The sequence below is a fragment of the Artemia franciscana genome, chromosome 15, assembly GCF_032884065.1.
Source record: "Artemia franciscana chromosome 15, ASM3288406v1, whole genome shotgun sequence".
Classification (NCBI taxonomy): domain Eukaryota; kingdom Metazoa; phylum Arthropoda; class Branchiopoda; order Anostraca; family Artemiidae; genus Artemia; species Artemia franciscana.
Genome location: NC_088877.1, coordinates 42,453,081 through 42,525,169, shown reverse-complemented (window position 1 = coordinate 42,525,169; position 72,089 = coordinate 42,453,081). Strand labels below are relative to the sequence as shown.

The 72,089-nt window shown below is 34.5% G+C and overlaps 2 protein-coding genes across 2 annotated transcripts in view; both read left to right on the top strand.

The window, feature by feature from the left end:
• Nucleotides 1-7,954, top strand: part of LOC136036502 (large ribosomal subunit protein eL19-like) — a 21,442-nt gene extending 13,488 nt beyond the window's left edge. The window contains exons 4-5 of the mRNA XM_065718790.1: nt 2,204-2,394; nt 7,753-7,954. Coding sequence (XP_065574862.1) covers nt 2,204-2,394; nt 7,753-7,858 — 297 coding nt within the window. The 3' untranslated portion in view covers nt 7,859-7,954. The remainder of the gene's footprint in view (nt 1-2,203; nt 2,395-7,752) is intronic.
• Nucleotides 7,955-20,570: 12,616 nt separating this feature from the next.
• Nucleotides 20,571-48,552, top strand: LOC136036501 (uncharacterized). Its single transcript, XM_065718789.1, has 3 exons — nt 20,571-20,721; nt 39,656-39,759; nt 47,789-48,552. The coding sequence occupies exons 2-3, from the start codon at nt 39,690-39,692 to the stop codon at nt 48,472-48,474; spliced, it is 756 nt and encodes a 251-aa protein (XP_065574861.1). The 5' UTR covers nt 20,571-20,721; nt 39,656-39,689; the 3' UTR covers nt 48,475-48,552.
• Nucleotides 48,553-72,089: the final 23,537 nt, after the last annotated feature.

Sequence of the window (72,089 nt, the reverse complement as noted above, 5' to 3'; positions counted from 1 at the left end):
ACAGGAATTAGAAGAGGCAGTTGGGGGGGCTGCCGCCCCCCAAACCCCCAGCTTTTAAAGACTCTTTTGTACAGGTTTTTTTTGTGGGGGGACTTCCTTGTTACTAATTACTAGTTTCGGCGCAATGGTTCTCCTGTCCTCTGTGTTTAACATTTTTCGAAGCTATTCCATTATTCATTCATTTCAATTTTTTGTTAATTAAAAGAGGGCCTTTCCGAAGCCAAGAGCGGGGGGTTAGCAAAAAAACTAAAAACCTGTACAAAAGAGTCTTTAAAAGCTGGGGGTTTGGGGGGCGGCAGCCCCCCAACTGCCTCTTCTAATTCCTGTACGTTTTAAGGTTCGACTTTGGGACGCAGCCTCTTTAACTCTTTAAGAAAACGAAGTTTTTTTCATATTATTTCTGTACGTTTTTCTACAATCCATGGTGGATGTAATTTAATAATTCCTGTACTCCTCGTACAGGAATTAGGAGAGGAACCTGGGTGGCTGCCGCCCCCCCCCCGCTTTTAAATCATTGTATAAAATAGAAAAAAAATAGACAGAATGACCGAAATGTTTCTTTTGCTCATAAGAAGCTAATATTCTGTTATCTCTCAAATGATAAGCTGTCCAGGTGTTATCAAAATTTTTTTGATGTTGTGAAAAAAAACCGCCCGTAAGGGACTTGAACCCTTGACCCGAGGATTAAAAGTCTCACGCTCTACCAACTGAGCTAATAACTTGCATGTGTGTAAATATAACTTCTCAATAAGTTTTAAAAATTTCAAATTAACATGGCTCTTATGGAGAGAAATCCGTTAATTAAATAGCTAATGAGTGGTTTCTGGAAAACAGGGAAGGAGTTATCGGATCGAGCTGAAATTTCGCGGATAAGCTCCTGGGCCGTAGGGGACCTTAACTTGTGAATTTCAGCCCGATCGGACAACGTTAAAAGGGGGGGGGTGGAGGGTCGAAACTTTCGGGGGGTTAAGATTTTCCTACGAAACTTTCCAGGAAAATTACTCGGAGAATTCCGCATCGAATGACTTCGTACACCCAGATCCGATGTCGGATGTGACCTGTAGGCGTCTAGGAAAAAAAAGTAAATGAATTTTAAGTGACTATGCGTGGTTTCTGGAAAACAGGGAAGGAGTTATCGGATCAAGCTGAAATTTCGCGGATAAGCTCCTGGGCCCTAGGGGACCTTAACTTGTGAATTTCAGCCCGATCGGACAACGTTAAAGGAGGGCTGGGGTTGACGGGTCGAAACTTTCGGCCAGATTTTCCCCATGAAGGAAAAGTTGGAGGGGGATGAAATTTTGCAGGTTTCTTAGTTGGAGCTCGGGCTACGAAATGCATCCCTCCCCATCCCTCTGCGACCACTGGAACCGAAGATCGCTTAACATTGTCGTGTGTCGCCTCTTTATAGAGGCACGAGTGTGCCTCCTTGATTTTTACATATTTTTGTTATGCATATTCATTTTTACTAAATTCATGTTTGCTGTTGTGTTGTAGCATATATCATTTCCTATACCATGTTACAATAGGAAATTATTTCTCATTAGCAAGCGGGGTAAAGTTGTAAAAATTATCATTTATAAATTAAAATTTTATGTAGATGTGTAATATGATTATAATAAATTGAATTACACTAGGTGATTTTCACGATTGAATTTCTTATAAAAGATGAGGGATAAAAAAAATAGATCCAAATGATAAGAACAAACAAAAGAGAAAAGGACAAACCATTAAGTAAAAGAGGGGTAAAAAGAGATAGTATCAGTTTCTCTTACTCTTTTAAATATATAAATATCGCTGCGAGGCAGTCGACAAGAACAAACAAAAAGGGAAACTGCTAAATAATTAAGTAAAAAAAAGGGGTAGTATCAGTTCATCTCTAGTAAATATATGAGTTCCTCTTATAAAAAGATGAGGGATAAAAAAAATAGTTCCACGGAATAAGGGCAAACAAAAGAGAAAGGGACAAACCACTAAATAAAGAGGGGTAAAAAGATAGTTCCGCTTGTCTATTAAATTCATAAATATCGCTGCGGGGTAGTCGATAAAATAGAGAGAGAGGGGGGGATAGATAGCTGCCCAGGACAAGAATAAATAAAAAGGGAAACTACTAAATAATTAAATAAAAAAGGGGGAAATATCAGTTCATCTCTACTAAATCTATGAATTGTTTACTTGTCCTAACGCTGCAGATGTATTCTTTTAGGTTCTATGGATGAGACGAATGCGTGTTCTTCGTCGTCTTCTCAAAAGGTACAGGGAGTCCAAGAAAATTGACCGTCATTTGTACCATGCCCTGTACATGAAAGCTAAGGGTAACGTGTTCAAGAACAAACGTGTCCTTATGGAATACATTCACAAAAAGAAGGCCGAGAATGCACGTGCTAAAATGCTCAGGTAAGCTTTCCAACTTTTTGCTTTTTCCATTTGTACCATTGAATTATTTTTGTACGCTAATTTAGTTTTTAAAAATAAGTTTTTTCAACTGAAAATAAGGAGCAGCATTCAAACTTAAACCAGTTGAATTATTATGTATATGAGAGGTGTTGCCCCCTCCTCAATACCTCGCTCTTTACGCTAAAGTTCTTTTAGCACTTTTAAAAATGGCTTAATTCTAGTTACACGGCCTTTGTGATTCAGGAGTCGTTTTTAAAGAATTAGGAACAAAATTTAAACTTTAGTGTAATGAGGGAGGTGTTGTGGAATGGGCAAACCCTCTCATATACGTAATAAATTCTGTTCATTTTAAGTATTAATGTTGCTCCTTAATTTCAGTTGAAAACTTGTTTTTTTTTCAATTTCTAACCGAATTTTAACTAAACTTTAAACCCTTCCCCAGGGGCTGTGGGGTGGGGGTCATATAATCTCCAAAGACATAGTTATTGGGTCTTTCAACTATGTTGAACAAAATAGCTATCTCAAAATTTTGATCGGACGATTTTGGGAAAAAAGTGGCGTTGGAAGGGGCCTAGTTGTCCTCCATTTTTTGGTTACTTAACAACAGCACTGGAACTTCCAATTTCCGTTAGAATAAGCCCTCTTCCGATGTTCCAGGCCCAATGGGTCGATACAATCACCCCTGACGAAAACCAAACAAATAAATACAAATCCTTGGTTTTTCTTCTGGCAAAAAATATGAAATCTCGCATTTTAGCAGATATGAACTTGATACCTTTACAGTAGGGTTCTCTGATACGCTGAATCTGATGGTTTGATTTTCATTAATATTCTATAACTTTACGGGTTGTTTCCTCTTTTTTCAAAAAATCAGGCAAATTAAGTTCTTGGTAGTTACTATTAATAAACAATAATGAATAATGATTATTGATTATAAAGATACAGCATTATTTTAATGTATTATCAAGCAAACATACAACAACAAAGACAAAAAAAATTGTTTTCCTGAAACAGTGAGGACCCATCTTGGCATCCTAATATCTTGTCTAATTAACAGTTAGTCGTCTTCTGTGAAAAGTGAAAAGAGGAAAATAGGGCAAAAAAGTTAACTCATATCATAGTTAAATTTAGAAAGCCAGGTACGATTTATATTAGAGAGTCAGGAAATTCAGCATTGGCAAGGGCTGGTTCTTGATTCTACAACCCTACAACATTATAATCAGGCAAAACCTAGTTTTGGGGAGGAAGTTTATTTTAAACTTAATTTACCGGCTATGATTCTACGTCGTTGGATTCAGCTTAGGGCAAATTGTCTTCCAATCCAGAACAGGCAAAAAACGTTCGACAAAAATAAAATGATAGTTGGTCCTGATAGGCGGTATCTTTGTCCTCTTTGTAAAGATGATGATGAAGACTTGGATCATTTTCTCCGGAAATGCCCGGTGCTCTTGGATTTACGGGAAATTTATTTGCATGGGATTAATTTGATGCTTCCGGGTATTCTACAAAATAGTAACCCAACCACAATATTTCGAGTGGGAGTATATATAGAAAAATCTTTAACAAGAAGAAAAAGTTTTATATGATTAATTTCTTTTGTAGTTAGATTAGGTACTTTTTGCGTTGAATTCTGTTTTTTTTTTTTTGTGCGTGTTCGTACTGTTGTTAATTTCCTTGCTTGTCTGTTATTTATTTATATTTTGTGTGTATATGGCCCACGGGTTTTTGAAATACACTTATCTATCTATCTATCTATCTTAGACCCTCCCCCTTCCACCCCTACCCCCTGGATACGGGCTCGGCTACATCTACATATTTTGTTTTGCTTCCAGATACTTATCGCAACCCGAGAGGAAAATAGTTTTCGTTGTGATGATGCCAAAGTTCTTTTATTGTTCGTCTATCGTGTTTGATTGTTTTAAGATGTACCTAAGCACATTTTAATATTGAAGAAGTCAAGTTGGTCTCCTAAACAATTATTTAGTGCTCAAAGGTTGAAGTAGTCATTTCGCATAAATCCTTATTTAGCAGGTTTTGGGGAATATATTGATATTGGGGGGGGGTAGTCTTACGAAAATAATTGTTTTTCGGGGGAGGGGTATTAAGGGTATTAATGGAACTAGTTAAAATAAGAAACTGTGATAACTAGTAAATCTTCATTGCAATTTGTAATGACAAATTGTCTGAATGTTGACAATTGTTATGTTTTGCGTTATGACGACACATGATATCACATTATGTTATGGTGTCACGGTTATGACAACATATAATTGTTACAGCAACAGTAGTAATCTTCACAGTACAAAGATGTGTCAGTTTCTTGGTTATATTCTACCTCAAAAATCGCCATTTTTGAGGGGGAAGGCCTTGCAGGAGTTTTAACCGCAATCCCTTCAGCTCCCATGTGGAAGTTTATCCATGGTGCCATCTTACTCTGCATTGTCGTTGATTAAGTACGTTTTATTTTTATCCACAATAAAAACATAAATAAAAATGTCACCACTAATAGATTATTGCAGCAAAAAGATAGTCCTATTGACTTGTGTTGCAAATTCGTGTTTTGATTTATATTTCATAAATAAATATCTAAACATAACAACTCATGATTATCCATCTAGCCTATCTTATATATAAAAAACACAACAGATACACATGAACACAATACAACAAAATAATCCTATTAAGTATTATTTACCGGTTTCAGCCCCCACCCCACCCCAGAAAACTGCGAGAAAAAAACCATTTGCGTGAAAAAAAAAGTGCGATTAACATCATAAAGGAATTAGCTGCAGTCTTGGCGATGATACTCTTAAGAGACTCCAAATTTAGGAAAGAAATGTCTTCTCCTCTAATTTCATTGTAGTCTGTATATAATTAATTCTTTTTATACAAACAACACAGTTACATAAAAGTGCTACGTCGACACTACTGTTCCAGGAAGGACCACCACTCGTGCGTTAACCCTGCGTTAAGGTTGTGAATCTATTTTTGAACGATCTGTTTTTCTTGCGCGTCCACAAGAGTAGCGTCGACAAATTCTTTGCGAAAAGAGAGTAGTATGACCGAGTTTTTTAATTCCAAATTTCCTAAGCGTTCTCCAGAAAGGTGTAATGTATAAAATATGCGGCAGCGCAGTCGTGTTACATAATCTTGCTAAATCATACGATTGAAAAGGGGTTTATTTGCCACAATCCTACCATAAGAAACTAAAACTCGCTCTTGTAGGATGCTGACTATGAGCGAGCGTTGTTCTATTATATGTTTGTTCTAATTTATCTATAAAAATAAAACTAAGTTCATTCTATATTTTCTCTATATTTTGCTTGATTTTTTAAAAGAATATTAAATTATAATTACTTACTACAGTTCGGAGCAAATAGTCATGTCAGTTTCTTGTCTATATCATGGATGTAGCGTTAAATGCAATCTGGTAAGGAACGAATTCCAGTCCAAAGTAACTGAAAAATTTAAAAACGTGTTTTGAAAAAAAAGCTGTCAAATGAGAAAAAATTTGGTACTTGTGTATCATTAAGTTAGGTTATGCTAGGTATCTTCTATCACTATGCGTTCCTTCTCGTAAGAGTATTTAGTCATGTTGTGTCCATTGACGCACTTTTGTTTTGGGAACAACCCCTTATCCTGGAAAAACATAATTGCCTCTCTTTCAGTCTTTGGCAAATCCCAAATCTTCATTTCAAAATCCATGTTTAGACACTCTCTTCTATCACTATGCGTAGCAAACTAAATTGAGTTTTGTCTTTGTGGCTGTGACTTGACTTTAACACTTGACTTTATTAAACAAGAAACGATATACATAAATCTTATACAAAGGATTTTCCAAGTGAAACTGGATTTTCTCATAAAATGTACCCGCATCGTAGTTTATTTCACGAAAGAACTTAACTTCACTTATTGAGTGTGATCTGAATAATACAAAAGTACCAAAAGTTGCTATCTGAAGCTGACATAAGAATGGTCACTGTTATTTTGGCTAATCCTGTAAATCACTAAATAAAGGACATAGACCTGGGTAAGATGTGAATTCTTGGGACGTGGCCAAAACAACAGCTTCGTAAAAAAGGAGTTTTGCCAGTGTTCTGGTCTCAGGTGTTTAAACGCTATGACCAGTTGAAAATTGTAGTCGCATCTTAGTTGTTTATTTGTTAAATAGAGATAAAAGAAAAACTAAATAATAAGATAACAGAAAAATTATTTACTTATGAAGGTAATAAAAGATATTGTGTGAAGCACTGGCAAACCCATGTGCTTTGCTTTTGGGGTTAGTACTGGAGGAATCCCTTCGCATGGTTCCATTGCAACTGAAACCCCTGCTACTGGACCTCTGTCCAACCTGGTAAACAACGAATTTCAGGCCAAAGTAACTGAAAAATTCAAAAACGTGTTTTGAGAAAAAGCTGTCAAATGAGAAAAAATTGCTATATGAAGCTGACATAGGAATGGTCACTGTTATTTTGGCTAATCCTGTTCTAAACTGTTATTGTAAGAATGAACTTCCGGGAATTTCGAATAATAGCCTGAAAATCCACGAAATCGAAACTAAAATGTACCATTGGAATAACCATAGAATAATTATCTGCCAAGCTAGCTATTGAAGCGCTTTATAGGCTAGGATGTTTTCATCGCCTTATCCGTTTTTTTTCTGTATGTGATTAAATTTGTTTCTTGTATTACTTTTGCTGTTTTTCTTTTGTATTTTACTCCACTTAACCTCTGTTTTGTTGAAGTGGGTGATAAATAAATTATTATTACTATTATAGCTGAAATCTCTACCTAGGAAAATTGTACTCTCCTATTCTGGGTAACAAGGAAAATCACTTTTACGTAGGAATCTGTGATGTCTTCTTTTTTCACCAATGTCGCCACCTTTTGAGCGACAGAGACGTTGCGAATCCCAATCCAAAAAGTTTCCAGGCGCAACTTTGTATTTGTATTATCAGAAGCATTAAAAAAATTATGATTTTGTAAGGTTTTCGAAATAGAGAGTGACGCCGTTTTCAAAGGGTTTCAAGCTCTTTCGAAATTTCCACAAATTTATTTACGCAAAAAACATCTACTAATAAGAAAAACTGAAGCGATAGCTACTATTTCAAAATTCTAAACTGCAAATAATTTTGACTAGACAGTTCTTATTTTTCAAAATGTGTTCTTAAACTTTCGACTACTATGGGCCGTGGTTTGCTCTTTAATGTAGCGATTCCTACAACTACATCAGAACTAAACACGTCCAGTTTAAAACTTAAGTGACACAAAGACCTTTAAAATGTTATTCCGAGCCAAATTAAATGGCATCGAGTTTTATTACAAGCTCTATAGTTTAATGCTGTTTTGACATTATAGTGACCAAGCGGAAGCTCGTCGTAACAAATGCAAGGAAGCAAGGAGACGACGTGAAGAAAGGCTTGCACAGAAGAAGCAAGAAAAAGAAGAGGAGAAGGAGGAATAGGAAGATACCTAAATGTGAACGTTCTAAGTTATTAACGTTTATCAGGGAAATTTTTGTATGTTTTTGCAGTATTAAACTACAATTATTTCTCAACTACTTGAAAGTTAGCTTCATTAAACTTCAATTTGTTAAACACTTTTTATGTTTTTTTTTGTTTTTTTTTGTTTTTTTTTTTTTTTTTTTTTTTTTTTAAGTGACTAGTAAGCATTGTCATGGCATGACAGGGGTTATTAACAGGGTTGCATGGGGACAAGGACGGCTGATGTAAAGTAGTCCGTATTCTAGGGTTTAAATGCAATATGGTCAGTGCTTGGTAGGGCTGTATCCAGGTGACCTGGTTTGAACCCCCTCCCCGCCTCACGAAATTTTTCTTCTTTTTAAATTTGGTCTTAAACCTGAAGGGAAAAAACCACAATTGAAAAAAGTTAGACAAAATCCACTGGAGGTAAGCGCCTTCTTCATTCTTTCTAAAACCCTCTTCCCCTCCCTCAGAATCCGAAAGTCGACATTGTTGACTGTAAAATGTTTGTCTTTGAAATAGTATCACATCTTATTTTCGTAAAAAAAAAAAAAATTCGAAAAAAGCTGCAGGGAGAGAACATGAGCATAATTGCTTTAAACACAGTTCAATAATGATAATTACATATTGAGCGCTAAACATCCATCATAATGAGCTTATTGATCTTGTTAGTATCTGCACAAAAATTGTACTTGGAATTAAAGATTGACTTTGTCTAATGTCGACATGGCGGCATGTCCAATGGCACTGGCAGATTTTATCTACTATATTTTGTGAGATACGAACTAGTGTCAACAGGAAAAAAATTAATTTCACCAGTTTTCAATATCCCAAAACTAGCTCGGGCTAGTTGCAAAATTCCTTGTCCTTATCAATTTTCCCAGTTTTTAAAAAAGGAAAAACACAATTATTTTATGTTTTTTTTTCAAAAACTTATTGTATGTTTTTTTTTTCTAAAAGTTTTGGGAGTTTTCCCAACTCCCAAAACTTAGAGTTGGGAAAATACTTTATAGTCAAGTTACTTATAGAATGCTTACTTAATCTATTAAGTTACTGATACAAGGTTTCCCTAATTAATTTACTAATATGGGCGTATTAAAGCTATAAAAATAAAACAATCGAAATCTGAGATATAAGATGTGATTTTCAGCCTAAAACCAAATTTGATTCCAGCAACCTGCTATAAATATTTTTAGGAAAATAGTTAGTGAAGTAGCAGATATCGTTTTAGGGAGGAAAGTAAGGAACAGAGCTAGGAATAATAGCGAAAATTCTTTTAGGTTAGCAGAAAAGGGCTTGTATGAGAAGTATTTGAGTGATATTTGTATTTGATGTGAAAATAAGAGGGACGTAAGGAAAGCAGGAAAAGTATTGAAATATGAATTGAAGATATGTGAAATTGAGGCCATGTATAAAATTCGCTGACGATTTGGAATATGCAGCCAAACGGCATAGTAGTAAATAGTTACGAAGACCACACTGCCTTTCCATATCAAACAAGCACAACTTGGGAACAATAGGGATTTTTTTGTCAAGACAGCGGATATTTCGGCCTTGTGTCCAAGGGCCGTCTTCAGCACAACACCAGGAAGAAATATATATCTATATATATAAAAATAAGTTGTCTGTGGATGGATGTGTGGATGGATGTGTGGATGGATGTGTCAGGTGACGTCACCTGAAAAAACTGGATTAGGTGACGTCAAAACTGAAAAAACTAAAAAAAGGCAAAAACTACAAAAAAAACTAAAAACTAATAAAAAAAATAAAAAAGCTAAAAAACTAAAAAAACTATAAAGGTAAAAACCAATAAAAAACTAAAAAAAACTGAAAAAACTAAAAAAAGGCAAAAACTACAAAAAAAAACTAAAAACTAATAAAAAAAGTAAAAAAGCTAAAAAACTAAAAAAACTAAAAAAACTAAAAAAAGGTAAAAAACTAAAAAAATAAAAAATAAAAAAAAACTAAAAAAAAGGAAAAAACTGAAAAATAAGCTAAAATAAAGGTAAAAACCAATAAAAAACTAAAAAAAAAAAGGAAAAAACTAATAAATGACGACACTCAAAGAGAAAGCGACCAGGACAAAAAACTAAAAAAAAAGGCAAAAACTACAAAAAAACTAAAAACTAATAAAAAAAATAAAAAAGCTAAAAAACTAAAAAAACTAAAAAAAGGTAAAAAACTAAAAAAACTAAAAACTAAAAAAAAACTAAAAAAGGTAAAAACTAAAAGAACTAAAAAAGAAAAAAATAAATGACGACACTCAAAGAGAAAGCGACCAGGACAAAAGGAATGTTCGATTAGCAATCAACAAAGCACCGGGACACAGGGAGTATAAATGACGACCAGGACACAAGTAAAAAAAAAAATTAACAAAACTAAAAAGAAGGTAAAAACTACAAAAAAACTAAAAAGAAAAAAAAACTAAAAACTAATAAAAAAACTAAAAAATCTAAAAATCTAAATAAACTAAAAAAGAAAAAAAAAGGAAAAAAATAAAGGAGAAAAACAAAACTAAAAAACGAATGTATATACAGACCGGTACACCGGGATACAAATGACGACCGGGACACAGGGAATATAAATAACGACCGGGACACAGGGACACAACTACAACGGGGACACCGGGGGAAACAGGGGGATATAAATGACGACCGGGACAAAAAAACTAAAAAGAAATAAAAACTAAAAACTAATAAAAAAAACTAAAAAATCTAAAAATCTAAATAAGCTAAAAAAGAAAAAAAAAGGAAAAAAATAAAGGAGAAAAACAAAACTAAAAAACGAATGTATATACAGACCGGGACACCGGGATACAAATGATGACCGGGACCCGGGACACAGGGAATATAAATGACGACCGGGACACAGGGACACAACTACAACGGGGACACCGGGGGAAACAGGGGGATAACCTGACAATCTATTTATATGCAAAGACAATGGGACAGCAAAGAATGTTGTATATTCGCAAGTTTTACGTGGTTAAAACCATATATATATATATATATCTATATTCACAGGTGGGACATAGGGACACAACTACAATGGCGCGTAACTATTATGGCGCGTAACGACTTACGCGCGCGGGGGGGCTTGGGGGGGGCGCGAAGCGCCCCCACCAACTAGGTGTTGGGGTGGCGCGAAGCGCCACCCCAACAGCTAGTATATATATATATACTAGCTGTTGGGGTGGCGCTTCGCGCCACCCCAACACCTAGTTGGTGGGGGCGCTTCGCGCCCCCCCCAAGCCCCCCCGCGCGCGTAAGTCGTTACGCGCCATAATAGTTACGCGCCATTGTAGTTGTGTCCCTATGTCCCACCTGTGAATATAGATATATATATATATATATGGTTTTAACTACGTAAAACTTGCGAATATACAACATTCTTTGCTGTCCCATTGTCTTTGCATATAAATAGATTGTCAGGTTATCCCCCTGTTTCCCCCGGTGTCCCCGTTGTAGTTGTGTCGCTGTGTCCCGGTCGTCATTTATATTCCCTGTGTCCCGGGTCCCGGTCATCATTTGTATCCCGGTGTCCCGGTCTGTATATACATTCGTTTTTTAGTTTTGTTTTTCTCCTTTATTTTTTTCCTTTTTTTTTCTTTTTTAGCTTATTTAGATTTTTAGATTTTTTAGTTTTTTTTATTAGTTTTTAGTTTTTATTTCTTTTTAGTTTTTTTGTCCCGGTCGTCATTTATATCCCCCTGTTTCCCCCGGTGTCCCCGTTGTAGTTGTGTCCCTGTGTCCCGGTCGTTATTTATATTCCCTGTGTCCCGGTCGTCATTTGTATCCCGGTGTACCGGTCTGTATATACATTCGTTTTTTAGTTTTGTTTTTCTCCTTTATTTTTTTCCTTTTTTTTTCTTTTTTAGTTTATTTAGATTTTTAGATTTTTTAGTTTTTTTATTAGTTTTTAGTTTTTTTTTCTTTTTAGTTTTTTTGTAGTTTTTACCTTCTTTTTAGTTTTGTTAATTTTTTTTTTTACTTGTGTCCTGGTCGTCATTTATACTCCCTGTGTCCCGGTGCTTTGTTGATTGCTAATCGAACATTCCTTTTGTCCTGGTCGCTTTCTCTTTGAGTGTCGTCATTTATTTTTTTCTTTTTTAGTTCTTTTAGTTTTTACCTTTTTTAGTTTTTTTTTAGTTTTTAGTTTTTTTAGTTTTTTACCTTTTTTTTAGTTTTTTTAGTTTTTTAGCTTTTTTATTTTTTTTATTAGTTTTTAGTTTTTTTGTAGTTTTTGCCTTTTTTTTTAGTTTTTTGTCCTGGTCGCTTTCTCTTTGAGTGTCGTCATTTATTAGTTTTTTCCTTTTTTTTTTTAGTTTTTTATTGGTTTTTACCTTTATTTTAGCTTATTTTTCAGTTTTTTCCTTTTTTTTAGTTTTTTTTTATTTTTTATTTTTTTTAGTTTTTTACCTTTTTTTAGTTTTTTTAGTTTTTTTAGTTTTTTAGCTTTTTTACTTTTTTTATTAGTTTTTAGTTTTTTTTTGTAGTTTTTGCCTTTTTTTAGTTTTTTCAGTTTTTTTTTTAGTTTTTTATTGGTTTTTACCTTTATAGTTTTTTTAGTTTTTTAGCTTTTTTATTTTTTTTATTAGTTTTTAGTTTTTTTTTGTAGTTTTTGCCTTTTTTTAGTTTTTTCAGTTTTGACGTCACCTAATCCAGTTTTTTCAGGTGACGTCACCTGACACATCCATCCACACATCCATCCACACATCCACAGACAGACAACTTATTTTTATATATATAGATATATATATATAAAAATACATTAAAATGCAAAAATTCAATAGAGTTTTCAGTAAAGCGCCAATGGCGCAGTAGGCTTTAGACTTTTACAGCGAGAAGGAATTCTTTTTTTTATGGGGGATGTTGCCCTACTTGCCCTTCCTTATATATATATATATATATATATATATATATATATATATATATATATATATATATATAAAAATTCTTTAAAATGCGAAAATTCAATAGAGTTTTCAGTAAAGCGCCAATGGCGCAGTAGGCTTTAGACTTTTACAGCGAGAAGGAATTCTTTTTTTTATGGGGGATGTTGCCCTACTTGCCCTTCCTTAATTTTCTGTTCTTTATTATAGAACTGTTCTTTACTATAGAACCTTAACTTTACTGAATTGAATTCAGTAGATATTTTGGCCCTTTGTCCAAGGGCAGTCTTCAGCACAACACCAGCAAAAAATATGCATATATATATATAAAGTTACATTAAAATGTGAAAATTAAAACTAAAAATGTTTTTAAAAAACTTGTTAAAACAGCCTAGGGCTGTTAAGCACGGAATCAAACGGTAAAATACAACTCCAAGGCTTAGATTGTGCTGACGGTTTGAGTATCCTAGACGAAATCAATGATTTTTTGGAAGTTTTTACGGTCCAGGGCACAAGAATAAGTTTGAAACTTTATTTTGAGAAAACTAAGTAGCTTGTGCTGGAATAAGTCAACAGATGATGCTGGGTAACGAGAATATTGACCAAGTGAATAGCTCCACTTACGTCGGTAGTATTACTAGCAAAGATGGTGGATGCAGTGATGATGTTAAAGGTTTAATAGCCAAGACAATAGGGTGTCTCTTAACTGTTGGAAAAAAGTTTGTAAGAACAGAAAGATAAGCTTACGAACCAAGATCAGAATATTAGAAGCTATAGTGATGACAGTGGTCAGATATGGTTCTGAAACTCGGGCACTACGAGGGGCGCAGGATAATTTCTTAGATGTTTTCCAGAGCAATTGTCTAAGGATTGAGAGGAATTGCCCAATTTCGAAAGCGAACTAATTCTTTTGCTCTAGCTATTTTGGATTTGAGGGGTTGGGGACACGTATCATTTTGAGAATGTGAATGTGACACAGGATTTATCTCAGGGATGAATAAATTTTTCGTTTCTTGTTTAAATTAATTTAAAAAAACATTCCAAAAAAGAAGTTTTTTAAAGAAAAGTAAAGGGCACATGAAACTTAAGATCAGAAGAAATAAAAGTCTGCAATAACTCAAAATCACAACGACCAGAAATTACTATTAAAAAATAAAGGAAACTCAAAACAACTAGAAATTAAATAAATAATCATAGTAAAGAAACATTCAACAGGTATTAATATAAATGAATAGATAAATCTAAAAACAAATAAAGCTTAAATTGAATATGCAAATCAAGCTTAAAACGAACAAAAATATTTTGCTATTGAGGTATAAATGAAATCCAAAACGAACACAAAATAAAGAAACAATCATAGCAAAAAAACATACAATAGGTATTAATATTAATGAATAAATAAATCTAAAAAAGAGTGAGACTTAAATTGAATATACGAATCATGCTTGAAACGAACAAACCTCCCTACAAACAGAAGTTTGTGTTTTGCCTCCTCACTGAAAAAGTCTAAAACCTACTACATCATTGGCGTTTTACTGAAAACTCTATGTATCTTAAACAGTCTTGGAAAGTACAAGTAAAATCAAGCTGAATGTTTGATATATGATGCTATTAATTGTTGAAAGATCACCCATTCAAGGATTTTATTTTCTATGTTGTAATACCTGGAAAAGAAAATATTTGTAAACCTGGAACACCAATGACATAGTAGGCTTTGGGCTTTTACAGTCAGGGAAGGGGGTTGTATCCAAACTCTTGTTTGTGCTGAAACTACATTAGTCTTGGAAAGAACTAATAAAATTAAACTGGCTATCTGTATATATAAATAAGTTGTCTGTGTGTGTCGAGTGACGTCATGTTTGTGTGTCGACTGACGTCATGTTTGCTGATTGACGAAATTACACATCGGGACACAAATGACGACCGGGACATCTATATATATAAAAACTAGCTGTTGGGGTGGTGCTTCGCGCCACCCCAACATCTAGTTGGTGGGGCACTTCGCGCCCCCCCAAGCCCCCCCGCGCGCGTAAGTCGTTACGCGCCATATTAGTTACGCGCCATTGTAGTTGTGTCCCTGTGTCCCACCTGTGAATAGAGATAGATATAAATATATGTTTTTAACTACGTGAAACATACGAATATACAACATTCTTCGCTGTCCCATTGTCTGTGCATATAAATAGATTGTCAGGTTTACTGACTCTTGAACATGCAACATATAATTGTCCATGGGAAAAACAATCCGTATTCAGATCTATACCTCATTATTCTAATGATGTGTCCCTGTGTCCCGGTCGTCATTTATATTCCCTGTGTCCCGGTCGTCATTTGTGTCCCGGTGTCCCAGTTTGTAATTTCTCTTTGAGTGTCCCGGTCGTCATTTATATTCCCGGTGTCCCGGTCTGTAATTTCTATTCTAACAATCCCTGTGTCCCGGTCGTCATTTATATATCCCGCCTGTGCCCCCGGCGTCCCCGTTGTAGTTGTGTCCCTGTGTCCCGGTCGTCATTTATATTCCCTGTGTCCCGGTCGTGATTTGTGTCCGGGTGTCCCAGTCTGTAATTTCTCTTTGAGGTTCCCGGTCGTCACTTATATTCCCTCTGTCTCGGTCGTCATTTGTGTCCCGGTCTGTAATTTCTCTTTGAGTGTTTTTTCTTTTTATTTTTTTTTATTTCTTCTTTATTTTTCAGCGTCACTATGAAGTACATATCGACGAACCTTTGTTTTTTTAACTTAAATCTGGTAGGCATTGATGACCTTATCCAAGTCAAAATCCCAAACCCAATCATCATCGCTATCATTTTCAGTTTTGATATGTTTTGACTCTCGCTGTCCAGGTGGAGTTTCATCTATCTGCGCGGTTTTGCGTTCTTTAGCCGCAAGCCTGTTTTCTTGCTGTTCTTGTGATTCCCCGGCACGCTTTCTTTTCTTACTTTCTCTATCAGCTGCAAGCCTGTTTTCTTGCTGTTCTTGTGATTCCTCGGAACGCTTTCTTTTCTTACTTTCTCTATCAGCAGCAAGTTTTTTGGCATAAACTCTTTGAGCAGCTTCCTCGGCTGTTGCCATTGTAGGTTCTTCAGTCATTTTACAATGAAACATTTTTCCGTGAACAAATGTCTTAAATACCGTGAATGAGGTCACCGTCATAGCAAAAATGACGACAACTAACTTCATGACGTCAGTCGACACAGAAACATGACGTCACCTGACACACAGACAGACAGACAACTTATTTATATATATATAGATAAGTTGTCTGTGTGTCGAGTGACGTCATGTTTGTGTGTCGACTGACGTCATGTTTGTTGATTGACGGAATTACACATCAGGACACAAATGACGACCGGGACATAGGGAATATAAGTGACGACCGGGACACTCAAAGAGAAAGCGACCGGGACACAAGGAATGTTCGATTAGCAATCACCATCAACAAAGCACCGGGACACAGGGAATATAAATGACGACCAGGAAACTCAAAGAGAAATTACAGACCGGGACACCAGAACACAAATGATGACCGGGACAAAAATGACGACCGGGACACAGGGAATATAAATGACGACCGCGACACTCAAAGAGAAATTACAGACTGGGACACAAATGACGACCGGGACACAGGGAGCCAACAACAACGGGGGTACAGGGGGATATATAAATGACGACAGGGACACCGGGAATGTTCGATTAGCAATCACCATCAACAAAGCTCAAGGGCAATCATTAGAATAATGAGGTATAGATCTGAATACAGATTGTTTTTCCCATGGACAATTATATGTTGCAGGTTCAAGAGTCGATAAACCTGACAATCTATTTGTATGCACAGACAATGGGACAGTCAAGAATGTTGTACATTCGCAAGTTTTACGTAGTTAAAAATATATATATATATATATATGTATATATATATATATATATATATATATATATATTTATATATATCTATATTCACAGGTGGGACACAACTACAATGGCGCGTAACAACTTGCTTGCGCGGGGGGGGCTTGGGGGGGCGCGAAGTGCCCCCACCAACAAGGTGTCGGGGTGGCGCTAAGCGCCACCCCAACAGCTAGTTTGATATATAATGATATTAATTGCTGAAAGCTCATCAGTTCAAAATTTAATTTTACTGTGATTTTTATTACAGTAATAGTAAATAATAACTGTTAGTTGTTACAGTAGTAATAAGAACATAAGAAATTATTTGTAATATAATTCGTTTTCAATAAAGTGCCAATGACGCAGTAGGTTTTAGACTATTACAGTGAAAGAAGGAGGCAAAACCCAAACTCTTGTTTGTAGTGATTTTTGTTCGTTTCAAGCTTAATTTGCGCATTCAACATTCAACATTTAATTTCTTAATTTGCGCATTCAACATTTAAAATTTATTTGTTCTTTTTTTATTAGTACCTATTTTATGTTTGTTTGCTATGATTGTTCATTTAATTTTTGTTCGTTTTGGGTTTGATCTGTATCTCAATTAAATAAAAAAAAAACAAGTTTTTTTAACTGAAAGTAAGGAGCGACATTAAAACTTAAAACGCACAGAAATTACTTCGTATATGAAAGAGGCTGCTTCCTCATCAACGCCCCGCTCTTTACGCTAAAGTTTGACTCTTTCTCTCAATTCTTCTTTTTAAAACAGTAAAAAACTTTAGCGTAAAGAGCGGGGCGTTGATGAGGAAGCAGCCTCTTTCATATACGAAGTAATTTCTGTGCGTTTTAAGTTTTAATGTCGCTCCTTACTTTCAGTTAAAAAAAACTTGTTTTTTTTTATTTAATTTCTGAACGTTTTTGAATCAATGCATGTTTTGATTTTGGCTCTCCGCAGAGGAATAATCAAAACGAAATTTGCATATTTTTTTTTTTTTGGCTCAATGGCTTTCTCATAATTTTGATCGAATGATTTTGAGAAAAACAGAGGGGGGGACGAAGCCTAGTTGCCCTCCGATTTTTTGGTTAATTAAAAAGGCAACTAGAACTTTTAATTTTTTACGAATCTTTTTATTGGTAAAAGATTTACGTAACTTATAAATTTGCTTACGTAAAGAATTTTTGTATTCTCATGTTTTTATTACATATATGAGGGGATTCGCCCCATCGTCAGTACCTCGCTCTTTACACTAAAGCTTAAATTTTATCCCAATTCATTAAGAATGACCCCCTGAATCACAAAAGCCGTAGAATAAGTAGTTGAAATTACTAAAACTACTTTAGCGTAAAGAGCGAGGTATTAGAAGGAGGTGAGCCCCTCATATGGGTAATAATTTCTGTTTGTTTTAAGTTTTATTGCTGTTCCTTACTTCCAGCTGAAAAAGCTTTTTCACATTTATTTTTTAATTGTTTTTTTTAAATAATGCTAGTAAATCCTGCTCTCCCTTCATGGAAATTTTCTTCTCCCATTACAAATTCTCGAAGGAAAGTTCCCCTAGCATATCCCCCTCTTCTCAACCCCTCCCCCAAACCAAAAAAAAAATCCTCCTGAAAACGCCTGTATACTTCCCAATAACCATTACTATATGTAAGCACAGGTCAAAGTTTGTAACTTGTTGCCCCTCCCACGGGGACTGTGGGGGAGTAAGTCGTCCCCAAAGACATAGTTATAAGGTTTTTCGACTACGCTGAATAAAATGGCTATCTCAGAATTTTGATCCGTTGACTTTGGGAAAATAATTAGCGTGGGAGGGGGCCTAGGTGCCCTCCAATTTTTTGGTCACTTAAAAGGGCACTAGAACTTTTCATTTCCGTTAGAATGAGCCCTCTTGCAACATTCTAGGACAACTATCGATACGATCACCCCTGGGAAAAAGAAAAAAAAAAACAAAAACAAATAAACACGCATCCGTGATCTGCCTTCTGGCAAAAAATGCAAAATTCCACATTTTTGTAGATAGGAGCTCGAAACTTCTACAGTAGGGTTCTCTGATACGCTGAATCTGATGGTGTGATTTTCGGTAAGATTCTATGACTTTTAGGGGGCGTTTCCCCCTATTTTCTAAAATAACGCAAATTTTCTCAGGCTCGTAACTTTTGATGTGTAAGACTAAACTTAATGAAACTTATATATTTAAAACCAGCATTAAAATGCGATTCTTTTAATGTAGCTATTGGTATCAAAAATCCATTTTTTAGAGTTTTGGTTACTATTGAGCCGGGTCGCTCCTTACTACAGTTCGTTACCACGAACTGTTTGATAACAAAACATTTGTGTTCGTTTTAAGCTTGATTTGAGTATTCAATTAAGCTTTACTTGATTTAGATTTATATTAATACCTGTTGTATGTTTTTTTGCTATGATTGTTTATTTAATTTCTATTTGTTTTGGGTTTCATTTATTTTTTAATGGTAATTCCTGGTCGTTTTGAGTTTGAGTTATTGCTGATATTTATTTCTTTTGATCTCAAATTTAATGTATTTTTTTTTCCAACAAAAATAACAGTCTCTCAAAAACTAATAAACCTAAACGGAAAATATGGTATATATTGATAGTAATTGCTGAAAGCTCACCAGCTTAAGGTTTTGTTTCACTCAGGACCGGATTTAAAGCATTGACACTTCTAGGCCCAAGTGTTTTTGCCGCTCCATTTTTGGAAGATTTTGTAGAAATCCCCAAAACTTCGGAAATAGTGAAAGTCGCAGGACATAGTAAGCCTATTGGTAAATTCTGGTCTGATTTCACTGAAATTTTTATTTTATTTCAGTGTTGTAATAAGCACACAAGATAATATTTGTAATATAATTCGTTTTAGTAAAGTGACAACTAGGCAGTAGGCCTTATGCTTTTACCGTTAGGGAAACGGGAAGTAGCCAAACTATTGTTTGTGGTGAAGAATATAAGTGTCTTGAAAAATTGTCCTGAACAAATAAAATTAAACTAAATTCCCGTCATTTTTGGATTAAATTATCCTTAATAAGTTGTTTTTTGGGAGGAGGAGGGAGGGCCAGGGGTCAGCTCCCATTACTTATCATTGAATTTTTTACGGGGGAGGGAGAGGTATCGGACCATGGACGACCAGGGGTCAGCTTCAGTGAGTTTTTGAATAAAATACTGTTAATAAGGTTTTTTAAGGGTGGGGGGCCATGGGTTAGGGGCGAGTTGTCATTATTTTTGGAAAAAATATCGTTAACGAGTCTTTTTTGGAAGGGGTGGATGCAAGGAAGGTCAGGAGTCAGCTCCCTTAAGTTTCGGAATAAAATATCGTTCATAAATCATTTGAGTAGAAGGGAGGGGGGATTGGGCTTATCTGATCTTTGAACTATTTTCAAAACCCTCGCAAAAGAACCTTACATTTCTCCAGGACATAACATACAACACTTGCCCTTTGGCTCTGGGTAGTTGTGCTGTGTTAACCCTGGAGTTTTTATTATCTGATCTTTTGACTTATTCTAACAAAATGGCTATCTTAAAAATTCGGTCGGGTAGATTTGGGGTAAAGAGGGCAGGGGGCTAGTTGCCATCCGGTCCCTTTTGACTCTTAAAAAGGGAACCTAAGCTTTCAATTTCCAATAGAATGAGCCCCTTCCTAAGTTTATACGATCATTCCTTCCATAAGAACCTTATTTGCCCCCGGGGCATAATTTACAATAGTTGCCCAAGTGTTTTGGGGAGTTGTGTACACCCCGAAGTCTTATTAATGTTGCAAAAATGCAACATTAATTAAAAGACACCACTTTTAATGTGACGATTTTGATAAAAGTAACTACTATTAATTACGTCATTTTTATTTTCGACAATGAATAAAAATCTTTTATATTTGTCATTTTGTTTGTGACGTGAAGAAACCTTATAGATAAAGATAAAGGAAATTTTCTTTATTTGTTCCTTATCTGACTGATAAGGCTTGAAACCAACTGTTTTTCTGACCAATGGTTTTACGCTTTTCTATAATTTTTACTTTAACAAATATTCTTGTTACCTGGAAATAGGATAATATTCAAATATTACAGGTAGTTCTTTTCAAGAAGCTTTACCATTTGATTATTAAGAATTTGTCTATGAAATTATTCCAGAAATGATGACATAGTATCAGTCATGGCAATTATTATTTTATTGAGGATGTCTAGACATATTTTAAGGAGGGAGGGGGCAGTAGCTGGCGAGATGTTAGGGGGGGGGGGGGTAATTGTCACTATGCTGAGTGAGAATTTAGCTTAAACCGTACTTTTTAGAATCTCTCTGGTGGGAGCGGGGCTTCCCATCCCTAGCTGTAATTACAAGTAGATGCTTAAGTTCCCCTGCAACAATGAATTTTCAGGGATCAATCCTTTTATAAAGCAACATTTTGTCCGTGGTTTTCCATGCCCACATCTTTTGTTATAATGGGTGGACTCAGGGTCATCCCTAGGGGTGGTGGCGCCCAGGCTAAAATTAATTACGCCCCCTCAAACATAAATTAAAAAAAGCTGTAAAATCCCCCAGCCGAGGTGCCCCCTTCAATTACCCCTTCAACTATGCCACCCAGGGCAGCTTGCACCTGTCCCCATCCCCATTTGAACAGCCCTGAGTAGACTCACTAAAATGAGTCAATGCTTAGGCCACAGAGGTCTAACGCTTCAAGTATCAACAAACCTGATGACGACATAGCAAAGAACCCGTCGAAATATCGGTTAATTGAAGAATCAATGCCCGTAAATAATCATCTTACAGAGAAATACTACAGCATACTATGGTATTTTACTCTAGATGGAGGGGCTTCCCTTTCCTGCTTCAACCACGACCATTACTATAGTAATTGAACTCTTCTTAAAGGACTGAAGAGAGTTTCTCCTGGGGATTGTTTCTATTGGGAGTTAGTTCGCTTTGTCAACTGAATAGCGGATGGGATTATTTCAAACCGCTTACAAGTCTCCTAATGAAAGTCACGGTTGCCATATTTTCGTTGATTTTTCAAGCCCAAAAGGAGTTAATTTTTTAGTCAACTTCCTGTTTTTGCATTCATCTAATTTTTGCACTAATTCGGTTTTCAAGTATCTTTATAGCTAACTTTTGCACTAAATTGCGCTAATTTATTTAAACTCCAATGGCGAAACGTTTTTTTTTTTTGCTCATAAATTTTTTTTTTGCCCAATTTGTGTAAACTTTCTCAACTGGATAGTAACTGTAAAAGTAAATCAATTTGACCGAAGTTTGGTTTTGATCGGGCAAAGTGATGGAAATGTATGGAGGCAACGTCACGATTTGCAAGTATTTGTGAGAGCCTCTTAGGGTTATTTTTTTTATTCTTGGGCAAATTTTTTGCTTTAAGTGCTATGGCGATAACTACCATCGCCTTGAATATAGGAGAGTTATTATTGGAACTCTGTAAAATAACAATCAGGGGTCATATGAATACGGTAAATCTATTCATTCACAAATCATTCCATTCATCCATTAATGAAGGACAAATACATTCATTCATAATTACAAAGTACGGACGAATTAGCAAAGCTAAGATTTTATAGAACATTTAAAACGTTTCAGCGTTTAAAACGTGATCGAAGGGTCAATATATTTGAGTTGTTTGTCTATTATATGTCACATTAACATATTTAATTGTCTGAATGAATCATATGTGAATCATTTTCTCAATCATTTCTTGTATCTAGGAGAAAACAAGGAAATAAAAATGATAAGGAAACTGATCAATAGCACATTGAAGGATGCAAATGCAGTACGGTAGGTGGCTTTCAGCCACTTCCTGCGCCCCAGCCTTAGAAAACGAAATATACAAGGATATACAGAAATAGGGGATATACAGAAATTATATTTCGTATAAGGATATACGAAATATACAAGGAGTGGTAGTATATGTAATACTTGAAAGAAAAAAACTACTAATAATTTGCAGCAACACCAAGCCGCTTGAGGCCAATACAGCTGTGCATACTCCTCATCCACCCTATTCTATAGGATGGCTCCTACTTCAATCTGTCAAAGCTATCCTCTTTGCACTCCCCCAAGAAGTCCCAAAGCAAATAAAAATAAATAAATCTTTTGAATGATATTCTTTGATTGAATCGTCACGTTTATTCCAATAAGTATTTCTCAACTGAAGGTTAACTTATACAAAAAAAGAAGCAAGATTCGAAAGACTGACTTGATTTGTTTTAAAGTACGAAGGACATTAAAATAAAATGATTTTGCCCTCTAGACCTACTTTATATCTATTAATACATGACAACTGCAATTTTCAAACATTTTGGTTTGGTTGTATCAAAATTATGTTTTTTATGTTTACCTTTTTAAGGCAGTATCGAATTTTCGTCATAACTGTACTTACTTAGACTTAGATCCGCCTATGCCAGAGGGCGCATAGGGCAGTGACGGTTGGCCTCCAACTTGGCCGATCTTGTGCTAAACACCAAAGTTCATTCAGAGTGGTTCGGAGATTCGTCGCTTCTTTCATCAGGGATCGACCAAGTGTGTTGCATTTTCTTCCACTCCTTCGAATGCCAGGTGGGGTCCAACACCATACACCGTGTGGGAGGCATCCTTCGCTTATGCGTGCCATATGCTCCCAGTACTTCCATCTTCTAATTCTGATTTCGTCGGTCAACAGTGGATGTTCGGTATCAGCCCTTACCTAGCCTACTTAGCCTACTAATACTAGTAGTATTTTCTCAGTATTCTTTGAAAGGCTCCAAGACTCACATCCATGCAAAAGCACAGACAGTACATTACTCCTAAGCAATTGTAAAATCAACTTATGGAGGTAGTCTCTAAATCTCCAAATATTCTTCCGCTGAGAAAATGCTCCACCTACATTCGCTATGCGTAGCCTGACTTCTCTATCGCCGTTCCCATCTTGAGTCATTGTACTACCGAGGTACTTAAAGTCTCTAACCTCTTCTATATCATTGCCTTCGTATCGAATGCCAGCTTACAAAGGCTGTCACATCTCCGTTTGACATACTTTTTGTTTCGTCATCATTAATTTTCAGGCCCATATCTTCATATGCCAATCTTCAGTGGTAAGCTCGAAGAAAAAATCTATAAGTGTTGCGAATAATATTGGAGATAGTAAACATCCTTGGTGTACACTGGACTTGACAGGGAACCACTCTGACAGCCCATTCTTCGTCTGGACTGCACAAACCTGTGCAGCATACAGGGCTTTAATCACATTCCCAATTTTCGGAGGTAATCCATACGCTAGAAGAATTTTCCACATTGGCTTTTGGTGCACAGAGTAAAATGCTTTCAAGAAGTCTATAAACACTAAAATAATATGTACTTGCCATTCATTTGATCCCTTCATTAGAACAAGAAAGCTAAATATCAGATCGCAGCAGGAGCGATATTGTTGTAAACCATGCTGCTCATCCCTTAAAATCAACTTGAGTTTGGATTCTACTAAGTATTCAAAAAAAAAAATTAGTTTTTCTAACTGAAAGTAAGGAGCGACATTAAAACTTAAAACGAACAGAAATTACTCCGTATATGAAATGGGTTGTCCCCTCCGCAATCCCTCGCTCTTTATGCTAAAGCTTTTAATTGTTTTAAAAAGCAGAATTGTGGTAAAGAGTCAAACTTTAGCGTAAAGAGCGAAGGATTGCGGAGGGGACAACCCATTTCATATACGGAGTAATTTCTGTTCGTTTTAAGTTTTAATGTCGCTCCTTACTTTCAGTTAGATAAACTAGTTTTTTTAGGTAATTTCTGAACGTTTTTGAATTAATGCATGTTTGATTTTGGCTCTCCACACATAAATTATTAAAATGAAATTTACATTTTAATTCCTTTTTTGGCTAAATGGCTTTCTCTTAGTTCTGATCAGACGATTTTGAGAAATAAGGGATGGGGAAGGAGGCCTAGTTGCCATGCAATTTTTCGGTTACACAAAAAGGCAACTATAAGTTTTAATTTTTAACGAATATTTTTATTAGTAAAAAAATATACGTAACTTAAGAATTAACTTACGTAACAAACTTTCATATTCTTAAATTTTTATTATGTATATGAGGGAGTTTGTACCCTCGTACAACCCCCTCACTAAATTTACAAACCCCCTCAACCTCGCTCTTTACTCTAAATCGTAAGTTTTGTGCTGATTCTTTAAGAATGACCCCTGAATCAGAAAGGCCGTAGAATAAATAGTTGAAATTACTAAAAATACTATAGCATAAGGAGCGAGGTATTTATCTCCTCCTAAATACCTCGTTCTTTATGCTAAAGTATTTTTAGAACCCCTCATATGCGTAATAATCTCTGTTCGTTTTAAGTTTCAATACTACTCCTTACTTTCAATTGAAAAAACTTTTCCATGTTTATTTTTTCATTGTTTTTTTTATAGTAATTTTAGAAAATCCTGCGCCCTTTTCATTGAATTTTTCTTCCTCCATGACATATTTCTCCAAGGAAAGCTCCTCCCACATAGCCCCTCCCCTCAAACCCACCCCCAAAACCAAAAAAAAAAATCCCCTGAAAACGACTGTACACTTCCCAATAACCATTATTACATGTAAACACTGGTCGAAGTTTGTAACTTGCAGCCCCTTCCCCAGGAACTGTGGGGGAGTAAGTTATTCCCAAAGACATAGTTATTATGGTTTTTGACTATGCGGAACAAAATGGCTATCTCAAAATTTTGATCTGTTGACTTTGGAGAAAAAATGAGCATGGGAGGGGGCCTAGGTGCACTCCAATTGTTTTGGTCACTTAAAAAGGGCACTAGAACTTTTCATTTCCGTTAGAATGAGCCCTCTTGCAACATTCTAGGACCACTTGGTCAATACGATGACCCCTGGGGAAAAGAAAAAAAAAACAAAAACAAACAAACAAATAAACACGCACCCGTGATTTGTCTTCTGGCAAAAAATACGAAATTCCACATTTTTGTAGATAGGAGCTTGAAAATTTTGCTATAGGGTTCTCTGATACGCCGAATGCGATGGTGTGATTTTCGTTAAGATTTTGTGACTTTTAGGGAGTGTTTTCCCCTATTTTCTAAAATAAGACAAATTTTCTCAGGCTCGTCACTTTTGATGACAAAGACCAAATTTGATGAAATTTATATATTTAAAATCAGCATGAAAATCCGATTCTTTTGATGTATATTTTAGCATCAAAATTCCGTTATTTAGAGTTTCGTTTACTATTGAGCCGGGTCGCTCCTTACTACAGTTCGTTACCACGAACTGTTTGATAATCTGACATAGAACTTTATTCGTGACAGTCAGGAGTGTGATACCTCTTCAGCTATTTCATGATGTCCTTCGACCTTTCATGAAGAGTTTCACGATAATGACTTTGTTCAGGTCGAAAAGGATACCCTAATCGTCCAGCACTTTACTAAGCAGCTTAAATAGCGGGTGAGTGAGAGCTTTTCTCCCATATTTCAATAGCTTCGGAGAAACTCCATCACATCCAGCTGCTTTCCCGTTTCTTAGCGACTTCAGAGCTATTACAACTTCGTGAAAGTGGATGGGGCCCGAATAGAAATCTAATTTAAATAGGGGTGCGTCCGGGACCAACAGGAGCTCATGGCGTATCGGCTTGTTCAGAACATCTAAGAAATATTTACTCCAACAGTTCTGGACATCTACCTGATTGGTAAGCAGCTGCCCACTTTTATCCTTTATGAACGGGAAAGGGTTTGTTTGCGTACCGAAAAGCTTCTTAGGGTTTTACTATCACCCCGACTACCTGTTCTTTCTGCCTCAGCTGCTATGTTCTCGGCATATGTTCTCTTGTCATTCCTGGCAGACGTTTTCAGTCGCTTATTGGCACATTTATACTTTTTTTTTTTTTTTTTTTTTTTTATGGGCACACTGTCTGCAGTGTACAGACAAGCTTTCTTTTTATGGGACGTGTTTTCTTTTTATATTGTTGTTAATAACTGATAAACCCTTCCTTATCATTTATACTTCAAATCGTGAAAATTAATAATAAAAATTAATTAGTTATAAATTTGACGACGCTTTTCATCCGTAAAAATTCAAACATCGGTTAATTTCCAAAGGCAACTACATCTTCAAATGATAGCTACAGTTTCTTAAGCATTTTTGGTGCCAAACGTTTTTGGTTTTTTTTTGTTGCTGATTTTTCGCCCATGTTTTGCTTTTACTTTGTTTGCCCACTAATATCGGAAACTGCAAAACTGCACATGGAGGTCTTGTTTATTAAAAAATAAATTCCCAATTTTTGTTTTATTTTCAAGGTATTTGGTTCAGTGGCTAATTTCCAAAAACAACTTCATCTTCAAATAAAAGCTACAGTCTCGTAAGCTTTTTTGGTGCCATATGTTTTTGGACAATTTTTTGCTGATTTTGCCCATGTTTTTGCTTTTGCTTTTTTTCCTCCAATAACTGTTTCCTCCACAAAAACTGCCCATGGGGGTCTTCTTTATTAAAAAAAAAAACTATTCCCGATTTTGTTTTATTTTCAAGGTTGGCCGAGTTGGTTGGTGCGCTGGATTCGGGATCCTTTGTCTGAGAGGACGCGGGTTCGAGTCCCGGTGTACCCAATTCTTCAGTTGGGACGGGGGTCAGTGGCGTGACTCTGTAAGCTTAGCCAGAGTCGACCCAGCTCTAAATGGGTACCTGGAGAAATCTGGGGAAGGTAAACAAGGAAGGGTGTGTGAAAGCACAGGATGGCTGGCCCCCAACCCCCCATTGCACTTCCTGGCTGAAGGGCCAAGAAACGGAGATCAGCACCGCCGGTAGGGACTGTAAAGTCTAATGCCGTATCCTTTACCTTTTTTTTTTTTTTTTGGTTCAATCGATTAATTTCCAAAAACAACTTTATCTTCAAATGGAAGCTACATTCTCGTAAGATTTTTTCGTGTCATATGTTTTTGGCTTATTTTTGTGATTTTTCGCTCATATTTTTGCTTTTGCTTTTTTTTGCCCGCTACTGCCGAAAACCGCAAAACCACACATGGAGGTCTTTTATATTCAAAAATAAATTCCCTATTTTTTTTCATTTTCAAAGTATTTGGTTCTGTAAATTTCAATTAACTAATTTTCAATTAATATTTGCATACAGATGTTTAATTTTATTAATATCCGTGTGCATAATCATTAGTTAATTAATTACAATCAAATTCAATTTTCACTGTCGATGGTACTCAAAAGAATGTTAGAGATTGTGTTAGTATCACAGCAAATTACCGAGAACGAAATAAATGTAGAGATGCTTGGGTGTGGCACACGGAAGCAAAATTTTACGTTTTTTTCTATGCAAACTCTTCAAAGTTCAGGGTTTTTCTTTATTTTTCTGTTTTGATTTGCCACGGTAAAAAAACAACAGCCGGTAGATATTGTTCCGCCGATTGTGGATTTAACGGTCTTCGACATTAGTCAGTTGATTCAAATAGTTAGTAAATACCCAGAAAAAGTCCACAAAAAAACTATAGAAATGTATATTATGGAGTGTAATTGATAAGGGGACGCACGATCTGGTTACCAAAAAAAGGGAGTTTTACGAATGGATATTGGGTTTTACCTTTATCAGGACTACCATGCTTACTTTTTACAAAAACTTGTTTTAAGAAATAGCGACGGCGCTTTAAGTGAAAATTTATTATATATATAACTATTCTTATCTATTATATTTATATTATTATTATATTTCTATTTTTATTATATTTATTTCTTTATTATATACTAGATGTTGGGGTGGCGCTTCGCGCCACCCCAACACCTAGTTGGTGGGGGTGCTTCGCGCCCCCAAGCCCCCCCGCGCGCGTAAGTCGTTACGCGCCATTGTAGTTGTGTCCCTGTGTCCCACCTGTGAATATAGAAAGATATATATATATATATATATATATATATATATATATATATATATATATATATATATATATATATATATATATATATATATATATATATATATATGTTTTTAATTACGTAAAACTTGCGAATATACAACATTCTTCGATGTACCATTGTCTGTGCATATAAATAGATTGTCAGGTTTACTGACTCTTGAACATGCAACATAAAATTATCCATGGGAAAAACAATCCGTATTCAGATCTATACCTGATTATTATAATGATTGCCCTTGAGCTTTGTTGATGGTGATTGCTAATCGAACATTCCCTGTATCCCCGTCGTCATTTATATATCCCCCTGTGCCCCCGGCATCCCCCTTGTAGTTGTGTCCCTGTTTCCTGGTCGTCATTTATATTCCCAGTATTCCGGTTGTCATTTGTGTCCCAGTGTCCCAGTCTGTAATTTCTCTTTGAGCGTCCCAGTATTCCCTGTGTCCCGGTCGTCATTTGTGTCCCGGTGTCCCGGTCTGTAATTTATCTTTGAGTGTCCCAGTCTGTAATTTCTCTTTGAGTGTCCCGGTCGTCATTTATATTCCCTGTGTCCCGGCTTTTAGTTTTCTTTTTCTCCTTTATTTTTCAGTTTTTTTCCTTTTTTAGTTTTTTTCTTTTTCAATTTTTAGTTTTTTTAGTTTCTTTTTATTAGTTTTGTTTTTTTTCTTTTTATTTTTTTTGTAGTTTTTACCTTTTTTTAGTTTTTTTTAGTTTTTTTTCTTTTTTAATATTTCGTTTTTTACCTTTTTTTAGTTTTTTACCTTTTTTAGTTTTTTTAGTATTTTCTTTTTAGTTTTTTTGTAGTTTTTACCTTTTTAAGTTTTTCTTCTTTTGTATTTTACCTTTTTTAGTTTTTTTCTTCTTTTGTATTAATGCTAAAGCCAAGGTTCGAACCTGGAACCTCTCGGACCTGGAACATAACGCTTTACCAACTCAGCTACTTCGGCTTGAATACATTCGTTTTTGAATTGGTATATGATGTGTTCCGGTCGTCATTTATATTCCCTGCGTCCCGGTCGTCATTTGTGTCCCGGTGTCCCGGTCTGTAATTTCGTCAGTCGACAAACATGACGTCAGATGACAAACAACTTCGTGACGACATACAGATCAATCCTTATAATGACGTCAGTCGACACACATGACGTCAGTCGACACACAAACATGACGTCAGTCGACAGACCCACAGACAAACAACTTATATATATATATATATAGATTACTGTCTATTTTCGAACGTGAAACAGTTCAAAATAGGGATGATACCTTTTCATTGACAGTTTTATTGACAGCAGTAAACTGCTGATGATGAACACTGTATATGTGTTCGAAATATCCAGTTAAATAATTTTATATCTATTCACTGTCAATAAAAAGGTATCATCCCTATTTTGAACTGTTTTACTTTCGTCATGGAAAGGCAGTGTGGTCTTCGAAGTTATCTACTATCTATTTTTGTACTTGTATTTTATATCGAAAGTATAACAGTTCAACTACTACTACTAATAATAATAATAATAACTCACTGTAGCACCAAGCCGCCTGGGGACAACACAGCTATACACGCTCCTCCTCCAACCCAATCTATTCAAGGCCTCCCTCTTTACACCCTCCCAAGAAGTTCCCATTTCCTTTAAATCTTTATTCATGACATCCTCCTAATCCAGACGACTTCGTGACGACATACAGATCAATCCTTATAATGACGTCAGTCGACACACATGACGTCAGTCGACACACAAACATGACGTCAGTCGACAGACCCACAGACAAACAACTTATTTTTATATATATAGATTACTGTCTATTTTCGAACGTGAAACAGTTCAAAATAGGGATGATACCTTTTCATTGACAGTTTTATTGACAGCAGTAAACTGCTGATGATGAACACTGTATATGTGTTCGAAATATCCAGTTAAATAATTTTATATCTATTAACTGTCAATAAAAAGGTATCATCCCTATTTTGAACTGTTTTACTTTCGTCATGGAAAGGCAGTGTGGTCTTCGAAGTTATCTACTATCTATTTTTGTACTTGTATTTTATATCGAAAGTATAACAGTTCAACTACTACTACTACTAATAATAATAATAACTCACTGTAGCACCAAGCCGCCTGGGGACAACACAGCTATACACGCTCCTCCTCCAACCCAATCTATTCAAGGCCTCCCTCTTTACACCCTCCCAAGAAGTTCCCATTTCCTTTAAATCTTTATTCATGACATCCTCCCAATCCAGACGAGGATGCATTTTATATATTTATTTTATATTTTTTTTAGTTTAATTTATTTTATATATTTATTTTATATTATATATTTATATATTTATTACTTTTATACATATTGTTATATATTTTTATTATACATATAAAATATATGTATATATTTTTGTATTTATTATGTTATTATATTTACATTTTATTTTATTGTATTTATATTTTACATTTATTGTTTTTATTATTATTTTATTACATTTATTATATATTCAATAATTATTATATTCATATTATTTATTATTTAATTTATTATTTATAATTTTTAAATATCCTATGATGTTAACAAAACTAAAACTCCTCCCGCCATTATGTTCGAATTAAACGGTAAGAAAAATCAAAACAGCGTGATAGAATTGAGAAAATCTTAGATTATATTGTGTTAAGAAATTCTCGTCGTAAAAATGGTGTACAATTGAAAATTCTCTGCTCCAACAAAAGCTACGAAATTCCTGCTAGGAAATTCCTGTAGTAAAAACATACCTTATTGAGAAGTCTTCGGGAAAAAATGCTAAAAATAGAACTGGAAAAGGACGAGTTAATACTTTTGAGATTTTCATATTTGTTACACTGTAAAAACTATTTTTCTTAAAATAAACCATATTTGAGAAATCTCAGAAGAACTTACCTTAGATTTTAATTTCCATTTAAATAGAATACTTTCAATTAAAGGGTCGAAAGTGTGTTCCCATCTCAAATAGAGCTCAAGAAAATTTGTACTTTTTTTCTTTCCAAAATGTGTCACATCTTTATTTTTTAACTGCGAAATAAATGGGATTTTGAACTTTTACCATAAAGATTTCTTATCTTGAAAGCTGGATACAACCTTTCTTTTGAAAATAACTTTCTTCTGTTCGTCAATAACAACTAAAAAACCCTAAACATATTTTCCAGTTCTTTGCCCACTTATAAAATTTGATTGAAATTGAATATAATATGATATAATTAAACTGATATAATAAACTGTAACCAATATAATAACAATTTGTTGTTATCCTCTATATATAACAAAGACACACTAAGAGGAGTGTGAACAAAAAGAAAAACGAAAAGGTCCCTGACAAAATCAATGCACGTGATGACGTCATAACCCTTAAACGCTCATTTAGTAAGGGTCGAATACCACGAGATTTTACAACTTACAATACTAGGCACTTGATAGAAGACACATCAGCACACCATTTTGAATTACTGTAGATAAGAGGTTGTCATACATTTTGATTTCAACCTGTGCATTAAGCTTGAAACCACTGTTATTTTAGTAAATAAATATATGATGTAATTAAATACTTTTTGTGCCTTAAAAATTTTTTTGAACTATGTTTACACACAAGTTTTTCAAGTATGTACTTCAAGTACCGTTGATAGTGACAATGGAAACTGACTATTTGAATTTTTTAGTAGAAACTTCCGCAGACGTATATTATCTTAAAAAAAAAGAAAATTAGGGAATTGAATTTTAATCAAAAATACTTCTATGTGCAGTTATGTAGTTTTTTAGTAGCTGGCACCAACTTCAAAAAAGTAGAAAATTACGCAGCCGTATATTTATATCTTAGAATTAGTGATGATTAGGGAATCTAATCTTAATGAACAATATTTCCATATACAGTTATGCATTATTTTTAATAGCTGGCGCCAAATTAAAAAAACAGAAACGTGGGTGAAAAATCAGCAAAGATAAGTCTTAATAGAAACTTACGCAGCCGTGTAGTTATATCTAAAAATTAGGGATAATTTGGGAATTTAATTTAATCAAAAATATTTCCATATGGAGTTTAGTAGTTTTTTTTAGTGGCACCAAACTCCAAAAATAGAAACGTGGGTGAAACATCAGCACAAAATAAGATAACTTGACTTACTTTTGACTTACGTCTCCTGCCGGGCACTGCTCGGCGTAGAAAGTGACGTCTGCCTCCTCCATCGGTTTCGGTCCATGGCGAGTATTTGCACTTCGCCCGGTCTTATGTTTGCCATCGTCAGGAGCTCTGACAGGCTGTCGGAGCAAGTTTTCTTCGGTCGGCCGTGAGGTCGCTTCCAACCGACTTTGCTAAGGTCGAAGTCATAGATCATGTTTGCGGGTAGATGTGGTGGTATTCGAAGCAGATGCCCAAACCATTGTAAGGTTAACTTGGCTGCTTGAGTTGAAAGCCGAGACTGCTTTGTGAGGTGCAGAAGCTTCTTATTGCTGACGAATACAGACCATCGTAGGCACTCAATCCTCCTCGGGCTCTTCGACGAAATACATCGATTTCCTTGAGGGTTGGAGCTTATGCTTGTCATTTCTCGGCTCCATAAAGCATAACAGAGCCGACTAGGGCGTTGAAGATCCACTGTTTCGTTGTATGACTGATGTTCGGTTTTCGCCAGAGGTGACAGTCCAATATGCCCATGGCAGGTGACGCTTTGGATAATCTCGCCTGTAGCTCAGGGAGAAGCGAGCCATCTGAAGAAATTATGGAGCCCAGGTAGGTAAACAAAAAATAAAATAGAAATACAAAAAACGACACAGTTCAAGAAGTTTTTTTTGGAAGGTGCAGTTGCCTTTGGGAATCAACAAACTATTTATACTTGAGTTTTAACAGATGAAGAGCCTTGTCTGATGTAACTAATTGAACGCTTGTTTATCCTCACTTTTAACACGACAACACTGACAAAAAAATGATACTGCCTTAAAAACTTCTTAATTTCGTTTGAAACAATCGCCAAGAAAATTTATTAGGAACGGCCGTTTTTAGGTATGAATAGAATTAATGTTAGTTTCTAAGTGTCATTGTAAATCTGAAGGCACAGATGGCACATTTGGCACAGAGGGCTAACCATCCATGATGGCACATAGGCACAGATGGCGTATATAACCCATAGGGCTAAATATCCACTAAACATCACATGATGTTTATTGGAAGTGTATTTCATTGATGAGTCCACTTCCCCATCGGCCCTACGTCAGCTGGGATTGAGCCCGGGCCCCATAGCCTATTGCCAGGGAGGAGCCGATTCTCGTGTTAAACCTTAAGATATTTGATATCAGAAGAATTTGATGCTTAAATTCACAGCGAAAATAATCTAATGAGCACTTATCAATTAAACCGCACATGTAATGTGATACAGAGAAAGTAAATGCATTGTCATTGCCTAATGTATATCAACACTTTATTGCACAGTCAAAATGGATAGTCACGATTTTATAAAATGACTTTCGAAAGGACTTCATTAATTTCATCTAGATTCTAAATATAGTTTGCGTAAGACAAAAAATAAAAGGTAGTTAAAAGTAGGTGTTCTGTATCATAAGTTGAAGGTGTGCATGAATTTTCCTTTCCGACTCTGAATTTCACCCTCCTTCCTGTGATGTTCTTGGCTCTATGTCCATTCTCACATCCTTATTATTCATATTGTTTATATATCCTTTATTGTTATCTATATATATAAAAATAAGTTGTCTGTCTGTCTGTGGATGTGTGGATCGGGTGACGTCACCTGAAAAAACTGGATCAGGTGACGTCAAAACTGAAAAAACTAAAAAAAGGCAAAAACTACAAAAAAAACTAAAAACTAATAAAAAAAATAAAAAAGCTAAAAAACTAAAAAAACTAAAAAAAGGCAAAAACTACAAAAAAAACTAAAAACTAATAAAAAAGCTAAAAAACTAAAAAAACTAAAAAAAGGCAAAAACTACAAAAAAAACTAAAAACTAATAAAAAAAATAAAAATGCTAAAAAACTAAAAAAACTAAAAAAAGGTAAAAAACTAAAAAAACTAAAAACTAAAAAAAACTAAAAAAAAGGAAAAAACTGAAAAATAAGCTAAAATAAAGGTAAAAACCAATAAAAAATTAAAAAAAAAACTGAAAAAACTAAAAAAAGGCAAAAACTACAAAAAAAAACTAAAAACTAATAAAAAAAGTAAAAAAGCTAAAAAACTAAAAAAACTAAAAAAACTAAAAAAAGGTAAAAAACTAAAAAAAATAAAAAATAAAAAAAACTAAAAAAAAGGAAAAAACTGAAAAATAAGCTAAAATAAAGGTAAAAACCAATAAAAAACTAAAAAGAAAAAAAGGAAAAAACTAAAAAAAATTTTCATCTAAAAAACTAAAAAAAACTAAAAAAGGTAAAAACTAAAAGAACTAAAAAAGAAAAAAATAAATGACGAAACTCAAAGAGAAAGCGACCAGGACAAAAGGAATGTTCGATTAGCAATCAACAAAGCACCGGGACACAGGGAGTATAAATGACGACCAGGACATAAGTAAAAAAAAAAAACTATCTATATATATAAAAATAAGTTGTCTGTGGATCTGTGGATCAGGTGACGTCACCTGAAAAAACTGGATCAGGTGACGTCAAAACTGAAAAAACTAAAAAAAGGCAAAAACTACAAAAAAAACTAAAAACTAATAAAAAAATAAAAAAGCTAAAAAACTAAAAAAACTAAAAAAAGGCAAAAACTACAAAAAAAAACTAAAAACTAATAAAAAAGCTAAAAAACTAAAAAAACTAAAAAAAAGGCAAAAACTACAAAAAAAACTAAAAACTAATAAAAAAAATAAAAAAGCTAAAAAACTAAAAAACTAAAAAAGGTAAAAAACTAAAAAAACTAAAAACTAAAAAAAAACTAAAAAAAGGAAAAAACTGAAAAATAAGCTAAAATAAAGGTAAAAACCAATAAAAAACTAAAAAAAAACTGAAAAAACTAAAAAAAAGGCAAAAACTACAAAAAAACTAAAAACTAATAAAAAAAGTAAAAAAGCTAAAAAACTAAAAAAACTAAAAAAACTAAAAAAAGGTAAAAAACTAAAAAAAATAAAAAATAAAAAAAAACTAAAAAAAAAGGAAAAAACTGAAAAATAAGCTAACATAAAGGTAAAAACCAATAAAAAACTAAAAAGAAAAAAAGGAAAAAACTAAAAAAAATTTTCATCTAAAAAACTAAAAAAAACTAAAAAAGGTAAAAACTAAAAGAACTAAAAAAGAAAAAAATAAATGACGACACTCAAAGAGAAAGCGACCAGGACAAAAGGAATGTTCGATTAGCAATCAACAAAGCACCGGGACACAGGGAGTATAAATGACGACGAGGACATAAGTAAAAAAAAAAATTAACAAAACTAAAAAGAAGGTAAAAACTACAAAAAAACTAAAAAGAAAAAAAAACTAAAAACTAATAAAAAAAACTAAAAAATCTAAAAATCTAAATAAACTAAAAAAGAAAAAAAAAGGAAAAAAATAAAGGAGAAAAACAAAACTAAAAAACGAATGTATATACAGACCGGTACACCGGGATACAAATGACGACCGGGACACAGGGAATATAAATGACGACCGGGACACAGGGACACAACTACAACGGGGACACCGGGGGAAACAGGGGGATATAAATGACGACCGGGACAAAAATACTAAAAAGAAAAAAAAACTAAAAACTAATAAAAAAACTAAAAAATCTAAAAATCTAAATAAGCTAAAAAAGAAAAAAAAGGAAAAAAATAAAGGAGAAAAACAAAACTAAAAAACGAATGTATATACAGACCGGGATACAAATGACGACCGGGACACTACAACGGGGACACCGGGGGAAACAGGGGGATATAAATGACGACCGGGACAAAAAAACTAAAAAGAAAAAAAAACTAAAAACTAATAAAAAAACTAAAAAATCTAAAAATCTAAATAAGCTAAAAAAGAAAAAAAAGGAAAAAAATAAAGGAGAAAAACAAAACTAAAAACGAATGTATATACAGACCGGGATACAAATGACGACCGGGACACAGGGAATATAAATGACGACCGGGACACAGGGACACAACTACAACGGGGACACCGGGGGAAACAGGGGGATGTAAATGACGACCGGGACACCAGGACAGGGAATGGTCGATTAGCAATCACCATCAACAAAGCTCAAGGGCAATCATTAGAATCATGAGGTATAGATCTGAATACAGATTGTTTTCCCATGGACCATTATATGTTGCATGTTCAAGAGTTGGTAAACCTGACAATCTATTTATATGCAAAGACAATGGGACAGCAAAGAATGTTGTATATTCGCAAGTTTTACGTAGTTAAAACCATATATATATATATATATATATATATATATATATATATATATATATATATATATATATATATATATATATATATATATATATATATATATATATATATATATATATATATATATATCTATATTCACAGGTGGGACATAGGGACACAACTACAATGGCGCGTAACTATTATGGCGCGTAACGACTTACGCGCGCGGGGGGGCTTGGGGGGGGCGCGAAGCGCCCCCACCAACTAGGTGTTGGGGTGCTAGTATATATATAGCTAGAGCTAGTATATATATACAACAGCTAGTATATATATATATTTATTTTATACATGTATATACTTATTATGCTATCTTTATAAGTGAGCAATAATTGTGCATTCATTTATATATATTTTTTCTCGGAAACAGCTCCATATTTTTTTTCCAGAAAATTGATATCTTGGGATATTCTCGCATTAAAAAAAACAATCTAGGTAGGTTTGAAGTCTGAAAAATTTGTTAAGAGCTTTAATCTTGGTTTTTTCAAATGACGTCATGTACTATGTTAGTACATAATAGAAGTATTTTTGTATGACATCATATCAGCATTGTCTTATATGATGTCATGCAGAGCATAACTAAAATTTTTGAGTTTTACTGCATCAATTACTTATGTAATATAATGTCTGTTGGAAGGCCCAGACAACGACAATTTGCAGTTGCAGTTACTATAAATGAGGATTCTTTGGAACCAACACCTGAACTATCAAACGTGATAAGATGTGAAATTTGACAACGTGGACCATCAATTACGACAACACCAATACGGGTAGCTAAAGCAAAGGCCATTGCAAAATTGTCTGGAGTAATTAAAATCCAAAAACGTATCAAAATGAAACTAAGAGCAAAGATACGGGCGGTTAGAAGATACACAAAAACGATAATTAGAGCGAGACACCGGATTAAAATTTGTATAGATTGGAAGGATGTAAAAAGGTAGCGATTCCAAAGTTTAACCCCAAGCTGAATAAGTATTTCTTTCGACTTATTAGGTCTCGAATACGAGCGGTTGCTGAAGCTATTACAGGTACTAGGAATTTTTCATTAGCGGGATGTTGAGCTGAAGGACATAGTTATGGACATTAGTGTCCAATAGCTGGCAAAATAAATGGTAAGGATGACAAACAAATGTCCCCCCTCAGCCAACTAGGTCTTGAGGAAGATAGGTGTGCGAATCAAGATTACAATAGTAGAGCCCACAGTTAAGATAGCAGGAAAGCATAGTTCTCAAATGTTGGAGGTTTGAAAGACGAAGGAGGATTGCTTAGATGCTTTCTGAGGAATTGTCTACTGGTTACTTTAGGTACCCATTTAATTGACGGTACTTTAAACAGTAAGATATGCGAAAAACATGGTTCTATTCCACTTTCTATGACTATAAAGAGAAAAAGGTTGTAATGACTAGGACACGTTTTGCGAATGAAGGATGATAAATCGCCAATGTTCGTCCTTTTCGGTAGGTAGTCATTTTGGGCCAAAAGAAGAGCAGGTCCTCTCCGAATGAGGTGAAAAAAAGTCGTAAGCAAGAATTTAGAGGAAATTGAAACTTCTTGGCACTGTTAAAGGGTGGCTCGCGTTCATCCCTGGTAAATAGCCACCGTGGGAAAAGGACCATTTCGAAAATACCCTTAGCAAAAAATCTCCCCTTGGAAAATACCCTTCCTGAAACCACCTCCCCCAAAAAAGCTCCGAGTTACGGCCTTGGGAATTATACATCAAGTGCTACCTCCACCCTCCCTTACGGCTAATTCTGTATTTATCTGATGGATTAATGAGAGTTGCGGTTTTTTAGCATTAAAATGCACCCTTTGAGGTATTTCCCTCCCTCCCAAATTACAATACAATTAGAAAATAACATTGTAGAAGTTTAAGTATTTTTTTTAAGTTTTGTAATTTGTCCGTTGCATACAGATAGTATTTGTTACTTTCCAGGGTGGGGGGTAGTTTTCGGGGGGAATTTTTCCGGTGGGACACCTAGAGCAGTTTAAAGAGGGATACTTTGAATGGATCAAGATGGATGACTAGTGTGCGCAGCTGTGTTGGCCTTAGGCGGCTTGATGCTACGGTGAATTGGTAGCAGCAGTAGTAGTAGTAGTAGTAGTAGTAGTGGAGGCAACGAGCCTTGGTGGCCTGGGCCTTAACTCAATTTGGCTACTCCACTCATAGTAAAAATAAAATTAACTATGAATCAGTTGAATTATTTGTAAATTGCATTACTTGTTAAGTGGCTGCTTTGAATCAGTGATACACGCAGGGGAACAGCCTTCAGTCCCAGCCCCCTCCCTCCGCTGATTTTAAAAGTTTACTGTTCCTCTAAAATCATTCTGCATAATTTATATTTTGTTAAGGGATTTAATGATCACCCCTTAAAAAAAATGGTCGTTTCCCAGAAATAAATGACCACGACCGTGCCTCTTCTGAACAAATTTTTCGGAGTTGGAAATGTAATATATTTAGTAAGGGGACAGAGAGAAAGAGAGAAGAGATGCTAGTAGAAATGAGTGAAAGAGAGAGAGAGCAAAATATGGAGAAGGAGGTAGAAAAAGAGTAAGGGAGAGAGACAAATGAAAGACAGTTCCTCAAAATTCCTAATACCGAAAAGGAATAAAGACATCATATGCTTTGAGAATAATATAAAAACCATGCAAACAATTTTTAAATGTATAAAGGGTTCAAAAGTTCAAAGTGAATAGAGTAGTTCAGACAGGCACATTAAATCATAAACAAAGAAGTAAATTAAATGTATGTTGCCTTTTTTAGGTCAGACCAGCTGACGTCTTTTTAAAGCATCTTGATGGCTGAGCTTCAGTCAGACTCGTGGGATCATAGTGATCAAGTCGAAGTGATGGGAGTTAGCGTAACAGGTTCGTACTTACTAATTAACCTATGTGATTAATTTTATATTATTTTGTATATTCATTATCTTATATTATAATTTATTTGGTATATAATTAAATTATATTATTTAATATATTGTATTATTATTTTAATAATTTTATATTATAAATTTGTAATTAACTGAGGCATACCCCTAGGATCGGGGCTGTTGAGAAGGAAATAAAATATGTTAGTATAATCTATATAATACACTTTGACTATAGTTTTACTACCCCCCCCTGATATATATATAAATTGGAAATGTATTTGTATATTAGGAGGGGTTGAGGGTAAAGTATAGTGGAACTGCAGAGATAATGTGTTAATTAAAATTATTCTGCATATTATGAAATAAGAGTTGTATTCTAACATGTTTCTTTCTCAGCAACCCCAATTCTAGGCCGATACCTCAACTTAAAATCTGCTGATGCATTATAACTTTGGTGGGGGGAGCGGAATGTGTTGAATGCTTTTAGGGGTACCTGTGTGATATAGCCACGGACCTAATATTCTTCATCTAAGTAGAACCTGTTTCCCTAACGCTCAATCTTATTAAAATATACGTAATTATGATAAAAAAAACATAATACTTTAGAAACAAATTTGGGCTACATATTTGCACATTAGTGGGGGGGTAGGGTTAAAGTATAGCGGGTCTGCTTGCCTAATATGTTAGGTACAATTATTCTGCATATTATGAAGTAGGAATTATTCTCTGTTTTCACACTATCAAAATACTTTACTCCCTCCCCCCCCTAATGTACAAATATATAGCCCAAATTATATATTTTCCATCTATTCTGTCACTTCTTTTTGTCTTGTCTCACGCTAAGGTGAAAGAAACTAACGAGAAAACCGGTTCTACAGTGCGTCAATGCATGAGAAATTTGGGTGATCGGGGCTATAACCTATAAAAGCTCTTTCGGTATTTATTTCTAAGCACAAATTCTTAGATTTAGAAAAATATAATTGCTACACCCGATTCAATAAAAATATGCTAATACCATTTATAATTAAAATGAAGATATTGAAAAAAGGGCAAATCTTTTAATAATACAGTGAAATTTACAAGAATAAAACAATAGTTTATTTTTTGGAAAAAATCTGAATATTTGGAAAAAAAGGAATGAAAAATGCTTTCAAAAGGAAAAAAAGGAATGAAAAAACTATCTAAAAGAAATTAGCACACACAAAATGATGAGAATAAAAGCACAACACTATATGGTACAAAAAAAAACAATAAAAAGTGAAAGCAAGTCAAGTTTTATAAAGTATAGTCGTTATTTTTGTATAGTGTTGTTGCATAGGGTTTGTGTTTTTGAGTAAAAATCTCGTTTAGGGGCTTCTTGCTATCTTGCAATGTAGCTGAAATAAGTGAATAAAACTTCCAGGAATGAATCTTAAGACAAAAATATATCACGAGAAGGTATTGGCATGCCAATGTGTTTTCAAGGGCTTCATGCCAGGTTTTGACCTATCTGAATCATGAAAAGATTTTTTTTAATTAAATTGAATTTTCAATCTCTTTTCCATTGGCTTTAGTTTTTGAAAGTTCAACTCCTATAACTTTAGTAGAATGCTAAGCCATATCAAGGTTTTCTTTCTGAAAATTAAGGTATAAATTTACAGATCTTTAAAAACTGAGATTCTGCAAATGCATGAGGCTTATGAGCAGAAGATTTACTTTACAAGGCTCCTTGTGTGTAACAGAAACCTTATAAAAGGCTATTGAAGGTCAGTACCCTTTGGAGGGGGAGGAGTGAATGTTAGGGCGTCACAATATCTTCCTAGGGGACCATTTATTCTCCAGTCCCATTCTTGACAGTTTCATTTGCCTCACTACTACTTTCCAAGATATACCAATGCCCCTTAATTTGTTTTATCTTTTTTGCTCTTGCTATGGTAATGGTGCAACCTTATTATATATAAATCGCAAATACCTTGAAATAATTTCCCAACGATTTCTCCTCCCCACACTCACCTGCCTAGAAACACTTTCTGCAGTTATTCAGATGTCAAAATTGTTAACAACTTAAATGCAGTAACACCTCTATCAACCTGTTTTAGGAGGATAAAGGTCCCTGTCTAAAAACGTTCAATAGAAATTTTCCTAACAGTGTAAACTTCCCCCAAATTAAATAACCAATGCCACGATACAGATAAAAGGCAACATACCCTTGAGCGTTTCGGAGCTAACGCATTAGCCTTGACTTCATAAAGAGTGAAATCTGTCCCCTGTATTAATTTTTCCTTGCCAGTTTCTAAAATAAGACAAAACACAGTTTTTATTACAGATGAAAAATAAAAAAAAAGGCCATTTTTATTAACAAAGCACGATAAAACCTCAAAATGAATTTCCCTGGGAGTGCATATAGTTGTTGGGCCCGGGACAAATTCTTGAATGAAATCAATAAAACCATTCGAAAACAAAGAAATTGAACAAAAATAGCTGAAAGGAAAAAAGTAAAAAAATAACGTATTTTTAAATGAGCAAAATAGAAAAACAAATAACTAAAAAAAAACAGGTTAAAATTAGCAGAAAATACCCCCTCCTCCAACAACCAAAAAAAAAATAAAAACATCAACAAATTTCCTGAAATTAGAGATTATAATTGAAAAATATACGAAAATCAAATATCCCCATGCAAAACTAAAAAATAGGGAGTAGGCTCATCGCAGGGATTTGTCAGAAAAGATGCCCACAATGGAATAAAATAAGATATTATATCCATCAGTTCAAGAGGCAACCTCTTGCGGGCATTTTTAAAGGGCATCAAGTTGTATGCGACATCAAAACAAATCTTGGGGGCTAGATTTCTGGTGGCATGGGTGACTGAAAGTTTTGGTGGGTGACTTTATCCGAGGCAAGCTTTTCTTGGGGGACAAGTTTTTGTAGTGTTTTTTTCAGGGGTAAATATTTCCCAGGTTAGATTTCCAAGAGCTATAAGAGTGGCTTTTTCTATTACTTGGTAGCTTAGCCAAAACTGTCAATGCTGCAAATTGGAAAAGAAATAAGTTGCCCTTACTGGGCAAGACTAAGACTGGGGTGCGATGACACAATAAAATGATTATGAATAAGGAGGGTTTGAGGGACCGTGACCAAAGCAGAAGCTGTATAGCATGTGCTTTTTCGTTTTTATTTAGAGCCTCTGTAAAATTCGGGCCTTATAACATATTATTTTTTGAAATCCTTCTGAACTGTAAAATGCAGTCTCACATATTTCATATATTTTAAAATACAGTCGCATATTTTTTTCCACTTTTTTCGCTCTCTTATAAAATTAATGCCTTGTAATGTACCGCCTTTTGTATTACTGCAGCTGAACTGCGAAGTGTGGTTTCATGAATTCTTGTACATTTTAAAATGCAGACACAAACATTTTTTCATATTTTTCACTCTCTTGTAAAGTTTGTGCCTTTTAACATACCGCCCTTTGAGCAACTGTAGCTGAACCGCAAAGCGCAGTCTCATATGATTTTGAACATTTTAAAATGCAGCTCTATTCGTTTTATTCTCATATTTTTCACTCTCTTGTAAAATTTATGCCATGCAACATGTCACCTTTTGATTTACTGCAGCTGAGCTGTACAGTGAAGTCTCATATGCTCTTACACTCATTGTATTGGTAATCAGAAGTTCTAGTGCCTTTTTTAAGAGTCAAAGTGATCAGAGCGCAGCTAACCTCCCCCCCTACATACAGAGACACAAACACAAGCACGTCGTATTTTCTTAAGATGCATCCAATACATATTTTGGCACAGGTAATTCATTCAAAATAGTCCAAAGATCATACAACAGGGCTTTTGAGGTTGATACAAATCACCAGAGAATAAGGGTGATGGTTGTAAATTAAGCCCGTTGAGCATTTGAGGTTTTTATATAAAGGACGGTTGTATAAACTTTAGAGGTCAGTCATTTGGTTGAAATTGGAAGTTCTAGCTCCTTTTAAGGGTCAATAGTGATAGAGGTCAACAAGCCTCCCCCTCTTTTCAACAAATTTGTATGATTGAAATTGTGCAATGACTGTTTTGTTTAAAATAGTCCAAAGAGCATATAAAAATTCATCCAAGGTTTGAACATCCATGGGGCAAGGGTTTTAAATTGTGCCCTGGAACATATAAGGCTCTTAGGGAATGGGTTGCCGTATTAAATTTTGATGAATCTCTTTTGATTTTAAATTAGAAGTTATTAGCATTCTTTTAAAGAGTCAAAGTGATTTTAGAGACTTCCCCTCATTTTCCCATCATTTTCCATAACAAACATCCAAACAAAGTTTTGAGACATAAGTTTTTTTTAGAATCGTTGAAATTTTCAGTAATTATGTGTTTGAGGATGTCAACCCCCCACCTTAAACCTCAGGACAGGAGCTGCAAGTTATGCTTTATTGTTTACAAATAGTATATTTTATTGAGAAGAGGTATGCATGTTTGACTTATACTTTCCCAAAATACGAACGGCATTAAGATGAGTCTTTCAAGGAATGTTGTGGGGAGTTCTGAACCACATCATAACATGTCATGTGTTTATGGATTGTCAAGAGGGCTTCCCTCAGGAATGACTGAGCCTATTAATTTGGAATTTTCTGGAAATGATAAGAGAGGTAATCAATTGACCAAAAAGGCAATATTTACAAGCTATTACTACTACGACTGCTGCTGCTTGTACTGCTACCAAAAGTACTGTCACTACTACCGCTAATATCCCTAAAACTAACACTTCTGTAGCAAGTACTACTAAGACTGAGGATATTAAAAACAATATTTGAGGAAATATTGAGGGGAAAGTTGAACTAAATTACTACCTACTATGTGCATACAGATTGCTGATACGGGCGTATCAGCAATATTTTTGGAACGGCTTATCATACCAAGAGGAAACATCAGTGGCATCATGAGAGGGATGTTCAGTTGACCAAAAGGCAAAATTTAACTGTTACAACTGTTATTAATACTGCTGCTACTACTATTACTACTAATAATAATACACTATTACTGCTACTGCTGTTCCTACTACAACCACTACTACTTTGATACTAGCACAATTAAGGCTACACACATGAAGGTGAAGATTTAACAGAATATTGAGGGAGAAATTTGAACTAAATCTAAACACACTATGCGCATTTAGATTGTTAAAATTGATTTGGGTATTAAGTTGAATCTTTCAGAGAATTGTTAAAGGGGAAGACCAATTGATGAAAAGGTAATATATGCTTTTTACTACTAATACCACTGCTATTTTTTCTTAAGCTACTACTGCTGCTAAACTATTCCAACTACTTCTTCAATTACAACAACTTGTGAACTTTAAAGTTTTGACCTGAAAAGGGCGTCAAAAGGGTTTCAAAGCGCATTAACAATTTTTTGAAACGCCTACGTGTCAATATAAAACTTGTGGGGCATCATGAAAGCAATGTTCCACTGACCAAAAGGCAATATGCACATGCTACTACCTAATAATACTAATAATACTGCTACTGCTAATAATACTGCTACTACTACTTCTGCTCTGCTAATATAGCACTAAAACTGTAACTACTTTTACTACAACTGAAACTACTGTGATAATAGTACTATTCAGGCTAAGTCTATGAAGATAAAATTTGAGAGGATATTGATGGCAAATTCAAACAAACAAAAGAGACTATGTGCATTTAGATTGTCAAAATAGCGTATTTTAGGAATTGGTTTGAGCATTAAGTTGGAACTCTCAGAGAATACTTAAAGAAGATGATCAATTGACCAAAAGGCAATATGTGCACACTACTACCAATGCTACAGCTACTGCAACATCTACTAGGTACTAGTAAAATCGCTACTATGGTAGACTTTTGTGGATATGTTTCTTGATTTCAACTGCCTCTTTGAAACTCACATTTAAATATTGGAACAAAATAAATAGCTTTTTCAACTGCAGCAAGAACATAAAAAGCCCTATTCTTTGTAGTGGCGTTTATAAAATCCCCTGTTCCTGGGGTTGCTTCTATATTAAAAGGTCCCATCAAAACCTAGGAAGGAGATTATCAGAACGTAAATCTTCAATCAACTAAGCCTTGAGTATACATCAAAGGCCCAAGAACTCTGATTCAATTTTGGCTAAGGGAGTATATGATAACCCAAATAACTTAACTTTGTTTGATAACACCACCATTATTTCCCCCGTTAAAGGTTTCACACAGTGTTGTGTCAATTGAGGAAACGGGAAAACCCTAAACTCTTGTGAATTGACGCCACTGTCCTTGCAGGTTATCAGGGAGGCAGTTCAAAAAGTAGTACTGCCACAAAGGTAAAATGAAAGGGTTGAAGGATAGGCAAATTTGCCATTTGCCTAGGCAAATTGCCAAGAACTTGTCAAAATGTTTTGTTGTATTGTATTGTATCAGATTAACGACGCTTCTTGACTATTAAGGTCCCTGTGTCGGCCCTGCAGTGCATTGCTGCAGCATGATTCGATCTCTGGGTCCCGTATTACCAAGCTAAGGTCAAACCCACTGCGCCACCACAGGACAATGTTTTGTTGTTATGTTGCATGTTCGCACATTTGAATTTTACGCTTTGTAGCAAAAGTATGACATTACAATCAAGGAAAAAACGTCATTCGTTGATTATTTATCGTAACTTGTAAATGAATATATGAAAATAAGTGTTAGCTTTTATTTTGTACTGGGGACGTCTGCGAAAATGTCTAGAAAGAATATTTTTGTCTTATAATAAAATTTACTTTTTTAGTAATTAGTTATTTACCGTGAAATGTAAATTTTTCTACTTAAATATTTTCAGGTGCTAACGATGATGTTAATATCACTGTCTTAGGAGTTATACTGGGATTGACAAATTACAATTAACTAAACTTTTCTCTTGTTATTTACCATAAAATGTATTTTTCATTCTTAACAGTTTCAATTATTGACGATGCTGAGAAAGTGGATAAATATTTTCAAACTAATCTGAAGTGGCGCCGATCACGTTTAGGGTCCATTAATGTGTCATTTCGTATTTTGCAAAAGTGAATTAACATTACGTAAAAAGCAATTGGTATGACAACTCTACATGTATCCAGGGGCGCCTGTGGGGGGCGGCTGAACCTACCCCCTCCTAGATGGTTTTTCCCTGTCCCTGGGTTTTTAAAAGTGCAATTTGGGTATTTTCATTGAAAAAACAACAAAACAACCCCAAACCACGTCAATTTTTAACTAATATTTTGGGTCGCCTTCTATATATTCGTTAATTGGCTCCCCTGCGTGATATTGAATCCCATATAGGTTAATATAGCGGTTTTCATAATTCTTAAAAACCTTTGTAAACTCTGTTGGTCAATTTTTATGATATGTTTTGGTTCATTTTAATAGTCAGCCGTCAATTTATTTCAGATTGACTTATTTTTAGGCACATTGCCAAAAAATTGCACAGCAGTTCTTTGAAATGAATGCAAATATAAAACAAACTAGGGTGTAATATGGCTAGTGGAAATTGGGGGACTGGGGCGGTCAATTACGCAGAGGAAAAGAAAGAAATTTGGATGAAAAGCACATTTGAAAAAAAACTGATTTGAAAACGGACTTGGTTTGTCTATGTTAATATTCATCTCTCGATTTATTCAACAAATCAGATTGTCTGTATGTAGCCTATATTGTACAAAAATTCTAATTTTTCAGCCCTAATTCTTGAATATGTTGCGCTTAATAGAATACAATTATACCTTTCCCTTCAGATTACGGATATACTATAAATTAGGAAAAATAGTCAATTCGAATGATTTTATATTATCAACAAACTGGAATTACCTTATATTTTGTCTCTAGTCGCCAAGTTTTTTAATTTCTCTTTTTAGGGACAATGCTTAAAAAAATTTATCATATTTTAATCTTAATTGATTTGGATTCTGAATAAATGAGGCTTGCCTCCTATTCACTTTTTTTTTACTTTTTTGCTGATAGTTTCATTTTCAAGGCTTGCGTTTGTTTTAGGTAATTTATTTCAAGTCACAAAATTAAAATAATTCATTGACTGTTTCAGAAAGTTCATTAACGATGCCAGAATCATTAAAAATGCGGCATCACGACCCAAATCGAGAGAAGAGATATTCGAACGGCAGCTTAGTATCAATTGACGGTCCGAAAACTATGAATCAAGAGCCTTTATCACCGGAAGATGTTAACTTACCCCAGTCGTTTGTTGTGAAGTATCTCGGCAAGCGCGAAGCTCGAGGACTGTGGGGCATAAAAAATACGCGAAAACCAGTGGATGAAATGGTGAATGCCGCAAAGTCCTTGAAACCAGGGCAGCAGCTTCCTCACATTCAGCTAAAAGTTTCCGAAGAAGGTGTTGTGCTCAGTGATCTACCGCAGAATGTGAATAAAAATTTTACTGCTGGTTTATACCCAATCGATATTGTCTCGTATGGTGTGCAAGATGTGGTGTATACACGCGTGTTCGCAATGATTGTTGTAACAGAAACTGCTGCATCTGGTGCTGCACTACGTGATGGACGATTCCCTTTTGAATGTCATGCGTTCGTTTGCGACAGCCGTATTAGTGCCAAAAGGTTAACGTTTGCTTTAGCAACGTCTTTTCAAGCTTACAGTCGTACTGTGGCAACAAAAGGCGAAAAAGTAAAGCCGAAAAAATTTGCTATTGACTTGAGGCCTCCTGAGGTAATTGCAAATGAAATGGAGGGAGACGAGGAAGATTCTGAGGCATGATTTATGTGTGATTCCTGTTATAGTGTTTTTTTACGATATTATTAACCCTATGTTTTAATAAACGTGTAAATAGTTGAAGATTTCTGTTTCAGTAACTGCAGGTACACATTAACGCTATCAAACAGAAGCATGATATTCCTTATTAACGTTTTTTTACTTTCTTTTCAGTCCCAGGTTCTAAAAAAAAAAAAAAAAATTAGGAGCGATTCAGTTTTTATATAAGCATATCTTGATTTTTTACATAAGCCCGGAGCCCATACCCCAAGAAATCTCAAACATTTCAATATGTCTGGCAATTTATTATTCAGCTTGTCCAAAATAATTAGTTTTATCATTGAGTCCCCCCCCAAAAAAAAAGAATTGGGCGAGAGTACCCCATGCAATGAACAACCCCACAACAGCATCCATAGATTCATAATCCGAGCAAGCTTACCTCTTTTGATTCTTCATCAGTCCTAATAAACCCCCTCTCCAGAAACAAAATATTTGCAGATATAACTACAAGGATTGTCTAAAAATCCGCGTGTGTACATCTACTTAATGGCACAGATTTGTCACAGATAAAAATGCGAGTAAAAAAGCGAAAGTAACGGAAGCAATTTGAACGGTACTCCTGGTTTTCATTAGTTAACAGCAATATGTAATATCAAAAGGGAAAAGGAATTAAAAATAATTTAACTAATTTAATCATTTAATAATTAGATTATTAATTAATCCTTACTATTTATATAATTATAGGATATATATATATATATATATATATATATATATATATATATATATATATATATATATATATATATATATATATATATATATATATATATATATACATATATATATATATATATATATATATATATATATATATATATCTATATATATAATAATAAGTTGTCTGTGGATCTGTGGATCTGTGGATCTGTGGATCAGGTTGACGTCATGACGTCAAAAACTACAAAAAAACTAAAAACTAATAAAAAAATAAAAAAGCTAAAAAACTAAAAAAACTAAAAAACTAAAAAACAAAAAAAACTAAAAACTAAAAAAAAAACTTAAAAAAAAGGAAAAAACTGAAAAATAGAAGAGAAAAAGAAAACTAATAAAATTAAGAATAAAAATAAAAAAAAATAAAAAAGATAAAAACTAAAAAAAGAAAAAGAAAACTGAAAAAAGAAAAAATGTAAAAAACTAAAAAATACTAAAAAGAAAAAAACACTCAAAGAGAAATTACAGACCGGGACACTCAAAGAGAAATTACAGACTGGGACACCGGGACACAAATGACGACCGGGACACAGGGAATATATCTTCTATCTATCTATATATATAAAAATAAGTTGTCTGTCTGTCTGTGGATCTGTGGATCAGGTTGACGTCATGACGTCAAAAACTACAAAAAAACTAAAAACTAATAAAAAAAATAAAAAAGATAAAAAAATAAAAAAACTAAAAAACTAAAAAACTAAAAAAACTAAAAACTAAAAAAAAAACTTAAAAAAAAGGAAAAAAACTGAAAAATAGAAGAGAAAAAGAAAACTAATAAAATTAAGAATAAAAATAAAAAAAAAATAAAAAAGATAAAAACTAAAAAAAAAAGTAAGAAGAAAAAACGAAAAAAAAATAAAAAAGCTAAAAAAAAAGGTAAAAACCAATTAAAAACTAAAAAGAAAAAAAGGAAAAACCGCGCAGTTAGATGAAGATCCACCTGGACAGCGAGAGTCAAAACATATCAAAACTGAAAATGATAGCGATGATGATTGGGTTTGGGATTTTGACTTGGATAAGGTCATCAATGCCTACCAGATTTTAGTTAAAAAAAAACAAAGGTTCGGCGATATGTATTTCATAGTGAAGCTGAAAAATAAAAAAGAAAAAGAAAACTGAAAAAAGAAAAAATGTAAAAAACATGACGACAGGGACACAGGGAATATAAATGACGACCAGGACACGCTGAAAAATAAAAAAGAAAAAGAAAACTGAAAAAAGAAAAAAATGTAAAAAACTAAAAAATACTAAAAAGAAAAAACACTCAAAGAGAAATTACAGACCGGGACACTCAAAGAGAAAATACAGACTGGGATACCGGGACACAAATGACGACCGGGACACAGGGAATATAAATGACGACCAGGACACAGGTATTTAAGAATATCGTTCAAACACAAATTTTTAATTATAAAAAGACCGTTGAAAGAGAAATTTCTAATTTTAAAATGACTGAAGAACCTACAATGGCAACACCTGAGGAAGCTGCTCAAAACGAATGTATTCAAGCCGAAGTAGCTGAGTTGGTAAAGCGTTATGTTTCAGGTTCTAGGTCCGAGAGGCTCCAGGTTTGAACCTTGGCTTTAGCATTAATACAAAAGAAGAAAAAAACTAAAAAAGGTAAAAACTACAAAAAAACTAAAAAGAAAATATATATATATTTATATTTTATATATATATTTTCTATATATTGTCTGTCTGTGTAACGATGACTCTGGTCAAACATTTTCAGATCAATTGCTGGCAATTGGAAACGAAAAGCTCCCAGTAGTGGGAAAGCCAAGAATGTTGTATATTCGCAATTTTTACGTAGTTTGAAACACATATATAAATCTATCTATATTCACAGGTGGGACACAGGGACACAACTACAATGGCGCGTAACTAATATGGCGCGTAACGACTTGCGCGCGCGGGGGGGCTTGGGGGGGCGCGAAGCGTCCCACCAACTAGGTGTTGGGGTGGCGCGAAGCGCCACCCCAACAGCTAGTATATATATATATATATATATATATATATATATATATATATATATATATATATATATATATATATATATATCTCTTATTTTTGGATTCAAACCTATCGTCAGTTGGCAAAGGATTGTAGTTTCGTTACAGTAATCACACTTTAGTTTGAAAGTATAAAAATTCCCTTGGGAGCATTGTAAAGGATTCTTTCGAGTTTAAATTAATCGGATGTTGGCTGTTTGACAGCATAGTGAGTAAAGAACTGATTTGATCTTGGACTTTTCCTTATTGTCCATAATTGTTGGATATACCATTATGACGGAATATGTAAATTCGTCAATATTGAATTTTGTAAATAATGACGAAGACCACACTGCCTTTCCATAATACAACAACAAAAGAGAGAATAATGAGGACTTTTTTCCCAAGACAGTGAACCAACAAAACCTATTTGAATATTTCGGCCCTATATCTAAGGGCCGTCTTCAGCAAAGAAAATAAAAAACAATAAAACACTTACAATAAAAGTTCTCAGTTAAAAATCCATTTTTTTTAAATTAGCCTTGGCATCATTACTTCTTAACGAATTAAATAAAAAAAACAAGTTTTTTTAAATGAAAGTAAGGAGCGACATTAAAACTTAAAACGAACAGAAATTACTCCGTATATGAAAGGGTCTTTTCCTCCTCGACACCCCGCTCCTTACGCTAAAGTTTTTTATTGTTTTAAAAAGTAGAGTTGCGAGAAAGAATCAAACTTTAGCGCAAGGAGCGGGGTGTAGAGGAGGAAAAGCCCCTTTCATATACGGAGTAATTTCTGTTCGTTTTAAGTTTTAATGTCGCTCCTTACTTTCATTTAAAAAAACTTGTTTTTTTTATTTAATTTCTGAAAGTTTTTTAATTAATGCATGTCTGATTTTGGCTCTCCCTACATAAATTATTAAAATGAAATTTGCATATTAATTCTTTTTTCGGCTAAATGGCTTTCTCTTAGTTTTGATCAGACGATTTTGAGAAATAAGGGGTGGGGAAGGAGGTCTTGTTGCCCTCCAATTTTTCGGTTACTTAAAAAGGCAACTAGATCTTTTATTTTTAAAGAACGTTTTTATTAGTAAAAAAGAAAATACGTAACTTAAGAACTAACTTACGTAACAAACTTTTATATTCTTATATTTTGATTATATATATGAGGGGGTTGGTCCCCTCGTTAATACCTCGCTCTTCACACTAAATCTTGTTTTATCCCAATTCTTTAAGAATTACCCCTGAATCAGAAAGGCCGTAGAATAAATAGTTGAAATTATTTTAAAAAATTTTAGCATAAAGAGTGAAGTGTTTATCTCCTCCTAAATACCTCGCTCTTTATGCTAAAGTATTTTTAGAACCCCTCATATGCGTAATAATCTCTGTTCCTTTTAAGTTTTAGTGCTTCTCCTTACTTTCAATTGAAAAAACTTTTTCATGTTTATATTTTCATTGTTTTTTTTTATAGTAATGCTAGAAAGTCCTGCGCCCTTTTCATTGAATTTCTCTTCCCCCATGAAATATTCCTCCAAGGAAAGATCCTCCCATATATCCCCCTCCCCTGAACCCCACACCCAAACCAAAAAAATCCCCCTGATAACGTCGGTACACTTCCCAGCAACCATTACTGTATGTAAACATTGGTCAAAGTTTGTAACTTGCAGCCCCTCCCCCAGGGACTGTGGGGGGTAAGTCATCCCCAAAGACATAGTTATTATGGTTTTTCGACTATGGGAACAAAATGGCTATCTCAAAATTTTGATCCGTTGGCTTTGGGTAAAAACTGAGCGTGGGAGGGGGCCTAGGTGCCCTCCAATTTTTTTGGTCACTTAAAAAGGGCACTAGAAATTTTCATTTCCGTTAGAATGAGCCCTCTTGCAACACTCTAGGACCACTTGGTCGATACGATGACCCCTGGGAAAAAAACAACAAAAAAAAAACAAATAAACACTCACCCTTGATCTGTCTTCTGGCAAAAAATACGAAATTCCGCACTTATGTAGATTGGACCTTGAAATTTTTTCTATAGGGTTCTCTGATACACTGAATGCGATGGTGTAATTTTCGTTAAGATCCTATGACTTTTAGGGGGTGTTACCCCCTATTTTCCAAAATAAGGCAAAATTTCTCAGGCTCGTAACTTTTGATGAAAAAGACTAAATTTGATGAAACTTATATATTTGAAATCAGCATAAAAATCCGATTCCTTCGATATATCTTTTGACATCGAAATTCCGTTTTTTAGAGTTTCGTTTACTATTGAGCCGGGTCGCTCCTTACTACAGTTCGTTACCACGAACTGTTTGAAAGTTCAACCAAGACTGTGTGATAAAAGCTAGCATTTTACAAGCTAAAAAGGTTCATTCATTTCACTAACTGTATTTATTAAAAATTGGAATAATTTCTTATTGCGATATTTGCCGTCACTGCAGCTAATCTGATAGTTCTTTTGGGATTGGGCTTGTTTACTCGTCCCAGTTACTCGTCTACGAGGGGTGTATCAAATACCATGTAGTTGTGGAAATTATTACATTGGTCGAACCCGCCAAAATTTAGGAACAAGATCACAGGAACACAAAGAAAGTATTGAAAAAGCATTAAAATCTAGAAATAACTCCATATCTTTCGATTCAGCTTTAAGTAATCATATTTTTGAAAATCCAAACTATTATGTTGTATTTGACGAAACAATTCTAATTAGCAATGACCTAGGAATTAAACAAACTGTCCCCGAGGCAATCGAAATCAAACGAAAATTAAATAATAATACATCCCTAATTATACACACTCAACCCTATGTACACAAAATCAATTATAGAAAATAATCTAATTCAAAATAAAACAAAAATAGGAACGAACAAAAACAAGCCCAATCCCAAAAGAACTACATGATTAGCTGCAGAAAAGGCAAATATCGCAATAAGAAATTATTCCAATTTTTAATAAAAACAATTAGTTCAATGAATGAACCTTTTTAGCTTGTAAAATGATAGCTTTTATCACACAGTCTTGGCTGAACTTTCAAACAGAACTTTCAAACTGTAGTAAGGAGCGACCCGGCTCAATAGTAACCAAAACTCTAAAAAATGGAATTTTGATACCAATAGCTACATCAAAAGAATCGCATTTTAATGCTGGTTTTTACTGTTTTACTGTTTTAAAAAGAAAAATTGAGAGAAAGAGTCAAACTTTAGCGTAAAGAGCGGGGCGTTGATGAGGAAGCAGCCTCTTTCATATACGAAGTAATTTCTGTGCGTTTTAAGTTTTAATGTCGCTCCTTACTTTCAGTTAAAAAAACTTGTTTTTTGTTTTATTTAATTCGTTAAGAAGCAATGATGCCAAGGCTATCTTAAAAAAACGAATGGATTTTTAACCGAAAACTTTTATTGCAAGTGTTTCATTGTTTATTATTTCTTTTGCTGAAGACGGCCCTTAGATATAGGGCCGAAATATTCAAATAGGTTTTGTTGGTTCACTGTCTTGGGAGAAAAGTCCTCATTATTCTCTCTTCTGTAGTTGTGGTATAACTTTATACCACATTACTTCATACCACATATTATTATTACTTTATTTTATTATTACTAAAGTAATATTATATTATTATTACTTTATGTGGTATAATTTTATACCACATATTATTATTAATAACACTTTAAATTTCGTTTTTTGGGTCTACCTCAAGATAAGTTTTCATACTGATATATCTTATCATACTAAGTCTTTTCAAAGATATTAGAATATTGAAGCAAGTCCGATTCTAAGAACGATATCTACTAAGCTTCAAACTTTTGGTTTCCTTTTTTAAGGTTTTTGGATTTTTGTAATCCCTTGTTCAAATATAAACAAATATTTTTGCAATTACCAGTTTTATGCTCTTTAAACAATTTAATGTAAACTTCTCCATGCATGAAAATATCCGTTTTTCCACATAAGCATGGCAAGTGTGACAGCGTCATTGCAATACCAATGTATACAAAAATGACGTCACAGACATGCATTTTTTTTAAATTAAGGCTCTAACGAATTTCTCAAACTTCTGACCTATCTAGATTGTTTTTAGATCTCCGAAAAGATATGGAGCCGTTTTCGAGAAAAAATAAATTCATACTTATACAATTATTGCTCGTATATATATTCGATATGATCATCCCTGTTGCATATATTCTACCTGGAGATTTTTTTCCCATTATTTTGATGTGGGATTTGTTGTGATGCTTCTTCTCGTATGTCATTTGTTCATCATTACCGCAGACATTTTTTCATATCTTTTGCTTTAGCTGTTCGTATTCATCTAAAAACATATGTAATTTCGCATGACGTAGTAGTACCAAACGAATTCTTTCCCAGCTTGTCCCTATCGTTACATCTCTACTTTAATTGTGCTGCTGCATAATTTAGTAACAACCAGGAATGTTTTAATGTCTATGCCCTCTGAAATATCTAAATTATGTATTAGCATAATTTTCATTTTATTCTTTAGTTTCAAGTCATAGGGCGTCAAATCAGCAATTTCAGCTGAATTGAGAAATTCTTGTGTGCATTTGATTCTTTCTACCAGTTTACCCTTTACAGACGCTACAGTCCTACAGTCCAACAAACTGTAAATATTGCAGTCTACAGCTGTAATATTCACCAAAATAACGAAACGACAAGATGCTTATCTATTTAGCAGTTAAAATTAGTTATATGGCACCTGCTGATGCCATTGTTTTACTTGGTCGGTCTAAAGCGGTATTAATTGATAATTTCAGGATTTTATCAGACAAGTTAAAGAAAAAAAAGGCTGAAAATTAAAACGGAAATTAATCCTGCTTGTAGCGTTTTCTGTTCATTTTCAGTTTGTCTTGATTACTGCCTCTATTGCAATTGTTATTGTAATTTCTGTTCTTTTCAGGTTTTATCTATTTATTGGTTAGTGATTTATGTTCATTTTATATTTAAACTACTATTTAAATTTCTGCTTGTCTCAGGCTTAATGTAGCTCTTAATTTTTCTTCGGAAAACCGATTTTTTTTTAAATGCATAAACAGTTGGAATTTTAAGCTTTAAACATCAAAATTGTGTTTGTCTTATCTTGACTAGACAAAAAATAATTATTACTGTATTAAACATAAAAAAAATTTCTTAACTGAAAGTAAGGAGTGACATTATTCTTTACGCTGAAGTTTGACTCTTTGTCGCAACTTCACTTTTTAAAATAATAAAAACCAGAGCGTAAAGAGCTAGGCGTTGAGAAGGGGACAGCCCCTCTGATATGCGGAATAATTTCTGTTCCTTTAAGTTTTAATGTCACTCCTAACTTTCAGTTAAGAAAACTTGTTTTTTTAATTTAATTTCTGAACCTTTTTAACTAATGCAGATTCGAATTTGGCTCACCGTACATGAAAAATTAAGACAAAATATGCTTATTATTTTTGGCAGATTTATTCCGTATATGAAGGTGTGCCAAAACCAAAATACCTTGCTCTTCAAATTGTTCTTTACACTAAAGCAGTTAAACTTTTGAAAAAGCTTCCTATTCTAACTAAACAACCCCTGTGTTTCAGTAGAAGTTCTTCAGAAATTGGGGCAAACAGTCAAGATTTAGCGTAAAGAGCAAGGTATTGAGGAGGGGACAACCCTTCATATATGGAGTAATTTCTCTTTGTTTTTTAAATAATGCCAGTAAATCTGGCTCACCCTTTTTAAAATATACCCCCCACGGAAAATTCCTCTGTGGAAATTACACCCAACGTAAATTTCACCCTTCCTTCTACCCCCTACGTCAAATTCCCTCCATACGCGTTCCATCCTCGCTAAGAATTCCCCTCCCTGTAAAGTTGTTTGCGGACGATTCAGCCTAAAAAATTATCATTAGCATTCGTTCACTTGAATAAGAATTTAATGCCTAATCGGTTTCTCGATCACTCCAGAAATGACCCTTCCGTGGAAATTACTTCCCGGAATCAAAACACGCGGAAAAAAACCCTTAGATAATTCCCCCGGAACATATCCATGAAAAATTTGGCACATAGAATGTAAGAGCATTGAATAGAATTTCGTATAGCAATTCTGTTAAACCCCCGAGTGAAAAATTTCCCTTGGAATATTCACCCCTTAGAAATATCCCTCCCCAAGGAAGATTCTACCTGTAGGAATCCACCGCAAGCACGACTCCCCCCTCCAAAAAAAAGGTCTGCATACTTCCCAATAGCAAATACTATGCGTAAACAATGGGTGAATTTAATAAATTACAGGCCTTTCCCCGCAGTCTGTGGGGGCAGGGGGGGGGGGTTCATTTTACACCTTAAGACTTTATTATTTGATTTCCCAACTATGCTGAATAAAATGGCTATCTCAAAATTTTGATCAGAATAATTTTGGGGAAAAATGGGCTCTTGTCCTCTAATCTTTTGGGTTACTTGAAAAGGGTACTACAAATGTTAATTTCCGTTTGGATACACCCTCTCCTTATCTTAGGGGTCATTATTTCGATACAACTACCCACAGAAAAAAAGAAAAAAACAAACAAACAAATAAACAAACACGCATCAGTTATCTGTCTTATGGCAAAAACAAGTAAAATTCCGCATCTTTGAAGATGGGATCTTGAAACTTCTACAGTAGAGTTCTCTGGTATGCTGAATCTGACTGTATGATTTTCATTAACATTCCCTTAACTTTACGGGGTGTTTCTGCCTATTTCAAAAACCCGGCAAATTTTCTCAGGCTCATAACTTTTGTTGAGCAGAGGTGAGTCTTATATATTTGGAATCAGCATATTAAGCTGATTCTTTTGATATATCTATTTATATTAAAATTCTATTTTTTAGAGGTTCGGTTACTATTGGACCGAGTCGCTCCTTACTTACAGTTTGTTACCACAAACTGTTTGATTGTAACAACTGTTCTACAATAACAATCGAAAACCACAATATCTATTTTTCAGGTTTTTCATTTATGATGGAAACAGTGAAATTAGATAGTAGAAATGATAAATGAAGAAATTGCAGAATTTAATCGAGAAGCCGTGTGGTCTAAGAAAGTATTTATGACGAAATTAATAAAATTAAAATAGGAAAAGAAATAAATTAAAAATAAGATTATAAATGAAATCGGGAAATAAACGTTAAATTTATGATGCGTAAAATACCGCCTATTTAACTATTACAGCTATTTGGCGACAAAAGAAACGGCGAAGACTAATAACATGCCATGTGAATCTGAAGAAAAATAGTGTGGGACCGCAAATTGATGATATCCGAGGGAGAACTAGAGAATTACACATGACGACTATGGCTGAGTGCATACTAGGTGATTAATTCAGTCCTAGATTCCAAATTTAGTCTGAGAAATCAGAGAAAAAATATCCAATACCGAAAGTTAGAGGTTAGAATATGTGGGGGGGGGGGGTAGGGGTGCAGTTAAAAGAATCAGACCAACTATATGCATTATTGGGCTAACCTTTTTAAACCATCTATACCAAATTTAATAACTAGTTTTGTTAGGAAATAGAGTTAAATAGGGCCAAGGGCGATGGGCTAAGAAAACGACTTCGTGCTATTTAAAAAAAGAATGAGCAGACTAAGAGATAAGATGTATAATATTCTATACCTTTTGTTGGTATACAACAAAACGCAAACATTCATCATCAAACATCAACTAGCCCCCACCCCCCTCCGAAAAAAACTATATGGCTGGGAATGCAGGGAGAAAGAAAGGGAGAACTACCTATTTGTGCTAAGAAAAATGATTTTGACAAGATCAATTTGAAACCTCATTATATATTGCTATTAATATTATTTATTTGAAAACCCATCTAAAATGACATAAAAAAGGTAAAGCAATAAACTAAAAAAAGGTGTATTTTAACAAAATAACCACAGCAACATGCAGATGTAGCCTAATAGAGAAACAAAATCAGTAACTTAATTATAATGTCAAACAAGGTTACTTAACCCTGGTTTTTTGTTGTTTTTTTCACACTTTTTGAAACTACGATTTCCGGACATGCGATGCTATAATTTTTTGTGTGTGTTCTTTTTGCATTTTTAATCAATCTAGGTTTGCGCATCCCTGGTGTTGTGTGGAGCACATATTTGGAGAAACAGAAAACTTGGAGCGATTTTGCTTTATAAGTTTAGTGAATATCTGTCAAAAAGGTAAAAAAAATACAGAATATGAAAGATAAAATAAAGCTATAATTAAAAAAAGCAAAAGATCATTGAAGAAAAATCCAACGCTTGTACCAATGTTGAATCGTTTGCACCAAACACCTTATGTGGTTTATAAATCATTTCTCGAGACGATAAGAGTGTACAGGACTATGAATAGATAGGGAGAAGTCACAAGATTTACCCCTCCCCCAGTATATGATCATTCTTGATATTTTTTAGAGGTTGTCACGGTCAAAATAATAGCATCTGATGTTTCTTCTTTTAATTCAAGGGCAGGTAAGATGGGCGTTAAAAAACCTTGTTTAATTGTTGCGAGGCTGAGCTTCGAAACAAATTTTGAGGTTAGACTGCAAAAAAAAGAACCCAGAAATTTCCTAATTTACTTGATAAGACCTTCAACAGTGCAGTTGACAATGTTCCAGAAATTAGAAAAATTCGACAGCTTTTGAAAATAAAATTTAAGCAGACTTTTATTTCCACTGTTCACTTGCCTTCTGTCCTCAGTACCTTAAATGTTTCAAAGTATTCTAAGATATTTTATTTCATGTTTTACTGAGTGTCTATTGAAGCCAGAAAATAGTGATCATTGCCTGATTGAAGACGTCACGACAAATTTAGCACCTGTGCAAGTTTTGACACAATTAGACCGTTATGCAAAACAAGTTGGCTAAGCCAAATAAGCAAAAAGTACATTGACTTATTACATCTTTTCTATTATGCGGAGTGAATGAGGAAGATAAAGGGGGATTTTCATAGATGTAAAACAGTATTTGAAAGAGCAGGTTGTATCTGTCGCAGGGTTACCACCCCTAGCGATTTATCACTATTTCTATGGATTTTTATGTCCCCTAGTGATTTTCTTTTAGCTAGTGATTTTGTTCTAAAACTAGGGTTTTTTTCATAAGTATAGTGATTTTTTACGATATTGCGCATAGATTTATGATTCAATCGAATAAATCATACAAGAAATAAAAAAAAACACGTAAAACAGTGCTTCACTACAGTTCCTAATATGTTCCAGATTAAAATTTATGAAATTTATGATATATAAATTTATGAAATATATTAATTTAATTATATAAATTTACTATAAATTACATAATTATAAATTATATAATTATTATATAAATAATAATTATTATAAATAATTATATATAATAATTATAAATATAATTTTAAATTATTATAAATAATAATAATTATTATATAAATTATATAATTATAAATAAATATATAATTATGTAATTATAAATATATTAATTTAATTATATAAATTTACTATATATACTAATTATAAATTATATAAATTTATGAAATATAAAATTTATTCATATTAAAATTTATGTACCGCCATTGAAGCTTCTGAATTCCTACCCTATGTCCACATCAGATATATACCCCAGGGTGTTATAATAAAGATAATAGATGAACCTAGTTAATGCCAAAAGTGCAAAAATGTTCTATATTTAGTATTGCACAACATTTGCTCAGGTCGAATTTCTGTCTTCATATTTATGGGGTTTTTTCTATAATCTAGCAGTTCTAAATAAGATTTTCTTCTGTTAAAACTTTGAAAGTGGAGTGAGGTGTGGATATGAATACACCCTTTAGATCTGGAAATAGAACAGAAATGAAGTCATTGAAAAATAAGAAGGTAGGTCTACATTAAATATAGTTTCCTAAATGAAAAAAGAAATTATAAAAAGAACTTAGTGCTTTTTATAATAGGAATTGTTATATAACTCGATAGATTAAAACGATTGTAATTTCAAGATTTAAATCGGTTGGTAGTAAGAAGGGTATCTACTCTATGGTTTTAATCTTCACCTCCAATATGTGATCGAAACCCCAATAATTCTCCAAATACTATTATTTAAATACACCTAATAAGCGCAGATAACGTCCTATTCTTTAAGTTTTTGAATTTATATACTAATATATGAAACAGTTTGTGGTAACGAACTGTAAGAACAGAACGGCACTGCTCAATAGTAAAAGAAACTCTACAAACGGTTTTTTTTTATATCACTCAATAGATCATCGGCTAATTATGTTGTTTCCAAATATAGAAGATTCATTAAGCTTCATTTTACCCTGATTTTCAAAAGACATAGGAAACACCCAATAAAAGTCAAAGAATTTTAATGAAAATCAAATAATTAAATTCGGCGTATGAGAGAACCCTACTGCAGAGGTTTCAAGTCCCTATCTGCTAAAGTGTTGAAGCTGTAAAATTTTCTTGGCACACTTTCATTTGAAGAAAAACTTTAATTTCTGATGGTTTTTCAAATCATGCTGGAAACCCCATCCGTGGAAACTTTTTCAAACAAATCTCCCTCCCCTCTAGCATGAAGTTGCTCCCGAAGAAAATTCCCACCGGAGGTTTTCTCCAGTGCAAAATTCCCCTCCTCCTGTAGAGAAATCGTCTAGGCAATTCCAACTGCTGGAAAATTTTCCCCGCATAATTCTCCTTTACATCTTCACATGTACAATTGAGTCGGCAATAAGAAAGTAAGGCAAATAAAAAAATTCCAATAGCAATTCTGGCAAATTCCCCCAGCGTAAAACTTCCCTTGGAAAGTCCACCTTCAGGGAACTTCCCTTCCCATGGAAAGTTTTTCCCGTAGAAATTCCACCCGTACAAAATTCACCCCTCCCCCCAAAAAAAAACTTCTGTAAATTTTTCAATAAAAAAATTACCTAGGTAAACAATGGGCAAATTTCATGACTTACAGACCCTTACCCAGGGGTTTTGAGGAGTGGGGGTGATATTATCCAAAAGGCGTAGTTACTGGACCTTTCAACTGTTCAGAGCAAAATGGCTGTCTCGAAATTTTGATCAGACGACTTTAGGAAAAAAGGGGCATGAGAGGGGGTTAAATACCTTCCAATCTTTTTGGTCACTTAAAAAGGGCCCTAGAAATTTGATTTCCAATCAAATGAGCCCTGTCCTGATCCTCGCTGGTTCGATGCGATCACCCCTGGAAAAAAAAACAAATAAATAAACCCGCATCCGTAATCTTTCTTCTGACAAAAATACAAAATTTCAAATTTTGCAGATAGGAGCTTGAAACCTCATCAGTAGGGTTCTGTGATATGCTGAATCTGATTGTTGGGTTTTTATTAGCATTAATTCACTTTTAAACTAAATCAAACAGTTCGTGGTAGCGAACTGTAGTAAGGAGCGACCCGGCTCAATAGTAACCAAAACTCTAAAAAATTGAATTTTGATACCAATAGCTACATCAAAAGAATCGCATTTTAATGCTGATTTTAAATATAAGTTTCATCAAGTTTATATAAGTTCATATAAGTTTATATAAGTCTTATATAAGTTTAGTCTTACCCATCAAAAGTTATGAGCCTGAGAAAATTTGCCTTATTTTAGAAAATAGGGGGAAACACCCCCTAAAAGTCATAGAATATTAACGAAAATCACACCATCAGATTCAGCTTATCAGAGAACCCTGTTGTAGAAGTTTCAAGCTCCTATATACAAAAATGTGGAATTTTGTGTTTTTTGCCAGAAGGCAGATCACGTATACGTGTTTATTTGTTTTTTGTTGTTTTTTTCCCAGGGGTGATCGTATCGACCCAGTGGTCCTAGAATGTTGCAAGAGGACTCATTCTAACGGGAATGAAAAGTTCTAGTGCCCTTTTTAAGTGACCAAAAATTGGAGGGCACCAAGGCCCCCTCCCACGCTAATTATTTTCCCAAAGTCAACGGATCAAAATTCTGAGATAGCCATATTTTTCAACGTAGACGAAAAACCTTATAACTATGTCTTTAGGGGTGATTTACTCCCCCACAGTCCCCGTGGGAGGGGCTACAAGTTACAAACTTTGACCAGTGGATACATATAGTAATTGGCAATGGGGAGTGTACAGACGTTTTCAAGGGGATTTTTTGGGTGGGGGAGGGGTTGAGAAGAGGGGGATATGTTGGGGGAACTTTCCATTGAGAAATTTGCCATGGGGGAAGAAAATTTCCATGAAGGGAGTGCAGGATTTTCTAGCATTACTTAAAAAAAAATAATGAAAAATAAATATGAAAAAGAATTTTCAGCTGGAAGTAAGTAGCTGCATTAAAACTTTAAAAGAAATTATTATGCTTATGAGGGGCTCACCTCCTCCTAGTACCTCGCTCTTTACGCTAAAGTATTTTTAGTAATTTCAACTATTTATTCTACGGCTTATGTGATTCATGGGTCATTCTTAATGAACTGGGACAAAATTTAAGCTTTAGTGTAAAGAGCGAGGTACTGATGAGGGGGTGAACCCCCTCATATATGTAATGAAAACATGAGAATACAAAAGTTCGTTACATAAGCTAATTTATAAGTTACGTATACCTTTTACTAATAAAAACATTCGTAAAAAATTAAAAGTTCTAGTTGCCTTTTTGAGTAACCAAAAAATCGGAGGGCAACTAGGCTCCCCCCCCTCCTGCTCCTTTTTTTCTCAAAATCATTCGATCAAAACTATGAGAAAGCCATTTCGCCAAAAAAATAAATATACAAATTTCGTTTGAGTTATTCCTCTGCGGAGAGCCAAAATCAAAACATGCATTGATTCAAAAACGTTCAGAGATTAAATTAAAAAAACAAGTTTTTTCAACTGAAAGTAAGGAGCGACATTAAAACTTAAAACGAACAGAAATTACTTCGTATATGAAAGGGGCTGCTTCCTCATCAACGCCCCGCTCTTTGCGCTAAAGTTTTAAAAAGTAGACTGTTTTAAAAGTTTTACTGTTTTAAAAAGTAGAGTTAAGATAAAGAGTCAAACTTTAGTGTAAAGAGCGGGGCGTTGATGAGGAAGCAGCCCCTTTCATATACGAAGTAATTTCTGTTCGTTTTAAGTTTTAATATCGCTCCTTACTTTCAGTTAAAAAAAAACTTTTTATTTATTTAATCAATGTTATACATTTGGAACCATCATAATAAGCCAGTTCTTTTAATGGTTCTCTTGATATCAAAATTCCTTTAATTAGAGTTTCGTCATAATTAAGCCGCATAACTCCTTACTTACAGTTCGTTGCCACTAACTATTTGATGAACCAAAACTCGAATTAAAGTCATTTAGACAATTTCAAAATCCTAAGCATTATTAATTAAGATTCAAAGAAAATTTTTGGGGTCTCTGGCAATATTTAAAAGACTTTAAGATGGATTTATGGTTTATTTGAAGGAAAAAAAAAATACGATTTTTGACAAATACGATAGTGTGCAAGATGGGTGACAATATATGAGGTACAGGACTGGAGATAAGACAAAGGCTACAATAAAGTATCCTCAAATCTCTTCTTAGGTTCATTTTTTTTTCAAATTTGAATCATTTACTGCTTACGTAAAGAGCGATGTGGGCACAATGTGTTATTTATTTATTTATTTTCAAACAGGGCACTTCGTGTTGAAGCAGCTGTTGTAGAAACTTCAAGAAGGGCTTTCACGATTGGAAATTGAACGGGCTACTGCCCTTTTTGATAGTTGAAAGTGAATGGAGGGCAACTAACCACCCTTCCACGCCCACCATTTCCCCACACACGTTCAATCAAAATGTGATAGCCATTTTGTTCAATATAGTTGAAAGATCCAGAAATAATGTCTTGAAGGACGACCCCCCCCCAAAACCTCAGGGCAAGGATTATAAGTTATGCCCTGGGTGCATTTGAAGTTTATATAGAAAGAGTAATCGTATAAACTTTAGAGAGGGCCAATTGGATTGTTAATATGAAGTTCTAGTGCCTTCTTTAAGATTCAGATTCACCGAAGGGCGAATACCCCACCCCCACACCTCGTATCTTCTCGAAACGTATCTAATAGAAATTTTCAGATGGCCATTTTTTATCGTGGAAACTCCTAAAATGGATTATCGGATTTGAAATAGAAGGGGCTAGAGTCCGTTTTCGAAGTGATTAGACGGTAGCCCCCCTCTATACGCCCACCATTTCGCAAAACGCATCCAATCAAAATTTTGAGATAGCTATTTCGTTCAGCGTAGTTAAATGGTCCAGATATTATATCTTTAAGGAGGACAGCCCCCGCAGCCCTCATGGCAAGGGTTGTAAGTTATGTCCTGGGGGGATATAAAGTTTGTATAGAAAGGGTGGTCGTAGAAACATCAGAGGGGACTAATTGGATTGACAATCAGAAGTTCTCGTACCCTCTATAAGATTAAAAGTTATCGGGGTCGAATACTCTCCCAACCCACACCTTGAATTTTCCTAAAATGAATCTAATGGACATTTTGAAATGATTGCTTGTTGTAGTAGAAACGTCTAAAAGGCTCATTTCATTAAAAATTAAGAGGGTTGGTGTCTATTTTAGTAGTCCAAAGTGATTTGAGGGCAACTAAACCCCCTCCCACGCCCACCATTTCCTCAACCCATCCAATTAAATTCTGAGACAGCCATTTTTTCAAGTAATTAAAAAGTCAGAAATTATGTCTTTAAGGATGAGACCCCCCCCAATAGCCCTCAGGGCAAGGGTTATAAGTTATACCACAACTACAGAAGAGAGAATAATGAGGACTTTTTTCCCAAGACAGTGAACCAACAAAACCTATTTGAATATTTCGGCCCTATATCTAAGGGCCGTCTTCAGCAAAAAAAATAATAAACAATAAAACACTTACAATAAAAGTTTTCGGTTAAAAATCCATTTGTTTTTTTAAGATAGCCTTGGCATCATTACTTCTTAACGAAAAGTTCAGCCAAGACTGTGTGATAAAAGCTATCATTTTACAAGCTAAATAGGTTCATTCATTGAACTAACTGTTTTTATTAAAAAATGGAATAATTTCTTATTGCGATGTTTGCCTTCTCTGCAGCTAATCATGTAGTTCTTTTGGGATTGGACTTGTTTTTGTTCGTTCCTATTTTTGTTTTATTTTGAATTAGATTATTTTCTGTAATTAATTTTGTGTACATAGGGTTGAGTGTGTATTCACCAAGTCTCTATTTAGGGATGTATTATTATTTAAGTTTCGCTTGATTTCGATTGCCTCGCGGACAGTTTGTTTGATTCCTAGGTCATTCCTAATTAGTATTGTTTCGTCAAATAGACCATAATGGTTTGGATTTTCAAAAATATGATTACTTAAAGCTGAATTGAAAGATATGGAGTTATTTCTAGATTTTAATGCTTTTTCAATACTTTTTATGTGTTGCTGTAATCTTGTTCCTAAATTTTGGTGGGTTCGACCAATATAATAATTAAATAAAAAAAAACAAGTTTTTTTAACTGAAAGTAAGGAGCGACATTAAAACTTAAAACGAACAGAAATTACTTCGTATATGAAAGGAGCTGCTTCCACATCAACGCCCCGCTCTTTACGCTAAAGTTTGACTCTTTCTCTCAACTCTTCTTTTTAAAACAGCAAAACACTTTAGCGTAAAGAGCGGGGCGTTGATGAGGAAGCAGCTCCTTTCATATACGAAGTAATTTCTGTTCGTTTTAAGTTTTAATGTCGCTCCTTACTTTCAGTTAAAAAAACTTGCTTTTTTTATTTAATTCCTGAACGTTTTTGAATCAATGCATGTTTTGATTTTGGCTCTTCGCAGAGGAATAATTAAAACGAAATTTGCATATTTATTTTTTTTTGGCTAAATGGCTTTCTAATAATTTTGATCGAATGATTTTGAGAAAAAAAGCGGAGGAGGGAGCTTAGTCCCCCTCCGATTTTCGGTTAATTAAAAAGGCAACTAGAACTTTTAATTTTTTACGAATCTTTCTATTAGTAAAAGATATACGTAACTTATAAATTAGCTTACGTAAAGAACTTTTGTGTTCTCATGTTTTTATTACATATATCAGGGGGTTTGCCCCCTCACCAGTACCTCGCTCTTTACACTAAAGCTTAAGTTTTGTCCCAATTCATTAAGAATGACCCCTGAATCACAAAAGCCGTAGAATAAATAGTTGAATTTACTAAAAATACTTTAGCATAAAGAGGGAGGTATTAGGAGGAGGTGAGCCCCTTATATGGGTATTCTGTTCGTTTTAAGTTTTAATGCTGCTCCTTACTTCCAGCTGAAAAAAAACTTTTTCATATTTATTTTTTCATTTTTTTTAAGTAATGCTAGTAAATCCTGTGCTCCCTTCATGGAAATTTTCTTCCCCCATGACAAATTCCTCGATGGAAAGTTCCCCCAGCATATCCCCTCTTCTCAACCCCTCCCCCAACCAAAAAATCCTCCTGAAAACGTCTGTACACTTCCCAATAACCATTACTATATGTAAGCACTGGTCAAAGTTTGTACCTTGTAGCCCCTCCCACGGGGACTGTGGGGAGTAAGTCGTCCCCAAAGACATAGTTATAAGGTTTTTCGACTACGCTGAATAAAATGGCTATCTCAGAATTTTGATCCGTTGAATATTCTTTTGGGAAAATAATTAGCGTGGGAGGAGGCCTAGGTGCCCTCCAATTTTTTTGGTCACTTAAAAAGGGCACTAGAACTTTTCATTTCCGTTAGAATGAGCCCTCTCGCAACATTCTAGGACAACCGAGTTGAAACGATCACCCCTTGGGGAAAAAAAACAAAAAAAAACAAACAAACAAATAAACACGCATCCGTCATCTGCCGTCTGGCAAAAAATACAAAATTCCACATTTTTGTAGATAGGAGCTTGAAACTTCTACAGTAGGAATCTCTGATACACTGAATTTGATGGTGTGATTCTCGTTAAGATTCTATGACTTTTAGGGGGTGTTTCCCCCTATTTTCTAAAATAACGCAAATTTTCTCAGGCTCTTAACTTTTGGTGTAGCGATTCTTTTGGTGTAGCTATTGGTATCAAAATTCCATTTTTTAGAGTTTTGGTTACTATTGAGCCGGGTCACTCCTTACTACAGTTCGTTACCACGAACTGTTTGATTCCCACAACTACATGGTATTTGATACACCCCTCTTAGACGAGTAACTGGGGTTTTATCCTTACCAGAATTGAGAAGATTCATTATACTTAAATTACTTGTGAATACAACACGTAAATTGTTTTTTAAACAAACTTTTTTCAGTTTTGAAGTAATTTTCGGAATATAAGGTAGGTAAATCGTGCTTGTGGGATTATTCGAATCGTTTTCTGGTGTGGGATGTAAGGCTTTAGAAGAATGCTTCCTTAATCTTTGAGCAATAACAGTATTTATGAGAGAGATTGGGTACCCGTTGCCAAAAAGTATGTCTGTAATAAAAATTAATTCTTTATAATATACGTTTCTGAACAGATATTAAGTACTCTATCCACAAGAGATATTACCACACCTCTTTTAACCTGTAGAGGAACCTGTGAAATGTTAGCTTTTATCACACAGTCTTGGCTGAACTTTTGTTAAGAAGTAATGATGCCAAGGCTATCTTAGAAAAAAAAGAATGGATTTTTAACCGAAAACTTTTATTGTAAGCGTTTTATTGTTTATTATTTTCTTTGCTGAAGACGGCCCTTAGATATAGGGCCAAAATATTCAAATAGATTTTGTTGGTTCGCTGTCTTGGGAAAGAAGTCCTCATTATTCTCTCTTCTGTAGTTATATTATGGAAAGGCAGTGTGGTCTTCGTCATTATTTAAGTTACACCCTTGGGGGTATAAGGTACATATAGAAAGGGTGATCGTATAAACTTCGGAAAGGGATCGTTGGATCGGTAATCACATGATCTAGTGCTCTTTTTAAAATTCAATGCGATCAGAGGAAGGATATACCCCCCCCCCTTACGCACCTTGTATTTTTCCGAAATGCATCTGATAAAAGTTTGGAAAGGGCCATTTGCTGTCGAAGGAACTTCGGAAACAGCTCATTCGCTTGGAAATGGAAAGAGTCGGTGCCCTTTTTAACAGTCAAAAGTGATTGGAGAGCAACTAACCCCCCTCATACGCCCACTATTTCCCCAAGCACATCCGATAAAAAATTTGAGATAGCCATTTTGTTCAACGTAAAAGAAAGGTCTGGAAATCATGTCTTTGAGGGTGACAACCCCGAGAGCCCTCTGGGCAAGGGTTGTAAGTTATGCCCTGGGGGTGTATAAGGTATATACAGAAAGGATGATCACAAAACCTCTGAAAGGGGCAAATTGGAATGGTAATCAGGAGTTTTAGTGCTCTTTTTAAGATTCAGAATGATGGGAGGGTGGATACTTCCCCCACACTCCGTCTTTTCTCGGAATGTATCTGAATTTAATTTTGAAATGGCCATATGTTGTATTAAAAACTTCTAAAACCGCTCATCCGATTGGAAATTGAAAGGGCTAGTACCCTTTTTAATGGTCAAAAGCGATTGGAGGGCAAATCACCCCCCTCTACGCTTACCATTTTCCTAAACACATCGAATAAAAATTTTGAGATATCCATTTTGTTCAACGTAATAGAAAGGTCCGAAAATTATGTTTTTGAGGATTGCGGTCTTCCCCGCCCCCCAAAGCCCTCAAGGCAAAAGTTGTAAGTTTTGCCTTGGGGCATATAAGGTATATATAGAAAGGGTGATCGTGTAAACTTCGGAGGTGGCTCATTGGATTTTTAATCTGAAGTTTTAGTGTCCTTTTTAGGCTCAGAGTGACCAGAGGGTTTACATCCCCCCAAACACCTCGTATTTTCCCAAAATACCTCTGATAGAAATTTTGAAATGGCCATTTGTTGTCTTAGAAACGTCGAAAATTGCCCATTAGATTGGAAATTTAAAGGGTAAGTAACAGTCAAAAGTAATTAGAGGGCAAGTTGGTTTCTTCTTCGCCCACCATTTCCTCAGAGACATCTACTCAAAATTTTGAGATAGCCACTTTTCAACACAATTGAAAGGACCAGAAATTATGTTTTTCCGAATGACACTCCCCACAGACCTCGGGGCAAGGTACGTTATGCTCTGGGGGTATATAAGGCATATAAATAGAAAGTTTGACCGTATAAACTTCGGAGTGGGCTCGTTTGATTGGTAATCAGAAGTTCTAGTGCCCTTTTTGAGATTCAGAGTGATCTGAGGGGGGATCACACAAGTGCCCTTTTTGTTAGTCAAAATTGATTGAAGGGCAACAAGATCCGCCATCCACGCCCATCAATTCTTTGCTTCACTGAAAAAAAAATGGTGTGGATTGTCAGTTTAGTATACATATATTTATGTACATTCCTTAAAGTTTTAATAATTTTTAATGTGTTAAAGCTATTAAGTTAAAAAATTCTAAACGTATTTTTTTAATCATACAATAAATAACCGAGTCAAATACAAAACGAGCAAAAATTAACATGAATAGGGCTAACAACCCTGATGTCTTCTCAAGACCAGAATATAATTTGCACTTTATTGAAAATAAAATACATTTAAAATGTTTTCACTTTGTTTTTACTTGTTTAAAGAGTTTTTACTAGATATATGAAGTGAGAAGTCTACCCCCCTCGCACTCCAATTACAGCGGAAGTGATTGGTGCCCTCTTTAAGAGCAACAAAAGATTGTAGGGCAAGCAACCTTTCTCTCAAGCCCATACATTTTCCAAGCACATACAGTCTAAATTATGAGACAGTCATTTTGTTTAGCATAGTGCAACGGTCATGCAACTATGTTTTTAGAGATATTAGGCATTCCAACCCCCCCCCCCCACAATTATTCAATTGGCCAATTATGGTTTAAAACTAAATGTTGCTTTAAATTAATCAAAAGGCATTGTGTTCAATGGTTGCCAACAAGACACCTCAGCAATATATCGAGAACGACTGGAGGTATTAAGTTGAAACTTTTGGACATACTACTAGTACTACTTCTGCTCATACAGTTTAAATAAAAAAAAGAGTGTAAATGTATCCAGGTTGTCAAAGAGCATTGAAAAAACCTTTTGGGTATGATATTAAGTTTTCATTTTTCAGGTCAGTTTCAGAAGCTATAAAATTAAATTAAAAAATATTGTTTGTGTTAAGATTAAATATTGTTGAAAAAGTTTCTCCAACATACAAATAGCAACTCATACTAAGGATTCTTATAGAAGAAAACTTAAAAGATATACAATCTTTTTTTCCATGAAAAAGTCTATGTCAATAAAAACGTACAGAAATTAATTTGAAAAACTTTTGCTTAGAGACAGGTTATTCAAAGAAAAGTAAAAAGCTCCATTAAGCCAAGGATTAGCAAAAATAAAGTCAAATAATCCCCCAACCGCAAAACTACCACCAATCAGCATCAATGAATAAATGAAACTCGAAATTAACAGAAATACAATTAATAGCCGAGTCAAACTGAAAACGAGCAAAAATTAACATGAGTAGGGCTGATAACCCCTATGCCCTCTCAAGACCAGAACATAATTTGAACTTAACTGAAAAAAAAAACAAAAAAAAAAACAAACGACCGTAGATTGTCAGTTAAATTGACATATACTGACATTTTTTTGTTAAGGCTTTGATAATTTTTCATTTATGAAAGTAAGAAAGGTGAAAACATTTATACGTATTTTGTTTTCATTCGATCGGAAATTGAGACCTCTAGTCCTTCTTATAAGTCGAAAGTGAATGGAGACCAACCCATGTCTTAACACCGTTTTTGATAGCTGGTCCTTTCGTTACCTTTTAGGAATTTTCCGCAAGGGGGGAGGATTTTCTGCGGGAGGATTTTCAGGGGGAGACGCCCACTCCCGTCTACAATGCCTGTTGACAAGTTGGTTGGGAAAGGAAAGAGAATGTTGTTGGAGTTGGAGAGGCCATGGGCCTACTTTTTTACTCAAATC

Coding starts and splice junctions, on each gene's coding strand:
- LOC136036501 (XM_065718789.1), top strand. CDS start 39,690: ATGGCTGAGCTTCAGTCAGACTCGTGGGATCATAGTGATCAAGTCGAA. Junction 39,760..47,788: donor GATGGGAGTTAGCGTAACAG/GTTCGTACTTAC, acceptor TGACTGTTTCAG/AAAGTTCATTAACGATGCCA.